The following is a 62,270-nucleotide window of genomic DNA, read 5'->3' on the forward strand; positions in this document are numbered from 1 at the left end:
AAAGACCAGCGGCAGGTCTCCTGCATCTGTTTCTTCGACCTCTCCAAGGCCTTCGACACCGTGTGGCACAAGGGCCTGATCGCCAAACTTCGTGCCCATGGTGTCTCCGGCTCCCTACTCGCCTGGATAACTAGCTACCTCTTGGACCGAAATCAGTGCGTCACAGTAAATGGAACCTTATCTGACCCCGAGTCTGTGACATCCGGAGTGCCCCAGGGCTCCATTTTAGGTCCCCTGCTCTTCCTCACATACGTTAATGACCTCCCCTATTCAATTCCCAATATTTCTTTGTTTGCAGATGATACCACTGTCCTTGCTTCCTCCCCATCTCACGCCACCCTGTACCCCAAAGTTCAGACCTGTATCAACGACATTGTTCACTGGATGAGCACTTGGTACCTTAAGCCAAATGTGACCAAAACCGAGCTCCTCCTGTTTCCCCCTCCCACAGATCCAGTGCCCATCTTCCACTTTCCCGATGATCCCGGTCACCCTATCTCTGTAGCGCCCCACCATAAACACCTTGGCATTGTCATAGATTCCGCCCTCTCCTGGTCTCACCATGCTGATCATGTGTCGTCCAAAGTATGCCGATCTGTCGGCATAATGTCAAGTCACTTGTCCCATTTGCCCAAAAATTGCCGGATTAATTTTTATAAATCATACATTCTTCCCCTCTTCACGTACGGCTTCCCTGCCTGGTCCACCATTAACAAAACCCACATAGGTAAATTAGAAGTTCTCCATCGCCGTATACTGCGAATCATATTCCGTACTGATCGTTATACCTCAAATCTAGACTTGTATGCTGCTGCATCCACTACCACTCTGCAACATTACCTTGATGCTTCCAAGTGCACCCTGGCGTATTCAATTTTCCTTGACCAGCACCCTGCTCATTTACAGTCCCTTAATTGGTTCAATTCAGGTGGCACCACCCGAAGCTGCGTTCGTCTCCCCCTAGCTAGGTCTACCCTATTCGTAAATTCCCCTTTCTTTTCCTCCTACTCCACGTGGCTCCAACTGCCTCCCAGTGTTAGACAAGCTCCAGATATGCCCAAATTCCGTACCCTCGTCAGACAGCACTTCAGTATCTCCCAGTAAACAAAGTCACAGTCACCACTTCCGCTGCATAGCTCGCTGAGCATCCCATTGCTTTGTAAGTTGCTAATCCCTTCCCACTTTGTGTACGTGCTCTTAATTTTCTTTTTTTCTCTTCTTCCGTGGTTGGTCTCACCCTCTCCTCAATTCAATTGGCTGTCTTGACATGCCACGAGGTGCAGAAATAAATAAATAAATAAATAAATAAGTAGATGGGTGGGCAGTAGAAGGTGTCATTGCACAAGGAATGCTATTTAAGTATTTTGGTTCTATACAAAAGAAGGAGCTGAATGCGATGTGGGCAATGGGCAAAAGAGGCGGTTGAAAGTGCAGCAAAAGGTCTACTGTACAGTTGTAGACTAGTACGTAGTAGTATTTCCAAGGTCAATATGAAACATTGAATGCAGTGAGACTAGGTACTATCCATGTCATGGATCTGCAAGCACGGTACAAAGTTAGTTGCAAATGCGGGGTACGGGTTTGGTGTAACACGCGTGACCAATACATTTTTATCACTTAAAAGTGATTCACGCTGCAGCTGTGTAATCATGGTAATAGTTACTACTAGCGTGCCAACGCTACACTAGCACGTTTTTTCGCCACTGCTTCGCTTTGAGAAGAAGAGGTTGACCATTGGCCTTGGTGCGACTTCGCGATTCGGCGATACTTACTTCGGGTGTGTTGCTCCTGGGAGCTTGGCTTTGATTGCTGACAAATCTTATTTTTATGTCTTTTACATGTTTCCTGACTCCTTCACTTGTGTGATGATGTACACTGTCACTGACTCTGTTACAGTCTGTACTGCTGTTGTTTTGCCCGCTAGCCTAGAGCTCCTGACAGTGATACAGTACTGTACTAGTAGTAGTAGTACACTAGTACTATTGTACTAGTACTAGCTAGGTAGGTGAGACGCGTGTGAGAGCAACACGACAAAAATAAAAATAAAAATTGTTTTAATACATGTAGTGTGAGCTAGGGCCTAGGGGTATGCCGGTATCCGATACGCAATCTTCGGTAATCATCGATACCGAACCGTGCGATTGTAGCTTTAGTAAATGGCTTCAGAAATAATTGGGGAAGGCGTTATTCATTGCTCCAAAGCTATGGACGCTTCTAAACTCGCCCAGAAATCGCTCCCGCGGCAATGTTGTGAACATCAAGTAAGTAGTTAGCAAGCTGCTTCAATGAAGTCGAGCTGCACGACTCATTCTTTTCTTGGAATGGTGCCGAGGAAGTACGTGAGATTTGCGCTAAGAGCAATGGGCTTGTTATTCCTTGCGGCAGTGGCCACTGTCGCCGTTAGCAGAGTGGGCAGTGTAAAGGATCATATCGGCCACCTGTCAGGGAACACGAAGTTCTCAGCAGGAAACAGGCCAGACGAGGACGGCGGAGAGGATGGAGGACTCGTGGAAAATGCCTTCTCAGTCTTGCCCCGACACCGAGTCCAAGATGCGGCGGATGCGGATCCTAACGCTGCGGACGGCGTGTCCAGAAGACGCGGTCGAAAAAAGAGTCACAAACCAAGGTTGATGGGTGCATTGTCACCAGCTGCAACAGGACCGGGTATGTCAGCCTCAATACGCCCGCTGGACATTCATGTGAATCAAGAGTATCACGTGAAAGGTTTGTACATGGTGGAGGAGAAAGAGGCTTATCTGCCGTTCAAATTTGTACGGAAGTATTTCGATATCTATGGTGATGTGAAGGCAAGTAGCAGTAGCAGTAGTGTGAGCAGCGAGGGCAAGATGCGGCTGACGTTCTCGCACTCGTACGGCCGACCTTTCTCACCGCCGAAAACGTATACGCACCATGCGGCGGGAGCCTTCCTGAACTTTGGTACGTTCAACGTGGCCGGGCGGGAGCGAGTGCTGTACATGGATGAGTACGACGTGCCGGTGTCCACGCAGTGGGATCCGAAAGGCTATCACTTTGCCACACAGATCTCGCAATACGGCCTGCAGCACTACTCCAATCTTGTCCACCCGGTGAGTTGGCATGTTCTGCAGCATGGCTACTATACAGCTGCCGTAATTTCCGAGATGTTAGCTGCACCGGGGTCTATGCCCCCTCCCCCCCCCCTCCCTTTTCGGGCCCATCATTCGTATTTTTTGGTGTTCATGCCGAGTTACGTAATGCAGGTCATTGTTTCTTAACAGAGGTAATAGGGAGGTTTAGTCCCACGTAATTCGTGGGTACTTTACGTGTGTGTACCACGTGATACTCAGTGACCCACGTACAGACGTTTTCTGATTCACGACATACCGTGTATGGAGGCTCACCCACGTTCCGCCAGAACGTGGGTGAAAATCAGAATGGAGCGCATTGTGCGAGCTGTGAGGGTGCTCAGCTGAATAAGTTTCCGAAGCACGAAATCAAAATATTGGATGAGCTTCTTAGGCCGGGGTAGCTTCGTCTTTGACCAGGTTTTGGCCTTTCGCTTCATGCTTTTGTTTGTTCCGTGTGACTAAACACAACATTGCAACGTGGGTGCCCTTCATCCACTTTACGTGGATCACCCACGTACGCGTTTCCGTTACGTGGGAACTAAACCTCCCTAATGAAGGCAACAGACCTCCCCCACCCACCCACCCCCACGCATACACATATGCACGTGGCTCTCTGTCGCAAGAGAAGCATGCCTGGCAATTAGTGAGTGCACTAAATGGTTTCCTCTCATGGGCAAGTTTTGGTGACAGTAGCAGATATGCATGACCTGGTTTAAGCTAATAATAACTACATATAACGCTAGCCACTAGGTAACTACCTAATTCACGTAGCTGACAAGATCGTATGTCAATTTTCCCCAACACACACCTGCACTCAGACATGCAAATACTCGTACATGTACATGCAGCACTCCAACGCACATGAATGTGTGTGTATGCCCCTGCCCTGCCCCCCCCCCCCCCGGGCCCCCCTGCACGTACCATGTCCATACACACACACACACACACACACACACACACACACACACACACACACACACACACACACACACACACACGCCATTTGGACCATTTGGACCATTTGACGCCCATCGCCAGAGGCGATGATAGCGATGCTACACTGCAAAGCCATAGCAGCTTGTGCTGGGATTGCGCCATCCAACAGCTTGCAAGGCTGAAGCACACACACACATACTCATTCTCCTGCCCATCGCTGAAGTGATGATAACGAACTAACTATATAAGGCATACTGTCACATAGCAGCTTGTGCTGGGATTACACCATTCAACAGCTTGCAAGGCTGATGAATTGACTGCCACTAATTTTAATCTGGTCTACACCACATGGCTGGTTGAAGTGGCTTTTTCTGGCCAGTGAATCCCTATTTTTCATTTTCATTTTTTACACACACCACATATTCCGACATCACACACACACACACACACACACACACACACACACACACACACACACACACACACACACACACATATTGCCGTAAACTGGGCACATGGGTCTCCCCACCAGAGGCCGGAGGGAGATTCAAAAGGAATGTTGGAAAGATGGTTCAACTGGCTAGTTGTTCAGCCGCCCAACAGCTGAATCCCGAAGCATTAGACTCTGTGTGAACCTGGAATTGGTCTGCTTGTAGAAAAATTCGACTGTTATTCAATGGATTGTGAACCCTGAGGAGTCTCCCGCTGTCGGGAATTGGACTGTCCGTGAACGCACTGGCAATACCCTGAAGGTTGCCCGCGATTCAGAGCTTGGCCAAGACGTCCTAGCGTTCTGCACAGAAGGTACACAGCACACCCTCTTAGCATGATTATTTTGCTCATTCTTGCATCTGTTGTTGTTGTTGTTGTTGTTGTTGTTGACTTTTATTTTACTTCACCAATTGCACAGGCATGATTGCCTTCTTACCGGCCCATAGGTCCGGTTCTCACAGAAAGATGAAGGATCTAGCGTATAACATCTCCGTTTTGCACTCGTAGACATGGAGCGTAGTGGTACCTGGCACGTTGCTTTACAAGATCACTGGCAATAGCTTGAGTCACGACTCAATTATGAACCTCTCCCGAATATTTAAAAATGTTTACAGAATGATTTGGCGAGCTGCTTTTGAACTGACACCGAGTACGGCGAATTCGTTAACGCGCAACGTCTCCAAGATCTCTATCCTATCGGAGTGTGACTCGAAGTATTGCATGCCTGGACAGTACTGAGTTGCATGCCTGGACAGTACTGAGTTGCATGCCTGGATAGTACTGAGTTGCATGCCTGGACAGTACTGAGTTGCATGCCTGGACAGTACTGAGTTGCATGCCTGGACAGTACTGAGTTGCATGCCTGGACAGTACTGAGTTGCATGCTTGGACAGTACTGAGTTGCATGCCTGGCCAGTACTGAGTTGCATGCCTGGACAGTACTGAGTTGCATGCCTGGACAGTACTGAGTTGCATGGTTGTCACAGTCGGGTTCACAGCTTGATTTTATTTGCCATGCATGCTACGTTTCTGCTACGTCTGTGTACTGGACAGCATCACGGTTCCGAAGTAGCTAAGGTGTTGTTGCTGCCTTTTCTGTTTTGCTTGTTTTTCTCTAGTGGCACCAACGGGTATTAGAGCAGGTGTAGGTATAACTTATCCAGTGGCCAAGTTTTCCGCTCCAACATTGCGGGTTGTCTCGGCTGGCTTCAAGATGACCGGTGATGCGTTGTGTTTGTCCTTTCAAGTTCTGGTAAGATTTCAAACAATAGCGTCTGGGCTAAGAATGGTAATTTAAAAGGGGGACTCTGGACTTCGTGTACAGAGTTTGGATGCTAATTCGAATGGTGTTGGTCCAAGAAGGCTGCAGTGGAGTCATTTGTCAGGTATTCCTAATCAAAGTTCCATGTGCGGTGTGTTATATCTGGCAAGGAAAATTAGTAAGGGCAGCTGTGGAGCCGCCACACTGTCAAGTGAATAGTTTGCAACATGGCTGGTTGTCGAGCTGGCTGGATCTGGGAGCAGTATATTGCAGTCTTTTTTTTAACTACAGTCAAACCTCTTTAAGACAAACACCAAGGGATTGATGGTATCTGTTCGCAATAACGGGAGTTCCTCTGATCCATATTTTCCTAACCAGTGGATACAAAATGATTTATCAAATAGAGTTGTGAATACTAGTTCTTCTAAAGCGAAAGTTCGTCTTGTCAGTGTTCTTCTTAATAACGAGCCTTCACTGTAGGACCATTTAGCTTATTGTCCAAAAGACTGTGAATTTTTTAATTTCATTCACTGCATGAGTAATACCTTGTCATAGTGCTTTGTCACAGCTACTCTCTACACTTCGTGCATATTTTATGAGTTATGACAATAGTCACTAGCGCATCAAGCAGTACACTGTCTGTCATACAGAGTCACGTGTGCAGCGTATTTGAATAGCATGCACCATAGAATCCTTGGCAGTGCCTGAAACATTAAGATCATATCCTCTTGTGGGATTTGAGTGGAAGGCTCTGTTAATCAGAGCAGGGTGTGATATATCATTCTCCAATAGAACTTTTGTGTCTGCCAGGACAGGTCGAAACCCAGTGACTTGAAAAAAGAAGAGAAAAAGTTCCTCTGTGTACCTCCCTTCGAGAGATACCGAAGTAAAAGAAGAAGAAGAGCGGTTCTTGATTTTTTTAACGTACCGCTATTCTTATGGAGAAGCTGATCACATGTGATATATCATTCTCCAATAGAACTTTTGTGTCTGCCAGGACAGGTCGAAACCCAGTGACTTGAAAAAAGAAGAGAAAAAGTTCCTCTGTGTACCTCCCTTCGAGAGATACCGAAGTAAATGAAGAAGAAGAGCGGTTCTTGATTTTTTTAACGTACCGGTATTCTTATGGAGAAGCTGATCACATGTCCTGATCATACTTTCTGATTGCGATGCTGTTACTGATAACTGATTTTGAGATCTTGAGGATCGTGATTCTTTCTGGTAGCTGGGAATGTGATTTCCTTGAGTTTGATCAACGTTGTTGTCTCTTCTTTCATTCATTGAGATGTGACATCATGGCTGTATGTGACTGCAGATGACAGACAAGACGGTCTACACGGTGCACTATGATACAACAGCAACGAAAACCCTGGAAGTGCTGGGGGAGGCGTTCCGGTATCGCCTGCTCGCGAAGAAGGGTCAGTGGAGAGTGTTTGCAAGAGATCTGCAGGTAAGAGGGGCTGTGTTGGCAAGTCTCCAGGCAGTATGTGTATGGCAGTCATTGCAGGACTGTTGGTTGTTCAGTGGTGTGTTGCAGTTAGTCCCCTAGTAGTCCCCTTTACAGTGTGACACATGTCGTATATCTTCGGAGTATGTTGTGTGAGCATTGAAGGCAGTACGTGCAGGTTGAGTAGCACAGTTATCAATTCAGTGACTATTGATTTGATGAATGTTGCTTCTCTCTGGTTCTGACATGCTCTGGTTCGTGCAGATTGATATCCAACGTGCCGTGGTGTTTGAAATACGCAAGAAAGACTCCACAAAGGTATGTCATGGCTAACATATCGACTGCCTCTGAATAGGAGAGGCAATGGGCAATTTAGTTAGACTAGCAAGTGGAGTTGTGTGAAAGTGCAGTGTTTCTCTTTAAAACTATTTCAATGCTCTCCCAGAAGCTGGAGTGGTAGTATAGCGGTGCTTTCAGACTCTCAGCCATATACTAGAAGCGCACTAGTCCGGTAGTCTGCATGTACTATTTTGACATTTTTCATGTACAATGTACTGATGACATTGATGCCAGTTCGACCAAATGCCTAGGGATTTCGAACATGCATCTGAAGACCAAGGTAGTGTGTCTCTCGCTTTCACATTTCAGGCTAGTGTTGATGCACATGCAGTGACATGCCTGGCCTGTTGTCATGTCAGTGTACACCTGTAGTGCACTGATGTCTGCTCGGCGTCTTGTGTTTCCGCCGGTATGTTCTTTTTCTCACGTTTAGCCCATGCGGGAGTCTGCCTCGGCGTCGGTGAAAGTTGTCCGTGTGCAGTCCCTCGCGGTGCGTGGCTGTGGCGTGTTCTCGAATTTGTCGCTGAGGTCGGATGCACACCTGACCATGACAATGGCTGCGGTGGACTGGTTGCTATTGAACCAGGTAGGCCATTCCTGCTGCTTACCCAGCGATTTGTCTTGGCATAAACCTCTCTTGCTATTGTTTTGCCTGTATGAAGAAGTCCTTGGAGCAAATTCACTCTTTTTTCAAACTCATTTGTGTTGTGTGGCTCTGGCAGTCCTTTGGGTTTATATTGGTGCTTCCATAGGGACGTGTAAATAGTATACCCGTGCGAATTTAATCTATTTTTTATTGTTGTCTCAGGATTCCAAAACTGGTGGCTGGCCCACCCACGCTGTGCGCACACTCAAGCCTAATCTGGTCCTGCAGCCGGGCTGGCTATCTGCAATGGTGCAAGGGCAAGCCATGTCACTGCTAGTGCGCGCATACTCTGCCACTAAGATCAAGGTACGGCGCAGCAGTAGAGTTGCAGTAGTGGAACGAAAGCAAACCCGTTCGTTTCAGTGCTCATGACAATTGTCACGGACCTGCATTCCCGCGTGCACGCGTACATGTTGACATCCATCCGATGTGCGCACACAGCATCACACATGTATATCAGTAACAACTCAATCTGGTGGTTTGTGGGATTATGGCTGTCATCATAAGGTTTTGTAAAGCCAAAGTCAGAGGTACGGATTACAGTGTGGTTGTTATGCCACTGCTTTGAAGCTGTTCAAATAATTTGCCTGCTGGCAAGTCATGTGACTCGAGCGTATGGATAAATGACATGGGACATGAGTGATCATGTGATGCACTTTCACCTGCTCCAGTGTGCTTCATGGCCTGTATCCCGTGGGACGGTGTGTCTAAATACCATGGCTGCCTCAATGTTGATCTTGCTTTCTTTTAGCTCGGACGGTGAGCCAATTGCATTCACGGGTTAAAAAAATCACGGTTCACTTGAGACTCAGCCAGATTGAGCCTTTGCAGGAACGCCATCACCCTACAAAGATCTAATGTGCAGATGCAGCTCCTAAACAAATCACGGAAAAAGAAAGGACAAAATGTTTGTTTTCTTCCTATCACCTTGCAGAAATACCTTGATGCGGCTCTGAAGGCAACCCAACCGTTTCTCAAGCTGGCCAAGGATGGAGGTGTCAAAGCCATCTTCCTAAATGAGTACACATGGTACGAGGAATATCCAACACAGCCATCTTCGTTTGTCCTCAACGGCTTCATCTTCTCCCTGCTGGGTCTGCACGACTTGGCAGAGGCGGCGAAACAGGCTGGGATTCAGTCGAATGCGGAGGAGTTGTACAAGGCCGGTGTGCGATCACTCAGGGCAATGGCTATGCTCTATGATACAGGTAAGTTTCTGTGTGTATGTGTGTGTGTGTGTGTGTGTGTGTGTGTGTGTGTGTGTGTGTGTGTGTGTGTGTGTGTGCGTGTGTGTGTGCGTACGTGTGTGATATGTGGAAAACTACCAGTCAGACTCTCGTGCAAACCGTGCAGTTTTTTAATGATCGAGGTGGGCACACGTTTTAAAGCAGCCAGTCATGTCATTATAATTAGCGATGTCAGAGGACGTGCCACGTGACCTGTCCTGCGTGTCGCTGGATTCCATAGCAACTAGCTAAAATGATGGCACACGGGCCCGAGTACCCAGTATGCCCGGCGCGGCTAGAGCGTGGGGTACTGGGTGCACAGCATCTTCAAATGTGTACTGAAGACGTCAGTGCCAGGCTTTGAAATTTGTCATGCCACGAGAATAGAAGATGAACTTTCGTATTCGCGTTTGTGCGAGCGCGCTGCGCCCAATGAACTCAGAGTACTACTGCCGACAAGTTCGCATATGTTCAGTTGCCGTTTTCACCTCTTGCGCAGCCTGATACGCGTTTGATTTTAGTTCCATCGTGTTCCCCGTCGTCCAATTTAGTTTGCTGCTAAGTTTCACCGGCGTATCACGCTGCGCACCAGACTTGTAGTATTTTTCGCGACAGGTACTCAATTGCTGGATACAACGCCATCATGAGTGCTTCGTCCAGCAAAGGGACCGGCGGTGAAGATGTCTTGTCGAGTCTTGGACTCAAGGAGGAGCAGCTATTGCAGGATAAGCCCCTGCCTAGCATGATCGGAAACGTTTCAAATGCATTGGTGTTAGAACTGATGAAGTTCAAAGCGGACCACCACCAGGATCATAATCTACTTGTCGAACTCTTCTTGTCTCGGAGAATGGCCAAATCACAACTCATACTTCGGCTACTCTTCAACAGTCTTCTTGAATTTCTCCAACAGTTTGCAGCAAAAAATAAATAAAACAGTACAGCTACGGTATATACGTATGTACATTTTGTACAGTGCGCAAGATTATTCATGACCCGCGATCCCTGTTGTCAAGACCGATTTTGTGCCGTGGCGTGGTTCTGGTTTGTATACAGTGATGCAGGGTGCTTTTCGACAATGGCGGCGCTTACCCCGCGCACTCTAAACTGGTAAAAGTCCACTATATCTGCTCCGATTTGCTTCAAACTTTGCCAGTATACTCTACTTGTCTTCAGATGGTATTACAATATTTGCCCGATTCTCAAAACAAAAAATTACCCTGACATCTCTTTTATAATCTAGCTACACTGAGTAAGTTTCTGCTTTGTTTTTCACAACTTGCAATCTACAGGTGTTGGTACAATCTATGATCTACGCCACTTCAGTATACCAACATTCCCGCCAAACAGGGCTCGCTGGGACTATCACGTGACACATATCAACCTGATGACGGCCATGGCCACTATTGATGAGCACCCAATGTTCAAGACACTCCGAGAGCGCTGGCTCGGATACATGACAGGACGCGCAACGAAACACAACTGATGTGTGGCGGCGGTGGAGTGAAAATTCCAACGGGCGCACGTGTGTGTGTTTTTTATGTGTGTGTGTGTGTGTGTGTGTGCGTGCGCGCGTGTGTGTATGAGTACTGTTGGCGTGTACTTAGCTGTGGCACTCGCAATGTGCCTGAAAGTTATACTGCAAACCGCTCCAGCTTGAGATACAGTCGACCTGTTCCAACTCATGCAAGTAATAGCTACAGAGGAATGAGAGAGAGAGAAAAAGCTGTCTTTTTTTGATTAGCGAAATTCTGTGTTCCTCTGTCTGTTGCCTATTGGGCACTGTAGCCTTGACAACCTTTCTTCATGAGAGTTTTGTTTCTCGCATGCACGATACACAATACAGCATATTTTGTGCGTCCACACATTATTTATATACAGATGTGTACGGCAGTCTGCTATCTGCCATTTCATTGCCAATAGTTGTCGGGATTGTCTCCGGCCACTCGGAGACTTCCGTGCCGTTTTGCGCTCCTTGTCAGCATTCTAGTTCGCTCCCAGCGCTGACAAGAAGTTTAGTGCACACGTTGGCAGAGACGGTCAAAAAGAAACGTGTCCGTCTCTGGCATGCCATCTTTGCTCACTTATGCACGCTACCACGTGTTCAGTGTGTGTAATTTAAATTTGCAGTCTTATTCACCCTCTTCAGAAGCATTTTTATTGCTTTTTTTTCTTCAATCAAAGACATGTTTTTTTTTCCTAAAATAGCCCTATTGTTTCAAGTTCCTAGCCAGTGAGGTTTTGTTGAGCTGTAACCCCCTGATTCTTGACTTTCATGTACTTACTTTGAAACAGAAATCTCACGGTGTTGCTCCGTGCATTGCCTTGTGATGTTGTGTGGTGGCTTTGTGTGAAACTTTCTTCATGGACGTTTGCTTTGCCCGTTTCTCTGCATCTGGATTGCCTTGTAAGTTACTTGTACTTCGAAGTACTTGTACTTGCAGTGTAATAATTGTTCTGTACACTCCGGCTGTAGTTGGTCTTGCAGATGCTTCAGCATGTGAAAAACAATTATTATTATTATTCAATCTTGAAAGCAGGCAGTGCAGTGTGTACATACATTCAAATGCCTCATAGGACCAGTCAAGGATCACAAGTATTATTAGTGGAGGGCGAGAGAAGAGTGATAATACCTAACATGTACATTATACTAACATGTACATGGTATTAGATAAACCTTGTTTTGTTGAAAACATGTTGTTGGTTGACAGAATTTTACAAGGCAGAGGACCACTGTGTTCGCCACCAGTTGTAACCCCGCCCCCAGTAACCAAATCAGTCAGTTTCACTGGTTACATCACCATGCTGTGGGTACTGTGGGTACTAGAGAGAAACGGAGACGGAATGTGGACTGGGCGGATTCATGAACCATTACTAGAGCAGGGCAATGCATGAACAGAAGGGGCAAGTCCGTCGATATTCATGTTTAAAAAATTCCAAGCCTTATTTTATTGGTGAAATACATTTTCAAAAAGGAGGGGATATAGGGATATAGTCAATTTGTCGTCATTTAGAGTATGCATGCTAGGTGTTGGCGGATAATGCCGGCATTATATCGAGCATTATATACAAATGTACCACCCGGAGCATTACGAGCATTATAAAGCATTACGAGGCCAAAAATGGCATTATACGACGTTCTACATGACTGCATAGTAGATCTACACACATCGTCAATTCGTCATGTACAGATTCGTATCGGCTATAGCGTTGGTCTTTGATTGGCAACATTTATTACGCGATGTATTACTACAACTAATTACTTACAAGCGATAGACCACCGACCGTACACATCATGCATGGTACCAAACAGATCGTGGCACGCAGTGCCAGGCGCAGTAGTGCTAGCTATCTGTGGTCCAGCACAGTGTGGAAACTCTCGCAGAAACTTCCGGTCCCGGAAGTCTATCTTCGGCTAGCAACTATTTGAAGATCCAGATAACAACGCCGAACCAACGAAACAAAATTTATGTGAGCCAGCATGGAACGGTGGAGGTGCGCACACGCACACATAATTCCAGACCTTACCCGGTAGACCCAGGTACTCGAAGTCCGTACACTTTTACAGTGTGTGTTTGTCGAGCTGAAACTCACACTAGCAATGATCACTTGCCAGAATCCTGCTCGTGGATGGAAGGTATCTTGTCCAAGTTTGTTCTGAGGCCAGGCTCGATTGAACCAGGCCATCTTTCGATCCGATCTGTTTCTCTGGAGTTCGCTGATTTTTCATATCAAATTTTTGTGTCGCGGAGGGTACTCTAAGTCCGTACTGATCAGAGGTGACTCGAAATACACACATATTTCTGCTAATTGCTAACTTGCAATCCCTCGGTTACGACGAAAGCACCGAAGGGATATGTTTGGCATGTGCCTCCACCAGTATTTCTTGCAAAAGCGTAGTTTGTTGCCGAACTGCAAGCTGTTTTAGTCGGCTCAGAGAAGAAGCAGCTGCGCTGTGAAAACCGCGGGAAAACAGTGGTGGAGATGCCAGGAGTGTCAACCTTTCTGCAAGAATTGGTGGTTCTCTGTAAATTCTTCTCCTCTGGCCATTGTCAGCTCTAAGCTGGCTCTTGATGATTGAGTGAAGGTCTGTTTGACGCTGTGTCCGTTCGAAATCGGTCTTGGCAAAGTTGATTTTTGCATGAAATGTAACCCAATTTGTATTTCGTATGGGCACTCGAAAACCCACTCGCGTGGTATGGGACTTCTGCTTATCGTAGATCCCTGAAAATTGCTACGCGAGGAGAACATACCACACTGTCCCCTCGATAAAATATTTGAGTCGAATACAATAACAGAACATGAAATTATGGGCGTACGAACTTAGGATACCATGTACGGACTTCGAGCACCTGGGTCTACGCGGTTACAGTCCACAATGACTGTATTGTTACAAAAAAACATTCTTCATCGAAGCAAGAGTCCATCTCTTTGTCGAAGAGTAACGCTGGACTTTCACCGGACATTGACCATTGTGTAAGACCAGCTAACTAGCAGCCAACGCTGATGGCTGACTCGCCGCGATGCCGTTCTTGGGATTGGGAGGAAGCTGGGCTTTCTCCAGATGAGCTTTTGGCGGAGTCCTCTGATGATAGTGACGTCGTCGAGTTGGAAACTGCAGATCCTGCCGCGATAGCGAGGAAGCGGTCTTTTCAGAAAACACTTCAAAACAGCTATTACCAAGTCTGAAAATGTTTCCAAAAGGACGCGAGTAGCTCATGGACAGAGCACTGAAGTGGCCATCAGTGCCGAAACACGGGTGCGGGAGTTCCCAGATGAGCCGCTCAAAAGAGACTATGGCAAGTTAGTGTGCCTGGCATGCCATACAACATTGTCAGGGAAGAAGAGTATAATCATGTCCCATATTGCTACCGCAAGACACAAACAAGGAAAGTCCCGTTTGGAGAGGGAAACTCAGAGGCAGAAGCTGGTCAAGGAGTCCTTCTTGGCGTATCCTCTTTGTGCCGCCTCAATATAACTGTATGTGTTTGTACCTAGCGTACATGTTTACCTGATATTGTATTATGTGTTTATCGTAGCATGGGTGCAATATTATAGCGTTTTTCTTAGCCCAATACCGCAAGGTTAAGGTGTTTATATTCCATCCGGCGGAGCATTATCAGCATTATTTGGAGCATTATATGGCCTTTTGTGGAGCATTACTGAGAGCATTATATCCCATATTACCGAGCATTATCCACCAACACCTAATGCATGCCATATGCTGTAAATCGGTAGCGAGCCATTTATCTTCCGGAAGGTGAGGGATCCGGATAAAGGAGGACCGGATAAGCGAGGTCTGACTGTACAACCATCCACGGTTGGCAGAGCCCCGAATGAGGGTCAGAAACAGGGCTAACATCCATACGGTTATTAAAATGGTCGCAAGACCGGGGCTCTGCCAACCGTGGTTGGTTGTACAAGTAGTACGGTCACTGTTTCCGAACACAGACTCAGTGGTCATCCGCCTTATAACACGCTGTCAACCTACAAAAACAAACATGTACAGTCATGTACATGTATGACTGAGTCTGTACATGTACTGGTAATGACTAATGGTATTAGTTGACATCTATCTCCCTGTCTTTGGATAAAATACGGAAGTGTGTGGTCTCCTGCACAAGTAAGATCTACACCACATGCAGTACGGTATACCGGTAGTTGTATCGGTCTCCAATCTACAATACCGGTAATGTATGTTGTCCACGGTGCCGATGACATGTCGACACGGCCGGGTAGCTAGCATTGGACGTAGCCATGGTAACGACGTTGTTGTACCTCTTGTGCCGAAACTAACTACAGACATGTATTACTTTTACCGGTAGTTTTACCTGCGAAAGTGCAACAGGGCTAGGGGCGTTCACACAAGGATCGCCACAGCCACAGGCACAGATACATGTGAAGACACGCATTAACTTCCCCTTTAAAAAGTACTTTGCAGTAGCTTCCGACAGCTGTAGATCTACCCTATAGTATAGCCCCAGCTCCGCCTCAGGCACATCTACTGTCGTAGACCTACTGTCGTACTGATCTAGTCTGTCACTCAGAGAATGATGACTGATGTAGATCTACAAACTGCCCTCCAGTCATGACAGACCCGGTCAGCCCCAGTTTGAACGGCGCTTGCCGATATGCGATGGCTATCGCCCAAAATTCGAAATCATGGAAATGCACAAAGTCAAGGGACATTTTTACTGCTACAGTCAGACTACACAAAACTCAAAAGTAACAGTTGTTGAAAACTGTCAACCGATATCGATAACGATCACCAGTCATCAGAGCGAGCGCGGTTGAGGAGGGAACCAGGCGTAGCTGCTCTAGCTCTGCTCATTCACTCTGTCGAAAAGGAGAAAAAAACGTGTAGTTCCGCGGTTGCAGTTTTTCAGTCGACACGACCTCGGCCGCGGATGAAGGGCACTCTCGCCGTCTCGGCGAATACACCACAGATAATTCGTCAATGTAAGGATTATTCGGGGCAGCTCCTGCAGCTAAGGTTTGGAGTCGCTTGACCAAAAGAGGTTTTACAATTCCATGTTACTACGGTGCATGTGAAATACGCCTTACGTCTCAATGGAGATCTCCAACCGGTGATCCGGACCCACTCGCTGCTGCCGTTCAGCATCGTCGTCGGAGATTGTGAGGAGGTGTTCTGTCGCCGGGCACACAGCAAATTGTAAGGTAGGGCAACTAAAATCTGTGTGGTTGTCACTTTGAAAGGGAGCGAAGTAGCGCCGGGATCGATCAGCACGAATTGGGAGCAGCCAGTAAAACATGCATGATTGAATCAATGATGGCAGGCAGACGGGGGGAAGGGGGGGGGGGCAAAAAGTAAGTTGCAAGCTTTTGAAATCAATTATTTCAGGGATCATAGCTTGCAGTCGGAATTAAGCATTGTGTACTCTACCAGCTAACCACCAGTGGCAGTGGACTGTCCCACCTCTCGCATGGGGAAGCACCATCCACAAGCCCTCCGATAATGGCATTCTATGTGCACTGCACCCCAAGAACAAGTTCGTTATACAATCATGTACCATGGTGATCGCCGGTGGTGATCGCCGTCTGCATGCATCCAGTCATGTGACACATTGAAATGGCTGCTGCCTTCAACCACAGTGTGTAGTGGCTCTCCAGAGATACCATAGCTGGCCTACCAACCAGTCCTGGCACAAAGTGTTCTTTCCGCTTCCCAAAAATGGCGCCAGTCAAGACAAGTTTTCGCTTGGCAATGACGAGGCGAAGGAGCTAGGGTGTTCACACACATTCTTGGATGGGTTTTAGCTTGGGTGCAGAGGAAAGAAGTTTCCATTTAGAGCGAGTATAGCTGTTCGAAATAGTGGTTGCGACTTCGGCGATGATTTGTTTGGAATGTGTTTGCTCCCCACACTGGAGCTCGTGCTATTCCACCGACCTGACCTGACACTTGACTGACTCACGACTGCCATCCAGAGCACACGAGAAGTCCATCGAACCTTCGACTCGGCAAACCTGCAAGAAAGCACCACTCCCTGCTCAATACAAAGTGTTTCGGGGAATTCACCCCTCATCTGATCTGTTGAGCTTGAGTAGGCTGAGGAAGATTGTACCTGAAGAGCACCAGTTGTGCTCTCCGGGCACAAACATCACCACCGGGGATACAAACTTACAGAGACGCTCCGTTTCCAGCGCGACAAACACCTCGTGAACACCAGATAGCAGCGTGAGTCAGTGTCGCTCCTGGACGGTGATCGCAGGTTTGCCGAGTCGAAGGTTCAATGAACTTCTCGTGTCCTCTGGATGGCAGTCGTGAGTCAGTCAAGTGTCAAGTCAAGTCGGCGGAATAGCACGAGCTTCAGTGTGGGGTGCAAACCCATTCCAAAAACATCACCGAAGTCGCAAACACTATTTCGTACTGTTGTGCCCAGCGCGGGCTTGCGACTAGCTGGTTTGGAGGTGACAGCGGTGTGAATGACCGAGGGTCCTCGGCGTCTGTTCTGTCAGCGTTCCTGTCACATGAGTTGAACCTTTGAGTTAAACCTTGGTGTGAAAGTTGTAGCCTGCATGCACGGTGACCAGGCGACTGGTGTACGCATGAGCATGTGACCGCTTACTCACCCGTGTTCAATTGGGAATAAGGTCCGAACGCTGCATCGCAGTCTTTTCGGACTAAAACCAGTCGACTCAGCGTCCAAAAGACTACAACATATGGACCAATCGCGGTCATCCATGCTTTTATAAGAATGAAATGGGGCTTTTAGTGACTTTTTGCATACAAATCCCCATCCAGTAGGGCGCAGTCACCCAGTTTTGGTGCAAGTGCGCGAGTTCGATTGGGAATAAAGGAGGAAGGAAGTGTCTCAGCTTCCTCGAACCAAGACCATTCGACTCAGCACCCTGAAGACTACAACTGGTGAAATTTTGATTTTAGGGTATACTTCCCCAAAAATTAAATACAAAAGACTACACAAAAAGTTTTAGGAAATTAGGGCCACATGCCTCGTACTGCTCTTTTCTCTCCGAAACTCAACACTTGCAAGCCAGATACGAAAGGAAGAAAAAAATCATCAGTCACGCCACCGGGACTCGAAGCAGGGACCTTGCTATTCGCGAGCAATGCTCTAAACAACTGAGGTACAGTATGACTCTTATTCACAGTGATGGCAAATCTATCCTTCTTCGATCAATCAATATCTGGCTTGCATCATACTGGCAAGTCACACCAATCAAGAGGGCCCTCGGCCATTCGCTTGCCATCATGGGGAGTGCATCGAAACTATATCCACTGCGAGCAAACACAAACTGCAATTTTTTTACTTTGAAATTCTCCGTGAAGTCCAAATTTGAAATTACATAAAAAGTTTTTTTTAAATACTTTATTACCCACTTTATCATGACCTTTACTTTTTATACCCTATTCTTCTTTTAGTCGGTATCATGTAATTAGGCAAATTTTCCTGTTTGTTCTTCTACTCTGAATTAAATAAACAAACAACAAAAACAACAACTGTGACTATTGGCAAGGGTCACGTGGAAGAATATTATTAAAAGGCAGTGACACCAAATGTTTTAACCCTCCTTGTTGGCATGGTGCAAATTTGCTTTACGTAGTACTGCTCACAGCTACATGCAGGGTATAAGGAGTTGGGGTGCTGAGTTGAGTGGGGATTGGCTCTAGGCGGTTGCGATGCACCGTTCACCATACCTTGATATTCCCAGTCTAGCTGGCACGTACATCACAATGATGATGTCTCTGTGTGCAACCAGGCGGGGAACTGCACAGAGTGAAAACGAACCAAAGTTGGGGATCATTTGATTGGGAAACAGTGTGCTATAGCCTCCTCTAGCCAAGGCCATTCAGCTCAGTATCAAGAAGATGTATTCCGAGCATTTTTAGCTATGCTATTCATACTAGCTGTCTTCCTGTTCCATAAGACCAGACCCGTGATTCATTCATGGCGGGTTTGATCGGGAATGCATGTACAAGTACTGAGCTGAGAGGCAATGCATTGCAGCCTCCTTGCACTATGGCCATTCAACTCAGCACCCCGAAGCCCATGATTTAGCCACCCACTCATTCTCTCTCTCTCTCTCTCTCTCTCTCTCTCTCTCTCTCTCTCTCTCTCTCTCTCTCTCTCTCTCTCGTTCCGAGGCTCTCTTTCTCTCTCTCTCTCTCTCTCTCTCTCTTTTCTCTCTCTCTCTTCTCTCTCTCTCTCTCTCTCTCTCTCTCTCTCTCTCTCTCTCTTCTCTCTTCCTCTCTCTCTCTCTCTCTCTCTCTCTCTCTCTCTCTCTCTCTCTCTCTCTCTCTCTCTCTCTCTCTCTCTCTCTCTCTCTCTCTCTTTCTCTCTCTCTCTCTCTCTTTTTCTCCATCTGCGCATAAAATCTAGATTGACAACCTGCTTGTTAAATCATGCACCTGCTTTCAGGCGTAAAAACCTGTTGTAGAGGTCTCAGTCCTCATTTGTTAGACTTACCTGTCTTTATAAATGTAACTTACTCTCTCTCTCTCTCTTTTTCCCTCTCTGGTAGGGAAGTACAACTGCAAGTGGTTTCCATGGCTTTAGACATTCCAGTGAATTCTGCCCAAGTCCAATCAAGATCACCCGGGACAGCCATGCTTCTGTTGCTTGTCATCCTTTGTGCCCGTGGTGTCACTGCGAACGAAAGTAAGGCCACCATTTTATTGACTTGTACCGCATCACATGTACACTTCTGCTCTTTAGTCTTGGTTACTGTTGAAGGGAATAATCCTAAATTAAATTAAAAAAATCACGGTCGACTCGGCTGCAGGCCGAGTTCAAGTTGCCACATCCGTAGGGACGCCACCGCCCCCTGTGGATCAAATTCCTAAGTACGGTCAATATTGGGTTTTGGTTGGGATTTGGTTGGATGTTGGAAATGAATTAGGGGAGAGTACAAGTGTCATGGGTTCATTTGAAACCTTACTTTTAGTATGGCCTTCTTTTTTGAGAAGAACATGGATTCACTCAAGTACTTTGGGTGTTTACGCGGTTGCCAATTATACGATAACATCTTGAAATTTAAATTTGGATGGAGAGCCAAGGATTAAAATTAAAAAAGAGAGGACCATAAGTTTACAAGTTCAATCCGTTTTGTCCAACACTAACGATTATAAGCAGGATACTGGTAAGTCAAACTGTCCTGATTATAGTCGTTAGTGTTGGACAAAACGGATAACTTGTAAACTTATGGTCCTCTCTTTTTTAACATCTTGAAAATGGCGCTGTTTCATCGACATTCAGTGCCCAGTAGAAGTGGTGCAGTGTGCGAAAATTAGTGGATTTAAATAAAATTTAATAAGTAACAAAGAAACAATGTGGAAAGAGAAAAAGGACCTGTAAGTTACTAGTTATGACTAACCGTGAGTCCACTAAGGTAACGAGATAATATACAGTCAGATAGTGCGACAACAAGGCACAACACTGACAAGGATGTTGAGACATTCGACGACCTGACACCTAGCTCCAACACATCTACGAAGCGCAAACCAACAAAGAAACAATGTGTTTGCAATGCCCAGTGAATTGCGTTTAAAAGACAGTCATGTTACTTTTGAAAGTTTGGAGGTGTAATTTGCCTATTAGAGATGAAGGACAACAGTGAGAATATGCCTTATGCATGTTGTACAGATACACGGAATCCCGTATAATCTCTGGCATAGAATCCCGTAGACCTGGTTGAGTGTTGAATGCACCGGACCCTATTGTGTCTACTGCTGTTTCCACTGAGAAATGGTCTCTGGACGCATTTCGCACGAAACCTGTTTCGAACAAAGATCTAGCTGGTCATATTCTGTCCAAAGTGATGAAGCTGGAAAAGCGATTGTTTGCCATTGACAGTGCAGCTAAATTGGTCAAATGCGCATGTTTAGCACACACTGAACACCCAACCGGGTATGTTCACACCTACAATCCTAGTACAGAACTTCGTCAGGCCCGGCGGAACCGGTCCGGTTGGTCAGGCCATGGCCGGACCAACTCAAGTTTTTGTCACCAATGTGTGTTTACTGTTGAGGAGGTCATGTGACATTGTGTAAACTGTATACCCTCCGTATGATACACACAATTATGAAAGGCTAGCTTATGGCCGGACCAAATAAAAACTGCTTCCACCGATCCTGTTCGTACATCTCTGCAACGTGCATAAGGACCATTTATGCTGCTGTGAATTTGAAGCAGGTGAGGAAAGACTAAACAAGCAGAGGCCTTGCGTAAGAAAATGATGAAATGTTGCAATTTTCAATGTTCAAACATCTGCAGATCGAAGTGTGTGTGGAAATCGAACATCAGTTTCTATCAGCAAGCGAAGAGCATTTCCTGCGTTCAACACCATATTTCTAATTTGTCTTGTCTCATGTTGCACAGAAACTGACTATGACCAGTTCATGAAGCTGATGAAGTCTCCGGAGGTGTCAGTGCCCATCTATGCTCTGGCCGGCTTTGTTGGTCTGTGCATAGTGGCCGGAGTGACAATTGCCATCATGATGCGGCGAGTGCGATTGCAGCAGGAAGAAGAGAACAGAAAGCCAGCAAAGCAGTATAGTCAGTTCAAGATTGGCCGAAACCAGGCCTCCGAATCCTCATATTCTGAGCTAGTGCCGGGCCAGTCGCCGCCTGCAGACCAAAGCTCGGTGATCTGCTCGCAGGAAGCGTTGAACAACTCCATTCCCGAAGAGGAAGCAGAGCAAGGACAGAGTCTGAAACGAGGTCAGGGCATCGTCTACAGCCAGGATTCTCGCGGCGCAACAGTCGAAGTCTCCAACGTCAGCCAGTTTGGTGAAATGCCCATAGCGTATGACAGCGGAGCTCCATCGGGCGGTCTGTTTGGTATGGGCAGTGCTCGCAACAGGGCACGAGCCATGAGCACAGAAGACAGGGTCTTCATGGGCAGTTCGGCTCCCTCTGCCTACGAGGAAATCAGTGAGACCTCACTGTCGCGATCAGTACCTTTTGATCCAAGACCTCAACTTCCTGTACCACAGCCAGATTCAGCGATCATGGCCCAGCCCAATACCTACGATGAAGTGGAGTTGGATCATTCCCTCAGAGCGGGCGGTGGCAGCGCTATTGTCCCTCCTGCGACAGGGTACCGGCCGCAAGAGGCACCACATTACCCGAGCAAGCGGAAAGTGGCCAGGGATAACAGTGCGGTCAATCTTGACGTGCTCATCGGAGCCCTGGACACCGATAATGCCTATGCTAGTGTGGCGTAATGGCGCCTGTAGACTGTAGATATACCCGGGATTGAAAATTCCGCACCGGCTCATGCACACTTGGCTGCTGAGTTGCAACGCCCACCTCCCCAGTGCAACACCAGTGAGGCCTGTTCGACATCCAGCCTGCGCTTTGTGATCACTAAAATGGCTTGAGCCTACCCGTATTACCGTTGTATGATCAAGGTTGAGGTGATACAGAATGTGTTTTTCTAAGCTCAGTCCTTCATACCTCTCTGCCTCTTCGTAGAATTGGAAGCGGGCACTGAGAAGATTATCGCAAATGAAACAGCTGATGGAGATTGCAGTGACGTTGATATGCTATCCATAGAATACTCCTAGCTTGTCCATAAATACATGCAAACTGTGCCATTCTATTTTAATGATATTGTTTTTTTGAACCTTTTTGCCTTACTTTGAGCCCTTTTTTGACATTCTGTAAAGATGTTGCCTTGATATGCTGCCGTGTTGCACTGTTTCTTTTGTTTTTATTTTTGATAGCAGGACCAGCAGAATATTTGTCTTTCCTGGTCATAAGTTACCACCCTAGGATTGCTGTACATACTAGGTACTTCGAAGTAGCTTTGTGTACGACATGATGGCGGCACACATGACTTCATTCTGTGGTAACCATTGCATCGATGGCTGAAACGTTGTTCTGGCCGGCATGGCCTAACCGACTTCAAGTACTGACCGGACCAGTTTCGCCTGGCCTGTCTTGTTAGGGCGAGCTTGGTCTTGGCCTAGCCAAGGACCGTGCAAGAACTTTATCCATCAAACAACCTTACATCATACTGGCCAACCCTCCCGGTTTTCCCGGGAAAATCCCGGGAAATCAACACTACTCCCGGGGTCCCGGGGATTTCAAGCAAACTCCCGGAAAAGTCACAGTTTCGTTTGATACAGGATTTTCCTGAAAACTCCATGGATTCGCCTCGAATGTCCCGGTTTTTTCCAAAATATGTACGGTGCGCACTCGCACATCGAACTGTGCACGGCACTTTCAAGACCTGACGACAACTGGCACAAGATCTGCACTGACAGGCGCTATGCAGGCGCCGACTGATCGAACTGCGATGCAGGGTCGAACTGTGCCGTACGCAGATCTGCAGAGTTGAACTTTTTTTGGCGGGAAAAGCCCTTTTTCACTTGTTTTTGTGCCATCCAGGGATTTTGAGAAAAATCCAGGGATTCTGCATGTCTTGTCAAGGGATTGAGATTCTGGTGGTTGGTCAGTATGCTTACATGTACAATAATAATAATTATTATTATGATAATATCATCATATATGACTGTAGTATTTGTGTACTTGTGAAGTTGTGTACAACACCGGCATCATACATCGTTGTTATGATGTTTGAGTGACTATTCCGAAGTTTCTTCCCCCCCCCCCCCCGCCTTGGATGAGACGGGGTCATGTAATACGGAGAGATGCAGGTAGTAGGGTGGACATGATGATTCGCCCACATGGCCACATTTACAAAAAGAAAGTGCAGTCACAGACTCAGTGCAACGACATGTCGACAGGCTCAGTGTCTGACATCTACGCTCATCGATCTACCATAATCTACAGACTCAGTATTCTACAATCTACAATCTTTGTTTTGTAGATCTACCACGATCATGCATGACCATGGCATTGGCATTATGAATGACTATGTACATCACTCCTGGCATGGTATCCGGCCTGCTTGTGCAGCGACTGCATGCAGTGCAGACTCGGTAGATCTACAAGATACATCCTGGCCAGGGTCAGGGATCTACATAGTCTAGTAGTAGTAGTAGAAAATTTAGTAGAATACCACTGGCACTGGCACTGACTCTTTCAATGTCTTTGCATAGCCTGATACTGATACAGAGATAGGGGTGGAGGCCGGAACGAAAAAGAAGCTGCATGCCGAGCACAGGCTGTCAGTTCGTTGACATGGTTGTATCGTAATTTGTATTGTTGCAGTTGCCGATTTGGGCATTTTGGTTGGGCAGTTGGCGGTGAGCACCGGTACATTCTGAGTACTATGATGATACCGCTAGCTACAGCATTACTGGCTGAAAGAACTCAAGTAGGGGCGGTAGTCGATTCGTGACAGCAGTGATACCGTTTTCATTTTTGTATTTTTAGAATAACTACTTCGTACATAGTCGCTCACTTCATATCTTCTGGCCCTACACTGTACACAGTTCCGAGAGGGAAGGAGTGTAAGATGAATAATACAACAACAACAACGTCTTGTCAGCCGTTCCCGGCGGAGCCGCACCGATGCGTAAGCTTGAGTAGTTCTGCGGATTAGCGACGATATTGTCGTAGCTATTTTACCATTGAGTTGTAGCTGGTTTTACATTCTCATTAATTTTTAATTTACAATCATGTACTTTCACATCCATGTACATGTACATGTACCGGTATGTATCTACTTGCTGGTTAGTACTGCACTCAGTGAGTGCTCATCCACCCCCACTGCACTGCGTAGATGATGCAGTCATGCATGCGACTATCTGCACTTCATGCAGTGATGTAGCAATCACTATCTGCACTTCATTATTATAATACGGCAATTATTACTTTCACTGATAGGATCAACACTAACACTAAACTTGAGTCAGACTGAGAACAATGTACTGGTGTGGTTAGTCATTGGATGAGTGAAGTGCACTCATGATCACCCAGTGAATGCAGCCCATGCAGGAGTGCATTAGCAGTGTGTCTGCATTTACAACTTAGAGTACAAGTATAATGATTAATGCCCTGATCTTAGACTCCAAACACTGCGGCAGTTTTCCTGTTTGTGATGCAAAACAGCCCACCTACTATGCCATGGGGCAAAAGCGAAACTTTTCACAAAAAAATATCAAATTTTCACCAGTTGTAGTCTTCGGGGTGCTGAGTCGAACGGTCTTTGTCCGAGGAAGCTGAGGCACTCCCTCCTGTATTCCCAATCGAACTCGCCACTTCCACCGAAACTGGGTGACTGCTCCCTACTAGACGGGGATTTGTATGCAAATTTCATTAAAAGCGCCATTTTGTTCCTATAAAAGCAGGGATGACCGCGATGTTGTAGTCTTTTGGATGCTGAGTCGACTGGTTTTGGTCCAAGAAGGCTGCGATGCAGCGTTCAGCCCTTATTCCTATTCGAACATGGTTGAATAGGCGGTCACATGCTCATGCGTACACCAGTCACCTGGTCACTTTGCCTGCAGGCTACAACTCACTTTGAACTTTCACACCAAGGTTCAACTCGAGTGACAGGAATGCGCCCGAATAGGCTGTACGTTGTACCCTATCTCGCTGCAAACAATTCTGTCACATTTTGCCGATATCCATCTCCTTTCACCGACACTATCCGTTGCACCTTGTACCTAGTCGGTGGGTAGCCATTATCTTGCTTGGCAGGCTGGAATGCTGAACGTGTTTTCAGAGAGATAGAGGGTGTGATGTTTGGCGGGTTTTTTACCGCCATTTAACTGGCATAATGTAAAGTTGTACCGGTATGTGGAGTCTTTGCCCATATCTCTAACGTTATCTCATTTACAAAGTTTTGGCTTTATAGCTGAGATCGGCGTAACTTGTAATCGCATATACCACCGCGGCTTCAAAGGTGCAGCCATAAGTATATGGCTGCACCTTTGAAGCCGCGGTGGTATATCCGTAGCGGACATTGAGAAGTCAAGCAATTGCGGGGGGGGGGGGGGGGCACTGGCCTTGCAGCCGCGGCCACTGCTGGTCCATGTTTTTACAGTGTGAATGTGAGCTACAGTGCGTGTACGCGCTAAAAGGAGTAAGGGTGCCTGTCCCGGTCATCCCATCGGATTTCAATGTCCATGACAGTTACTGACTAGGTGTATATGTAGGGAGATTAGCACCATCAGCAGCAGTGCTATTCCACCACTACATATAGGGTACAGCAGGGACCTTCACACTTTTGCTCAAGTGCAAGACAAACATGAGCCAACCGTTGTACCCATTCATATGTTTGAGCGTTTGTAAGAACTTTGCAGAAAGGCACGTTTGACGAGTACTTGCCTTTCATGGGTCGGCTGCTCCGATCAGAGTGTCGACTCGTACTTGTTCCCGCAGTGCGAATTGCCTCTATTATGGATAATTTTCGCAAAAGGAAAAGCATGGGTGTGTGCATGCGTGTGCGTCGGTGTGTGTGTTGATGTGCTACACTTTGCATTGCAGACGGTGATTCTGAACATCCGCCATGCTATGGCATCCATCTCTCTAATTAGCTGGTAAGTTGTAGAAATGTTCATGACAAATCAAGCCTGTCGGTATTGCTTTTTCACCGCAGGGATCTTCTTACTGAAGTTCACAATCACTATTATTGCCGTATTTTCCGGAGTCTAAGCCGCACTGGAGTAAAAGCAGCATCCCCATTTTTTGCCACGAAATACAGATAGATATCTACCCTCTTTATCACCGTTAATCATGCTGATCATCGGAGTATAATCCACACCCCCCCCCCCTTTATTCGGTGAATTTTGAGTGTTCAACGTGCAGCTTATGCTCCGGAAAATACAGTACTCAGTAGTTTGGAGTTAATGCCATGCTTGTTGACGAGGTGAGCATCACTTCTGTGTGGTTCTTCCTGTTGTGTGCAGCATCTTCTGCTTGTTCATTATCTGGGTATTTCGCAAGTATGAAAACTTTGCGCAGGTAAATGTCCATAAACTTTGAAGAAGTGGCCATGGTTTGTGTTTGTTTTAATTGATAAGCAGCGAATTGTGAATACTGCTGGGGTATATGATTGTGCTTCAAAATTATCGATATACGAACCCGTAGGTCAGTGTTGCGTATGGTCCTGGATACACTGCTATCGGCTATGAGTAATAACAGCTAGATTTCATTGGCCTGTTAACTAATCACTCCCTCCGACGGACACACGCAACAAGCCAGAGAGCCAGAGAGTAATGGTTCACATTGTATTTTGGGAGAGCAACAAAACTAAAACTAAAGTCGAGTGCAAAGAAGAATGAAGACCAGGTCCCAAACGAAGGACCAAGTCCAAGGAAAAATATGGCGGAGTATCAAAATGACCAGCATGTGTCACGCACCAGCTCCACACGCGCGACACCACAATCACTGCATGCACTGCGCTGCCTCGATACATGATCCGGCGCCAGGAGAACTAAGCGCTAGCGCGGACAACACTAGCGGAACTAACTGGAAGGAACAACAGTGTTACATGCATCATGACAAGAGAACAAGATATTTCATGAAGGTCGACACGCATACACAGTTAGGTATGATAGTTACAGGTACAGTTCCATTGCAGGCCCTACACTGTATGTAGTAGATTCGGTACTGGCCAAATGACTAGGTAGCTGGGTATATGCAAACCTCGGTGTCTCAGTATCGCTTTTGGCACGGGAAAGTTTGGTGATTCTTGGACCATGCCACACTCTGTTCCTGTGGCGCATTTAACTCAAACGGAGTGACAGCGTTAGTGTCACTCTGCATTTCTATGGTCATAGCTACATCCTAGTTGCCTTGAGCTGTTGATGTGTGTATGGATGTAATGCAGCTGATGCAAAGTCACTGTTTAAGTTACGTGGTCTTTTGCTGCTATGCATGCTTGTTGCTGTGCAGCGTCTCATAGCCTGGCTGACCATTGCCGCTCTCTTCGACAGCATTGCGTATGTCATGGTAAGTGTGAAGCAAGGGTTTGTTGCCTACAGTACATTATAGTGAGCATGTCAGCAAGAGTCGGGCTACCATGGCATGGGGAGCATGTCAGCAAGAGTCGGGCTACCATGGCATGGGGAGCATGTCAGCAAGAGTCGGGCTACCATGGCATGGGGAGCATGTCAGCAAGAGTCGGGCTACCATGGCATGGGGAGCATGTCAGCAAGAGTCGGGCTACCATGGCATGGGGAGCATGTGGTATACAGCAGCATCATGGATAGCGTTATGACAATGTTGATGTACGTACACACCTGCACGCCGACATAGCCAGGGCATAGATGACCCAAGTAGAGAGGCTAGGCGACTGATTTCAGAGTCAGCGGAACTGCTTGTGGGCACTAAGTGCATAGCGTGAGTCGAGGATTCGCTTATGGGCACTATCCCCAAGAATGTGCAACTGCCTGTACAACCTCTATACAGTGCTACGACGGCAGAACTTCACATCATGTGACATGGTTCAGTAGGTTACGCCAAGAGTAGACAAAAAAGAGTGTGCAACTCGCGGATGGGTTGGCTCACGGCGGAATTTTTTGTTGACGTAATCTTTTCGAAGACGCACGCGCTGCGAGTCTTTTGGAAAGTTTTCCCTCGTGCACTTGGCCGGGCTTTACACTACAAGGTCGGTGTCCAGCACGTGCTCTCACACTGCTCTGCGGCAAAATGCACGTCTCTCTGAAAAAGGTGACGTCAACAAAAAAAATTCCGCCGTGGGCGGGGGTATCTGCAGATTGTGCAGGAGAGATCCGGAGTTGCACACTCTTGTTTATCTACTCTTGGTTACGCTGGCAAGCAGTGCAAAGTGACCACAAGGGATTTGAGCCCCAAAGCAGGGTTGCATACAACCCTGTAGTTATCATCCTTCGGGTGCAAATAATGTGTACAGGTTTGTCAATTGATGTAGAGTTCTGCCGTCATCGACCCAGGGCTCCAGCCAGGTGAAAATAGTAGCGGGGGGGGGGGGGGGGGGCAAACAGTTACCCCGTAGTCCATTTTTTACATTATCCAAAGTGTCTTGCCAAGCAAAATGCGACGTACGGGGCAAACCCTCAACTTCATCCCAGACAAGTGTGTCTTTATGAACCTTCTTTTTTCTGAAAATCGACTGCATGTTCGTTGAATAGTATAGAAAACATAAAAATCGACAAATGAGTGCGGGGGGGGGGGGGGGGGGGGGCACTTCTTTCCTTGGCGCTAAGTATGCAGTGGAACAACTTCTGGGCGCAATAAATCGACATTTTTCGCCTGATCATTTCTGTTAAGACAAAGATATTGACTCTCTCTCTCTCTCTCTCTCTCTCTCTCTCTCTCTCTCTCTCTCTCTCTCTCTCTCTCTCTCTCTCTCTCTCTCTCTCTCTCTCTCTCTCTCTCTCTCTCTCTCTCTCTCTCTCTCTCTCTCTCTCTCTCTCTCTCTCTCTCTCTCTCTCTCTCTCTCTCTCTCTCTCTCTCTCTCTCTCTCTCTGTGTGTGTGTCTCTCTTTCTCTCTCTCTCTCTCTCTCTCTCTCTCTCTCTCTCTCTCTCTCTCTCTCTCTCTCTCTCTCTCTCTCTCTCTCTCTCTCTCTCTCTCTCTCTCTCTCTCTCTCTCTCTCTCTCTCTCTCTCTCTCTCCAGGGTGACTTACAGGACAGCGTTACACCATTTTGTCGTGCCCAGGCTTTTTTCCTCTCCTACTTTGGTCAGTGCATTGAGTCAGTGTATCTTTGCTCAAATTCTGACTTAGAAATGCTCTTTTATTGCACCTATTTTAGTGATATGACCTGTCAAAGTTGTTCCCCACACCGGAGCCTATCGCATATTTCTGCCGACTTGATTTGACACTTGACTAACTCAAGAATGTCAGATGTGACTTCTTTACCATAATCTTTTGTGGGGTGTCTGTCACCCCAGGTAACAAATGTTCCGCTCATCAGTACATACGTTGCTGGCAATGAAAGAGCCCTATAATTGGAGATACTATGTCAGTACACGTTCCAGATTTTGCACATGTTCCATGCCAGCGCACTTCCAAGATGAATGTGCCCACACCCAGTCATGGCTTTGTTGTGTGATTTAAAATGAGGCTGAAACAGACGAAGTGGTTGAAAGTCGTAGCTGATCATCGCGTGCATTGTAACCAGGCCTTTACAGGCAGCTCAGTCTGCCTGCGACTGTGTCTGTGATTGCGATGGCTGTCTTCTCCTTGCACCCACAGACTGGGCTTCTCTGTTGTGGGTTTGCTGCATTACCTTCAACCTATACTGGAATGTCATTCACTTCAAAGCGACAAAGAGTTTCGAGATGTAAGTTAGAGAAGAATTTCAGCTTTCTGCGTATATTAAAAAAATGCATGATTCTACGTTCTCCATGTGGAAAGATAAATGTTGCCTGAGCCCTAGTGAGAATGGTTATGATGCATGGAATAGAAGCCACTGTCATGGTCTTGGCTTCTCTTCTGAGGGCTAGGTGCCTTACACCCGGCCTCCAATGAAAGTATTTGTGGAATACATGACATCGTGTAGGTTGCAAGCATCAAACAGTGATGGGTGCACAGTGTTTAGTCTACGGTTGCTGCTTTGGGGTTTTAAAAAGGAAAGAAAGTAACGTGTCGCCAAGAAAACACTTGAATCATTACTCTTGCTTCATAAACCTGAATATGGCTATGAAGCACTAATATTGAGCGATTAAAGTGCATTGAAAGCAGATTAATTTGAGATAATACCTTTTAAAAAACCATCACAAATATATTTCCTATGGAAGTTTGAGTTGTTTTCTGCTTTGTTCAGTCTGAGTTTGGGAAACAAGTGGCACATGCTAAGGGAAACTCAATGCAATGCCGGATTTCAGTTATTACGCCTTCCTTGTCCTTGATACATGCGGCATCGGCTTCTAACCTCATTAACTCAAGTGGTAGACAATGAACACAAATCCCCTGACCCCTGAACTGCGTACATTCATGTCCGTATAGTTGATATTACTCGTCATAAGACAAACAATTTGAAACTCCCGGTGTTATCTACTGGCAAGGGTAGACCTGTACATACATACATGTACACCAAGAATTATCCTGGATATGTCGCTATAGAGCTGTCGGGCGCCGAAGAACGGAGCGCCGAAGAACGACCAGGCTAGAATTTCACCAAGCGCTGCATACCAACGTATACACGGTGACTCAACTGTGCATAGACCGTAATGCATGAAAATAAGAACTATCTAGGCTAGGAGGCTGCTCCGACAGTACTGTAGACTAGTTTTTAAGTGCTCATTTACACCGTAGTGATAGCCTGGGTAGGCGTAGCCTTTGGGAAACCCTTCCGATTAAAAAAAATATAAAAATTCAACTTTCAATACACGACATATACTTGTGTGGTGCGCCTTCATGTCACCGGTTTTCACAGAGTTTATCACATCATCTGTTGGGTAATACCACTGATCGTTGCATCCATACCTTTCGCCAAATCTGACGGATATGGTCCGGCCGGCCTCTGGTGGTAAGTTAGTTAAAACTGCCAGTTTGAGCTATTCTGTAGTTAATATGTGCATTGAGACTCGCTGAGTATATTACGTTCATTGTCGATAATTATGATAGCCATCTCTCGAGGCCAGCTGCCGCCACTGAATACGTCTTCCATCAAATTGCGCTTCATTGAAAGTGCCCAGCTCACAAAGCTAAGCTTCACACAATAGAGAGCTCCCGTGCAGGTTTTAATGGTGTGTACTGATGTGAACAGCGTGTAGCTCATACTTCTTGCCAAATTGCTGACACTTGACTGACTCAAGACTGCCACCCGGAACACAAGAAGAGTTTGCCGAGCCTTCCACTCCGTAAACCTCTTTGGGAACAACCCACATTTTCATTTACAATTAAATGTATTACTGCTGATGTCTCTACTTCTAAATTCGGGTCCTGATGTAGCTGGGCAATGACGCTCTTCTGGGATGGTCTTCACAAGGCTATCTGCAAGTCTTTTCCAATACTGTCCTTCATTGTGTGCACCTGGACTTTGTTACAACTAAGCACCTTGACAAACACAGTCAAGCATTCCCGGACTACATTTCGCCTGAATTTGTAAAACTTTGTCTGTATCTCTCCCTGGTTCCTATTCGTCGCGATGTGTTACTGTTTGCTCGTGTAGCTGGATCACCAACAAGTACACTGTGATGCGCTTTCTGCTGTAAGTTTGGAGATTTGGGGCACGTGGCGCATCTAGCCATTCACATGCATGTATCAATGTAGTGTGATATGCTATATTTGGTGCCCATTCAGTGCAAAACTATTCTATGTAGCACTGTGCACTAGTACACTGAACACAAGACACTAGCATATGATCATGCCTAGAATATATACATTGATCATTATACGGAGTGGACGATACAAGGCGTATTTATTTTGCTTCTTTGTTGGCACGTAGCGTATATCCTCGGTTACGGGTCACACCCGGTTGTAAGTGATACCCCCCCCCCTCCCACGCCCACCGGCACCCACGTTTTCTGTCCTATTGTTTCAATGTCACAGTGTTGCACACGAGTAGTAAGTCTCACTCGATCATAAATCACAACCATTTTTTGACCTTGATTTTTAGCTGACCGTGTGTGTGTGTGTGTGTGTGTGTGTGTGTGTGTGTGTGTGTGTGTGTGTGTGTGTGTGTGTTTCAGTACATACTAGTAGTAAATGTGGATTCCCACCAGGATGATAAATTGTGATAATGTGGTATTGTTGTTCATGTGAAGGTGGTATGTTCCAGTTTGGATCGCTGCGGTCGGCCTGGCCATAGTCTACATCTACATTAGATGGAAGCTGAAGCAACAGGTGAGTTGGGTGTCCTCTTTGGTGTGCTGACTCTCTCAATGATTCACATCTGCGTATCCGAACCCTAAAAGAAAGAAGAAATCCTCTCAGGGTACATTTGACTTGTACTTTTAAGTTAAAACTGGTGGCAAGTACATAAACAGCTATCTGCTGGTCAGCTCACTCTTCAGCACGTACAGGCATGCCGATCCATTTCAAGGGGATATATCAGACTCTGTGGTATGAGTTTAATGGTTTGTGGGTTCTATTTTGTTTTATAGTATCGATTCGACTTCTCACTGCATGGTCAGTTTGCGAGCTGGCGAACTGTGCTGGCAAACTGTGCTGGCGAACTGTGCTGGCGAACTGTGCTGGCGAACTGTGCTGGCGAACTGTGCTGGCGAACTGTGCTGGCGAACTGTGCTGGCGAACTGTGCTGGCGAACTGTGCTGGCGAACTGTGCTGGCGAACTATGCTTGCATTTGCTATTCTTTCACACTTTTTCAGTATAATATTATATCATTAGCTTGTTGCCTTGCACTTTTGCTTTGTGGGCAGGTTGGATCGTGGGAAGGAACTTACACTCCCGAGAATCAGAGAATGAAGGTGCGCCATTGTGATTTTTGTAACGCTCACCGAGTGCTGCATGTAATGGTAGCAAAATCAAGGAGTTGACCGTCTATTCTAGTATGTACTTTTCACAATTATATTGTGTGTGCGGGTACACAATCATTACTGTCTTATTCTTAAAGCTGGCATTCCTATCTACCATGCCATTTGAAACTGTCATGGAAGATAGCGGTACACACATGCACCTTGAACAGCTGGCAACTTCTATTTTACTTCACCAATAATACTCAGGAAAAGGACATACTTCAGGCTCTTTACGAGCATCTTGAAAGTTTTCTGTTTCACAAGTATACTTTCAAGTTTTCTCGTGAGGTGAAATACAGGCAAAGGGAATGGAACAGGAACAGTGGATTAAGTACAGTAAGGAGGTGATAAAACAGCGCAAAGAAGACGATAGCTAAACCAACAACGAAAATGACGAGAAGGCTTGAAAGTCTACTTGTGAAACCGAAAACTTTCAACTTGGATGTTCGTAAAGAGCCTGAAGTGTGTCCTTTTTCCGAGTATTATCGCATTTTTGTCTCAGAGGAAACTGTTTACATCACCAAATTGGCAATTGGAGAGTTGCAGATACTTTATCACAGTGTTTAGCGCCGGTTCTCACGGAAAAATGAAGAACAGTCACATTGTGGTGAAAGTCAAAATTATAATGTCATGTACATAGTACTGTTGAGATACCAAATTCAAATAAATCAATACAATGCAATACAATAATTATAATACTTGGCTTTTCATGGCTTTTCTGGTTCTTCTGTAAAACAGGAACTGTTGAGGGAAGATATCAGCGACTTGAAATACTACCCGCTCGTTTACTTGATCATTTCTCTCTTTCCAACCATTAACAGGTGGGTGATTGTGTGCGTGACTGAGTGTCATGAATGCTAGCATGAGCACGTGTAACGGTTTGTATTGTAGTAATGTTAGTTATGGTGTGCAGCACGCGTACCCATGCCAGTTGTGGGACTGCTTTGCTCCTTCCCGTTTCATGCACGTGTGCCGTGAAACTAGTGCATCTCGCTGTGAATGTCAGACTGTCTGTGCGCTGTGTCATTTTATATTGCTTACTAATCCTTCATGGCTGCTGGTATTATCCCAAGCATGCACAACCGCCTGGAATAACGAAGGTCCCTGGTTTGAACCCTTTTCGTGACAGTCACTTTGTTCTTGAGGCGCTTCTGTTTATGACCCAGGGGACTGATCGACACATGCTGACAAGTTATAGGAATTTAGTTCTACTGCTCCTCTTTCTAGATACCTATGCACAATACACAGTATGCAGCCTTATTGTGGAGCTTCAGCAGGACTGCTTGCTCACTTTGGGCACTTGAAATCTGTTCCTTTACCATGCACTGCAAGCGCTTGTATCCACAGCACCGAGATTTCAGTCGTTCTGGCCAAATGGGCGACTTGCCCGAAGATGAACATTATTGATGAAAACCCCATTTTGCACAAACTTTAATAGTAGGTCAAGCTATTCGGAATACCGTCTGGCCATGGTCAAGCAGGCCAGACCAGGTGCTATGACCCTGACCCGGTATAACCATCTCTAGGTTGAACCGGAGAGTCCTCTCTCCATGCGCATAGATCATACTCTGTTTGCCACCCTTCCCCCGTGTCTTTGCAGGATTCAGAATGCTGTGACGCCTGGCGAGAGCTATGTGTACCCGCTGCTGATACTGCATACCTTGTTTTCTCCATTGCAAGGTACACACGCACAGCAGTAGCATTTAAAATTGGTGCAATATGGCTGCTTGTGTTCCAGGTTTGACGGGAGATTGGATATAAGTAGACCAAAATAAGGCCATGGTAAAAATTATCTTTGATTCTCAAGTATGTGCGCACCGATTTTTGGCGGCGCACCGACGATTTTTAAAAATTTCTATGCATGCATATGCGCACATTGGCGGGCGAAAGTCATGAATCGGGGAGTAGTAAGATACCGGTATTTTTCTACTCCCTGGCCTGAATATATGAACATGTGACCATGTACATACATTTGTATGTGTGACCCTATCTTTGGAAATAAAATTGTGGGAAATAAAATAAAAAATCGCTCGCTCGCACCGATTTTCACAGGCTCACGACCTGAGAATCAACTTTATTTTTTTACCATGGCCTAAGAATTGAATGTTTGTCCTTGACGGTTCCCATATTGTAGTAGTGTGGTCTTGTGGTTATGTGCTTGTGCGGGTGTTGTGTGCCTCATTGCGTGGTGTGGTTGTGTGTCTCATTCCGGTTTTTGTTCAGACAGGTTTCCTCTTGTTGTCTTTAGGACAGTTTGGGGTTTGTAGCTCAGCCTACAGTAGCAGTGTGTGTGTGTGTGTGTGTGCGCGCGTGCGCGCGTGCGTGTGTGTGTGTGTGTGCGCGCGCGCGCGTGTGTGTGTGTGTGTGTCCCATATGGTGCAGTGGTATGTGCAGTCGATTTCCAATCGAGAGGTTGCGGGTTCAATTCCCGACGATTATGGTCGCACACGTCTTTCTTCTCTTTCTCGGACTCTTCCTGACTTTTCTTTCATTCTCCTGGGTGGTTACCAACAGCCAGTGTATGCCGGAGTATGTGGTGTGGTGTGTGTGTAGAAAAAATGGAAAAATGAAAAAATAGGGATTTACTGGCCAGAAAAAGTCACTTCAAACAGCTGTATGGTGGATACCAGGCTAAACATAGTGGCGGTCAATTCATCAGCCTTGCAAGCTGTTGAATGGTGTAATCCCAGCACAAGTTGCTATGTCTAACATAGCTGTTCGCTATCATCGCTTCCGCGATGGGCATGTCTGAGGTCTGAGGCGTGTGCGTGTGTGCACGCGTGCACGTGTGTGTGTGTGTGTGTGTGTGTGTGTGTGTGTGATGTGATGTCTCACTGCTTCTACCTTCACACGCGGCCCCATTAGAATACTCTACATATTGTTTTAGAACTGCTCTGAATGGTTTGTGGCATGACTGTAGCATTGTGTTTGTGATATGCGGTATGAAGGCATGAAGTCGCAAAGATCTTATATTCAAGATGAGCCTGGATGCTTTTTCCAGCTTCATGTTCATTGAGAACATGGTTTGGGCTTGTGGCCAAAACTCAATCCGTGCTACTGTAGGAGTTGCATTTTGATAGAAAGTATATTTTTCGCAGTAAAAGAGTATTTATTTGTAGAGCTTGTGTGGATACAGATTCCTTGGTTCAAACCCCAAGAGGGGCAGTTAGTTACATTTTTCTCTCCTTGCGTAATTTGTATCTGCATGTTATTACCCTTTCCGTGAGTCGCTCGTGAGTCGTGTATGAGTCGTGTATGGCTAAACCCGTAGTTCCCCACTTTACCCGTATGACTGTCTGTTGTGAACTGTGATTGGTTGCTAGTATTAATGTTCCAGAATGTTCCAGAGCTGTGAACTGTGATTGGCTAATTATGCTAATGTTTCTAGAATTTCGTCGGTGACCGGTTTTCGTCGATTGCTTATTGGTTAATGACCTAAAACATGGCTGCCGGTTGCCGGACTTTTGTTCCCTTGCTTTCTTCTTTCTTGTTGCCTTACTATTCTCTTTGCATTCCAAGTGTGTATCACTACCATTCGTTGATTAGTAGCGCACCAGAAAATAGCAGAGTGATTGAGTAGAGGCCTATACAGCTCAAACCATGTTCTCAATGAACATGAATCTGGATCATGTGAAAAGCATCCAGGCTCATCTTGAATAGAAGATGTTTGTGATTTTAAAGTCATTATCATTGGAGATTTGTATATTGCTAATAGCAGCACTGATTTCTTCCCTTTGTCCATTGTTTTTCCAGGATTTTTAAATGCAATCGTCTTCACCTTTGACAAAGACACCAGGAGTCGCCTTGCGTTGCATCAGCTTTGGGTAGGTCAATGTCGCTGAGATGGGTTGGGGCTGTGCAATGCAGTACAAGATGTACTGTTTGAGGGGGTAGTGTAGTGTTCCTGGAATGTAGCACCTTGGCATGTACATAATTATTATTTATTATGTATGCATTTGTGGAGTTACACCAACTTTGGATCTATGTGTGGGACACTGGGATTTGTAGTTTACCAGGAGAGTGGGCATGGTTCACTACGATCAGTAAAGCACAGCGATCTCATTTTACCCATGCACCGTACGACGGTGAATTGGGCAGTGTGTTTCTGCTCCTAGTGGGAGCTTGCAGAGCTGCAGTATGCGTATGTAGCCGGGGATGCTTTATCCGTACTTTGCCTCAAACATATGCTGGCCACTGCTCAGAGTCCTGAGAGGCTTACGAAGAGTGTCCTCGTTGTAACTTTAGCTGTGGAGTACTTTTTGAGGCACTTTTCTGCGTTCATAATGTACATTATAATCGTGTCTTTATGCTGTGTAGGCTGCGCTTCGCAGTCGATTCAGTGAGCGTCACTCCGTCAAGCCGTACAGTGTTGGAAGTTCGGCGCCACCAGCGAATGAGCGATCACTTCTGCATGAGAGTGCGGCATCATCGGTTTCCCCGGTGTCCAGTGGAGATGATACTGGCACTTGAAAACCGCCCCAAAGTCATCACGTGTACAGCATGTCTCCTCCTTATGCTGTTACGGGCTGTCAAGGAGCCCACACTGAGACCGTCCCGGAATCTTGGTGTCTTAGTTTCAGGCTCACAGAGTCATTGTACAACAACTATTGTTGCAGTCCATCATACACATCCATGGGGCTAGAGACACCACCGCCAGTCATCATTGTTCTTGCTGTGTTCAATGTCTGCACAGCAGCATCCCATTCAGTGTCCATGGACATGCACAACACAATGCCGTCATGCTCTTAGCTATCTAGTATGCATGCTGGTGAATGCATGTCGTCATGCTCTTAGCTATCTAGTTTGGATGCTGGTGAATGCAGCATTGTTCAGCCGGTTTTTTCCCGTTTTCAGATACCGATACCGACAGAGTCTAGCAGTGAAGTAGTTGATACTTGAATTCGTTTCTATGTTCATTTCAGGCATCCTCCAAATATTTGTCTTGACGTGTTGTCATTATTTTATGGTTTTGAAAAAAGGGCATAGGTGGCCTTCTGTCTGTTTATTATTTTTATACGGATGACGTACTAGCGGAGAATATGTTCACTGTGTGACTGTAGAGAAAGATTTGGAGTTGTTGTTGTTGTTGTTGTTGTTGTTGCGGTTTTTGTTTGAAATATTTCAAACACATGATAGTCTGTGGCCAATAAGAGAAAATGTACAAACGGAAAGTATGTTCACTGTGCGACTGCAAAGAAAGGTTTGGCGTTGTTGTCGTTATTGCTGCTTCTGCTATTGCTGCTGTTGTTTTTGCTGTTTGTTGTTGTTGTTGTTGTTGTTGTTGTTGTTGTTGTTGTTGTTGTTGTTGTTGTTGTTGTTGTTGTTGTTGTTGTTGTTGTTGTTGTTGTTGTTGTTGTTGTTGTTGTTGTTGTTGTTGTTGTTGTTGTTGTTGTTGTTGTTATGTGTGTGTGTGTGTGTGTGTGTGTGTGTGTGTGTGTGTGTGTGTGTGTGGAAGAGGGACGGGGGGAGGGAGGGGGGGGGGGGATAGTGTCGACTATTGAGCACTGTGTGAGCAGTGCAAGGACTAGTGAAGGTGCATGATCGTCTACTGAGTCTGTGCATTCAGATACATGTATGGTGCATGCACCCATGAAATGTTATGCAGTACGAGCAGTGGAAGAGCCTGGGAGAGGATTAGCAATGGCAGTGATGACTTGCAGGCAGAAAATAGTGCTCTTTCAGTCTTTGATCAGCATTATTTTTGTTTTAGCTCCTGCGCCATGTCACGTGTGTTGTACAGTGGCTTAGCCAAGACTAGGAGGCAAAATCATCAGCTGGTATGATCTGCAAGCAGTGACCGATCACTGTGTACACCTGCACTGTACTAGATTTACATGGTTATGATCTACAGTCAACTTCGCTAATAACGACTGTGGATATAACGACAATTCGCGAATAACGACAGAATTTCCATGCCCAGAGCAAAGTCCCATCCCACTGTGATACATAATAATGAGACTTCGGGTATAACGACACTTCGCGAATAAGGACACCTTTTTGATGCCCCGCCGAGTGTCGTTATAAGCGAAGTTGACTGTACTCAGTAGTGTTACAGTATTACTGTAGAAGCCATTATTCTAACGAGGCGCATATTTATTACGATTTCCTAAAATTGACCAGTTTACGTGTGCCAAAGGTAACGATTCTCACTCATCCTCAACGCTCAATACTAAAATAACAACAATATGTATCGATTTCTATCTAACGTTTTCTATTTTAACGACAGATTTCTCCTCGTTAATTCATTAGGATCGGCACTTCGTTATTATTATATTATGGCTTTTACAGTGTAGTACACTATAATTACAGGCTAGGATTTTATAGTATTAAGTACAAAGAAGAGGTTCCCACAATTCCTCAGACTTATACAGTTAGTAGTACATGATTCTAGTCTTTTACTAATACTAGTAGTATACTAGTATATCTACCGGTTTACCAGCCTCTTTTACGGGCAAAAACTAACACAATGGATTAAAAATGCAATACAAAACTGGAGAAGAAATCAGGAAAATGCATGTGTAAAATAAAGATTTTCAAACGAAAACCAAAAAACTTCAAATCAAAAACTTTATAAAATTAAAGAAGACTAATTTCACTGCATGTAAGCATGTCCTAAATGTTGACATGTACATGTATGTACTATGAGTAAAATGTGAAACGATGATCGCAAGGCACACAACGAAAGGGAAAGAGAGGATTTGTTCAGAACTGTTTTCTTGTTACATTCATCAGTGAATTTATGTAACGATGGAATGGAGCGGGTACTACTTGAAACAAAATTAATATTATATGGACAATTATTGGCCTCATTTCCTCTGTACTGCGCTGACGAGTTCACAAAGAACGAAACAGCATGCTGTCCGCAGATTGAGTATGGACAATTATTATATATTATAATATTTGTCAAATAAAAGTGAAAGAAGGGGAAAAAGAGCAAAACAAAACTGAGCTCATTATACTACATGGATTCAGCGGGGGACGATAAGAACATGCATGCGTGAATCATCAGCATCAGCAAAGCAAATCAAAACCTGAACAGACGGGAGGAAAGTGTGAACGGAGGGGGGGGAGGGGGACAATTACGCTCACCACACTCGCACCATACTACTACGTAAACAATTAAATTTTGATAACCCATTCCATTGTTATGTTTGATTCACTGATGAATGTAACAAGAAAACTGCACAACAAATCTTCTCTTTCCCTTTCGTTGTGTGCCTTGCGATCATCGTTTCACATTTTACTCATACATCAATCTAGTAACTCAATTCTAAGGAGAAAACAAAACAAAAAGCATTGTACGAAATAGTGGTTGTAACTTCGGCGATGATTTGTAAGAAAAGGTTTGCTCCCCACACTGGAGCTGGGTAACACTGGAGTCAAGTCGGCGGAATAGCGAAAAGCATTGTATGAACCCTAAGTGGCTAGATCTACCGGTACGCACGGTGCATGTTCTTTTGCAGATCACATTTCAACAGGAAGAGAGGAAGAAATTATTCTTGTTAGTCTTGTGATAGTACGAAATAGTGGTTGCGACTTCGGCAATGATTTGTAAGAAAGATACAAATCATCCCCGAAGTCGCAACCACTATTTCGTACTGTTGTGCCCAGCGTGGGCTTGCGACTAGCTGGTTTGGAGGTGACAGCGTTGTGAATGACCGAGTGTCCTCGACATCTCAGGTCTGTTCTCACCGTCCACGAGCGACACTGACTCACGCTGCTATCTGGTGTTTACGAGGTGTTTGTCGCGCTGGAAACGGAGCGTCTCTGTAAGTTTGTATCTCTGGTGATGTTTGTGCCTGGAAAGAAATATAAGTGGTGCTCTTCAGGCACAATCTTCTTCAGCCTACTCAAGCTTTGAAAACTGATGAGGGGTGAATTCCCCGAAACACTGTGTGTTAAAGGGAGTGGTGCTTTCTTGCAGGTTTGCCGAGTCGAAGGTTCGATGGACTTCTCGTGTTTCTCTGGATGGCAGTCGTGAGTCAGTCAAGTGTCAAGTCAAGTCGGCGGAATAGCGCGAGTTCCGGTGTGGGTAGCGAACCCTTTCTCAGTCTTGTGACCCTAGTGGATCATTTTGCCTGTACAAGACAAGAGGCTTCATTTTAATACTAATACTAAAAAAGATCACCTGTGACCTGAGCCCAGGGAACACATGTGCAACTGCAAGTAAAAGTGCAGGACGTCAACATCTACACTGGCGGATGGCTGCACTGGAACAATACATACCTACAAAGAAGTGGCTATTGACATTGGCAGTGCAGCGCAAAGAACAAGTAACTTAGTTACCTCCCGGCAATGTCCGTGATGGCGTCATAGGCAACACTTGTGACTTGGCACTCTGGCTCTGCCATCCCGAGCCAGATGTGACCAAACCTTCCGAGCTGAGTTTTGGCTATCCCTCCACTACGGCACTTGTAGGCAGACGATCGCCAAAGTGTCTGTATCTGGCAAGCAACTGTTACCGACCATGCCACCGAGAGTATCGTGTATACTCAGATAGCGGACTGCAGACTGCAGTCTCATTTGCTCACACCACCAACGCCATCGCGCGCGCGGGTCATTGGGGTAACAATGAAAATATTATCAGATTTTGTGAGAGTGGAAGAGGCTGATCTGAGCTAGCCATGACTTATGACTTATGAGCATGATGATTGATGAGCGCGAGCATGAGCTGAGCTGAAGAGACGCATATGCGCGGCATAGCTGCATAGATTCTCTTGCGGGCTAGACGACACTGTGACAGTGACACATTTGTTTCAGCCCACTGAATAAATTTTATCTTTGCGGAAGGCTGAAGCGTTTTGCCCTGTCGGATCGTTGTTGCTCGTTGTTTACGGAAGGCCCGGTTCCAGAGTATTTCCGGAATCCTGCGGAGGAAGTAAGGGTGTAGATCTGACAGGTACGTATGTCGTTGTGTCCAGCTAGCGGAAAGGTGTTACAGCGCAATGTCATGTGCATGCCGGGGCATTCCATAGCGTATACGGTATAGCTAGCGAGTAGCGTTTCTAGTCCCACAAATGAACTCTGCATGCACCGGTGACCGACGGCGGCAACGCTATGCCTATGGAGTATGGTCACTCCTTGCCCGTCAGCCTTTAGTTTAGACTTTAGCCTCGAGTCGAGAGCGGTAACTGGTAGAGTGTCGGTTCTCTCGGGTCATTGCGCTGCTGGAATTTACGTGACCAAGTATTAATTCTTCAACGTGTCACAGGAGTGGACCCGATCACATCATGATAATCACGTTTTCGACTGGCTTTATAACGGGCTTGTCATGAGAATCCCGAGCCTGGTAGCAGTGTAGTTAGTGTATTGAGAGAAGGACCTTGAACAGTTGAAGACACTACGATCACACTCATTTCCATTCCTTATAAATACATTATGTAGTATGTACACGTGGCTGTGCCTGTGTCTTCAAATCTACTTCCGGGCATACCAGCAATGCCATAAGAATCCTGACATAAGCCCGTTGTTAGTATGTACGCCTGTGTTCTTGGATACACCTGAAAACAATGCTTGAGAATCCACAAAACGTGGAAAGAACTGGTCCTAGGCTATTGAGTGTGAACTGCGATAATGATGTGTGTAGATAGGCGTAACAAGGCTTGAAATCAGGGTTGGCAGTAGGGATACTTCCGCCAGTAAATGCGGCAGTTGTGCAGTTGTAAAAAATCTAAGAAGAAGACCTGAGTTTGAGACATGCCGCCAATTTACCAAGCCTCAAACTCACACCACATGTGGCTGCGGGGATGCTGATATGGACGATCATTGTGTCGAGCGCCATGCATCACAAGATTTAAGGAGTTGCCTGATGCCACCACACATGGCTTGCTAGGCAAAAAATAATAAAAATACATCTCTAGATTCTGGCCACTCTTGACAACTGGAACTCCGTCGGTGTCCTGAGTAGCTTTATAATGGTGGATGGTAGGTCCTTGGATATTATGGACAGTGAGACGCCCCCCCCCCCCCACCCGTGCCGCATGATGGTATGACTTCTCTACTTCGAAGTACCTTCAGCAGCAGCAGCAGCTGCCGCCTCCCCCTGACCCAATCTAATCACATCAGCAGGTGTATTGCTCTATCTTGAAACCTTCGATTGTGTACCACAGATCCATGTAAACCGTAAGGATTAGGATCCGAAATCAAGCATTACCGTGCCTGGTGTGACAGAGCACGCTCCAGCCCCGTTTAATGTATAATTCACGTTGTGTCTACTGGCATGGCTGCCCTCGTCATAACACTGGTGTACACTCCGCAAGCCCATGTTTTTGTTTTGTTTTAAATACGCCCGTATTCTTTGTATCAGTCCACTGAATATGATTATGATATTATTATTATTTTGCTTGTTCGCGTTGGCATCAACCTGCATAAAGCAGGTATATAGCCTTCGCTTAAGCTGCCATAAAAAAGAAAGCTCATCCTAAGCGAGAGGGCTAGAGGGAAATATAACGATAACGAGATACAGAATACAAAGAAATCCAATGAGTTCAACGTACAATTCAAAACAAGAAAGAAAGGAAAGAAAAACAGAGCCGAATCTACCGATTGATCCATCAATCAACAAAGGGGACTAATCCGTTAGTGTTGCAAAGTAGAAGCTGATTATAGTTGCAGATCTCCAGGCCAGGGCCAGCATATTGCCGATTCTGGATAGGTCTCCGCAGCATTTGATGTGGTAATTATCATAATGTTTGATAAAATTGTTAGAGTATCTAGTATCTAGAGTACCGAGTATCTAGTATCTAGAGTACCGAGCATCTAGTATCTAGAGTATCTAGTGTAATTGTATCCGTTATTATTGTTAAGGGTATCTAGTGTAATTGTATCCGTTATTATTGTTAAGGGTATCTAGTGTAATTGTATAACTTCAGCCATTACACACAGCACACATTAGTTCCTTCCACTTTCGACGATCCTGGGCGAGCTGCCTCAGTGCAACTAGATCCTCGTGTGATGTGAGGGAGTTTGTGGATCTGGAATTTTTCAGGTCGTTGTTGATGGATCGCGGGAGTGTTGTTCTCGGGCGGCCTCGGAACCCTGAGCTTCCTGGCTGAAAGTATGCTGACATAGCCTGCTGGACCGGGGATGAGGTGTCTAGTCGAAGCATGTGGCCAAACATTCTCCACCTAGCAGACTGGATGATTCTGCTGAGTGGCTTGGAGCCAGTGCGCTTGTACAGTGCTTCATTGCGTATTATACGGGGATATTTGACCCCTATGACTGCTCGTAACTGCTGGCGGTGGAACGAGTCAAGTTTCTTTTCTTGAGTCTCTGTCAGGCTCCATGTGCCGCAGTTATAAAGAAGTATTGGGAGAATAAAGCTGCCGTATAACCTAATCCGAAGGGGTTCACGGGCATGGTTACCTCTTAGCCATATCACCCACAGCTGATGTAAGGCGCATGTTGCTAGACGTTTTCTCCGACTGATATCTTCCTCCACTCCAAGCATCGATCCTAGTTTGACCGTGTTCCGCCATCGCTCGTCTACTCTGTCCTTTTCTCTTTTAATTGTAGTATATTCGGTTTTGGCTTCATTCATTTTTAAATTGTATTCCGCTAACGAGGATGATAGTATGGGTTGATTGTCATGCAAATATTGCAGGCTGGTGCTGATGAAGTCTACGTCATCCGCATACGCTGTTTCATTGGGCAATTGAAGCTGAATATCCAATGCTGGTCGCGGTGAGAGTCGCTCTCGAATCAACCTCAATGCAGCCTCGAGGTAGACAGTAAACAGGACTGGCGATAGAGAATCACCTTGTGGGGTTCCATTATGTGTGACTAATGGTTGGCTGAGAATGTTATTCAGCTTTACTTTTATTGTGGTGTCTGTCAGAAGGCACTGGATGATGTGCAGCTCATCATGATCAATGACTGATGACAGTATATCGACCAGCCTGACCCTCGATATAGTGTCAAATGCCTTTGACATATCAATGCCTAAGATTGAGATCTCCGACGCAACCCGTTGGCATCTTGCTGATAACCACCGATAGCTATATACCACGTCTCCAGTACTTCTCCCTGACCGGAACCCGCTCTGGTTCAGTGACAAGTACCCATTGATAGCTGGCTTAATCCGCGTCAGGATGACCAATGAAAGAAGTTTACGTAGGGTGTTCAACAGGGTAACTGGCCTTACATTTCCAGGAGGACCTCTTTTCTTTCCCGGCTTTGGTATCGGGATCAGTAGCCCATCGCCTAGCTTGAGTGATTTGTCTTTGGCATAATTGTTGAATGTAGTGGCAATGTTCGAGAACAGTGCTGGTGTTCCATATTTGATAAGTTCAGCAGGTATCCCATCTGGTCCCGAAGCTCGGCCATTATTCAAGCGCTTAGCTGCGGCATGTACCTCTGGCTGCTTTATAGAGTTTTTAAGGTCTTCCTCTGTCCGTAAGAGCCTAGATGACTCCAGAGCAGGATCACAGAATATAGCACGGAAGTGTTGCCTTAATGCTTCGACTGATTCACTAGGTTGTGCAATGAGTTTGCCATCAGAGTCTTCAACCACAACTGGTGACTGCTGCTGTCGGCGCAGTAGTCGTGTTGCTTTGAACATTTTCGCGTCGTCTTTCATTTGGTCTATTTCAGCTACACGTTCGTCCAGTCGAGTCGATGCTAACTTGAGGCATTCCCGGCGAATTCGGTGTGCCAGCCTGTTGCGTCGCGTCTTCATTTCTTTTACCTTCGTTCCATCTCTGCACACCGTAATGTCGAGACGCAGTTTGCGTTTCTCTGCTGCTAGCTTTTCAATTTCCCCGCCGAAGCCATTTCTATGCGTCTTGTTTGTTTTAGGGACGGGGCCCACCGATGTGTTTGCTGCCTCACTCATAGCGTTCACAATATACTGCAGATGTTGCTCCGCATTGACACCTTCCTGCTCTCTGCCGAGGTCCTGTAGATGTTCGTTGATAGCCTCTCTGTACTTTGCTTTCTTGGTCGGGTCACTAAATTCCGATATATTGAATTTTGCGTTGCTGGATATGGCTACTGGCGGATATGCTGCTCATTAATTTTATCATCCGGGCACACACGGAACTCTTTCGCATACATGTATGGTGGGATGCACTCTGGAGAACTAAGCGACTGGATACTACCATTAGTAACCAAGGTACACTGTACATATTAAAACACACCTGTTAACAATGGTCCATCATCATCTAACACTAACAGCATTATGAACACGCCCGTTCTCTGCTCATTGTTGTGGACTTTGCTCAGCAGCATGGCTACGAATGGCTGCACACACGACAGTTTGTCTCTCTCAACCAACAAAGTGAACGCCTGGACGGAATGGGGCAAGCTGAACGAGATCTGCGTCGGCCGCGCGGATGGTGCCTGCTATCCAGAGTTTGAGCCAACATGGCAGACTCAGTTCCGGTCTAACCCGGAGCTGCGCGACGTCATCCCATTTCCGTTGGGACCCAGGCTCAAGGTAAGAGAGCCTGCCGGAATACACAGATATAACACCTGCCTGACATAGCGCTCTATGTGTCGGTAATTCTACTTGGTAATCCAGATTTTTTTAAAGCCCAGCCTCTAGTTTGTGTTTGAGGTATTATGTATGATAGTTTATGAATATGATAAGTTAGGGTGCGTTTGGCTGGTACGATCTAGAACAAGATCGAACAGCTGGTGCACATGGAGCAGCCTCATGCCAACCAAACGGTGCTCCAGAAACAGAGCACATTTTTGTGAAAAATGTGCCAAACTTGGTGCATTCTTCAAAATGTGTATGGGTCACCATGGTCACTTTGTACGGTACGACGAGTCCAACCCAAAAGCGTATGCACGTGATCATTTGGGACCAAAATCGATGTTCCCGCCAGGTTTCACTGTGAAAAAGTGAAACTGCTCGGTCTGCTCCGGCCTCGAGGCCGGAGCAAGCAGAACATGTTCTGGCCGACCCAGAACAGGTGCAGTCCCAACCAAACGCGCTGTTCTGGTGAATCCTGTTCTAGTTCGTACCAACCAAACGCGCCCTTAGACTCGGATGGAGAGCCAAGGATAAATTTTACAAGTGTGAATAATGGAAGCATTCAGCCACTCCCGTACTGATAGTTCGTATATTTTTGGTTCATGAAGTTGTATAACACCCGCTAGGATTGTGTAACCTAAAACCTAATCTGCTTCAGTACAATCATGCAGTACGCATTGCATCGTATGCAGTGCAAGACTCGGAGTGGTAAATTGACAGGTCTCTGTGTGATATGATGTGTGATTCCTAATCCTGACTATAGTCGGTGATCAAGAGAGCCAATGTGCAGCTTGACGCCATGGCAGATATGCTGGAAGGTGAAGGCATTGTTGTACACCGCACTTTGCCCATGGACTTCAGTGTACCTGTCAAAACTCCTGGTAAGAATGGGTAATACCTACTTAAGTACCCGTAGGTGCCTATACGTATAGTCGAAAGCTCAATTGCTGGGTCTGCTGGACGTCGCTGACTACTCACTCCCCTTGAAAGTATGTATTCTATAACTTCTTGATGGTGTGTGTGTCTCTCTCTCTCTCTCTCTCTCTCTCTCTCTCTCTCTCTCTCTCTCTCTCTCTCTCTCTCTCTCTCTCTCTCTCTCAGATTTTGAGAGTCCATACGGTTTCTGCAACACATGCCCACGGGACACCATCATCACCCTTGGGAATGTGGTTCTTGAGGCCACCATGTCACGGCGCTCTCGATACTTCGAGTACCTGGGCACACGCCACATTGTCCAACATCTCTTCAACAACGACAAGAAGATGCTGTGGAAGGCAGCTCCCAAGCCAAGCATGGCGGATTCCATGTACGACACCAGCTTCTGGAATGAGCGAGACGCTCGCAAGAAGGAACGAATGGAGAAAAGTGAGTTCCACAGCTGTCTACCATCGCTGAGACCCCTCTCCCCTTGCCTTCCGTAAAATACTAAAAATAGGCTCGGCTTAAGTTTAATAGAAGTTTTGTTCGATGGTAATTTGGTCCTACCTCAACTTATGACACTGTGAGAAGCTTACAAATACATCATGGAAATACATTATTAGCAATGCCGCTTAGGAGCTGCATCTGCGCCTTGATCCAAGAGGGTGGTGGCGTTCCTGCGGATGCGTAAAACTGGGCCTTTGGCCGAGTCTCACGCGAACCGTGAATTTTTTATTTTTTTATTTAATGCAGGGTACTAGTACCACTATGCTACCCATTTGTGTTACTGGTGCCATCGGTGTTGCGGATGTTGCTGCCGCTTGCTGATGTCATCACAGCATTTTTTCTTCTTGTGCAGGCATCTTCCGCTATCCGCTGAATGACAAGGAGCCTGCGTTTGACGCGGCCGACATGACACGCATGGGTGCTGACGTCATCATTCAGCACAGTGCAGTGACAAATAAACCAGGTGAGTACTGTGTGGCACGATTGGCCACCTGAAGTGCAATTTACTCGTGGGTTTGGGGTGGCTCCTAGGATTTTTTCGAAATTTACACCCCAGATGATGATCAGTGCTCTTTATTGATTCACAGGGTACCCGGAATGATTGCAGTCCCAGCCTACTGTCAGGCTGCCTGACCTCTGACCAATGGCGGGCGTACTTCCTTGAAGCACGCATACAAACCTAATTTCCTGATAATAATTATGTGTTATGACCAATAATACTGTAGGTCTCGAGTGGCTACGACGTGAACTCGATGGTCACGTCAACTTCAGAACCATCCATTCATCAATGGTGAGTAATCCCATGCTTTTCAGGTTGGCACTGTTAGCCGTGAGTGAATGAATTTTGTATGGGAGGGCATGTGTTTACCGTCATGTTGCCAGGTGTGTCTTTACCATACTATCCATGCATGGTAGTTGTCCATACCATCGACCATGATCACTTTGATCTGAGTGGTGGCGTTCCTACGGATGCGGAAAACTCGGCCTCTATATAGAGAAACCGAGTCTCACGCGAACCGTGAAATTTTTTTATTTTTTTATTCCGAGTTCTTGTGAAATTACTCGTCAGGTCACTGGAGGTAGTCACACCAGGGGTGACATTCTATTCCTACCAGCAATGGGTACAGGGTTGGACACAACTACTGATGTGCGGCAAAGAAGTAGGGCTCCTCGAAAAATGCATTGTTTCCCTCCACGTACATGTGCCATATCTTGCTAGTTATAATTATGTCGACCAGGCATACTCAGGGCCTCAATCTCCCTGTTCAAGGGCAGTTAGACTCCGGTTGTAAGCCGAACACCCCTTTTTTAGTTCGGTTCTTAGGTCATGAAAGGTTGGCTTATAACCAGTAAAGTACGGGGCATCATGAAGTGTTTCTTTTGAATCTCATCTGTCTGTCTTCAATTTTCACAGCGGTTTGATTCAAGAACTTATATTGCGGGGAATAAACTTGGATTTGTTTGATACGGTACACCATGAAGAGTCTCTTTTGGATTTAATCTTCCTGTCTTCGATTTGTATGTGTTGACTCAATGACTCATATCATGAAGAAATATCTAAAGAATTATCTAGGTAAAGTGTAGCGCCCTGCATTAATCCTACCACAATATAATCATATTTGCTGTGCTTACTTGACTATACAGGAGGACACTCCCATACATATTGACTGTACGCTGGTGCCTATTCGTCCGCCGACGGCCGGATCTCGGGGCATCATGATGGGCTGTCCATCACCACAACGTGTACTGGTGGATGCCGAGATGGAGCAGTTCAGACAGAGCGGCTTTGACATTCTGATGGCGCCAGAACCGACTATGGGCAATGACACTCTGCCAGTGATGTGCGAGTGGGGGAAATGGCTCAGCATGAACCTACTCCAGGTGAGTGATGGAAATCTGAGGTGTCAGGGAGTCTAGATGTTATTTCACGCACATAAATCCAGTGCATGTTTCTGGAGATGGAACCAATGTTGATCAGCAAAAGATGTATTGGCATTGGTCGGGATACATCCATGACATGAATGCTGGTTATTGGAATGTTTGTGTTGGACTGTGCTCCATTCTTTGTATGTAGATCTCACCGAACAAGGTGATCATTGAGGAGAGTGAGATATCGCTGGCGAAATGGTTCGAGGACCTAGGTATGGAAGTGTTGAAGATCCCGTACCGCGATGTGTTTGAGTTTGGTGGCTCCATCCACTGCTCTACCTGGGACATCAACCGAGATGACGAGAAGAAGAGCTACATGAAGTGCGACAACTTTGAGCTGCCCGAGCACACTAATGGATACCCTGGCTACGTTTCATGATCAGAATCTGAGGCACGTTCACAACTTCTCGGTGATTTCCCAGTAAGCCACCACTCTTCTAACGTTATTAATGTCACTAGGATCCAGTTTTCACAGCATTTCTACACTTTCAAAACGTGCGGATGTTTGCAATAGCAAGCCTATGGCTTGTGGCTATTTGCTCCCATTTGCGGCAATAGTCGCAAGCTCTTTTTTTCTCTTTCTTTCCTAGACCAATTGTGGTTCATTTGTAGGCACACATACATTTCAACTGTGCTGCATGTTTGCTGTGCCCTAGCAGGCTGTGTATTTTCAATGATTTCACCTAATTTCAAATTTACAATCAAATCAACTGCTGAATATTTGATTTCAAATCAGTAAAAAAAATTAAAACACACACACAACAGAGGCGAAAGGCTGTGTAGTTGTTGCTTCTTTTAAAAAAGTTTCGCGCATTTCAGCGATCATCAGACGGCAGCATTTGCCCCCCCCCCCCAAAATCATATGTTTTGGTTGTGTTACTGATTCATCCGTTTCTAGCGCTCTGCATTGCTTTCGCTCTGCGAACACATTGCTTTCGCTCACAACCTTTGCTGTAATCATTCTCTACCCGCCTTTCACCAGGCTTGCTAACCTACAAAATCCCAAACGTGCAGTCCTGGTCAGAGAAATTCGACTTCATGAATAAAGTTACGGTGGACGCTACATGGCACTACATGGCACTACTATCTATATTCATGAGGTCGAATTTCTCTTGCCAGAACTTTAGTATGATTTTTTGCACTACAGAAAAGTGTTCTTGTTAGTGTTAGTGTTTGCTGTTGCATCTCTTAGGTGAGTCATTGCTGACACTGTCATTGCTGCTGCTTTTTCTTCACACCCTGGGCAAGACAGTCACACTGGTTGACAGTGACTTCTGGTGTCACTGTGTATGTGTGAGTGTGTGCGTGTGTGCGCGTGTGTGTGCGTGTGTGTGTGAGTGTGTATGTGTGTATCCCACTTTGATTTAGCCATCAACACTAGTAGCAAGTATTACCACCACTGGGGGCAGGGGTAACTGCAGTTGGATCCCCCCGGGACGGATACCCTGACACCGTCAATCCTTTTTCTGCACCTTGTCCTCACCCACTTACTGAGGTGTAGTGAGACCATACATGTAAGTGGGATCATTTTCTAGTCCACCCAGAGCTTTGGGGATTTCAGGGGGTGTCGGCTGTTGGGCGGTTTAATAGCCAATTGAGTCATCTTTCTAAGATTCCTTTTGAATCTCTCTCCCTCTCCCGGGGAGATCCACGTGACCAGTTTTTGTAGTCAGCAACAAGTGTGTGCGTGTGTGTGTGTGTGAGTGTGTGTACATATGTACGAGTGTGTGTGTGTGTGTGCACGCGCGTGCGTTGCATGTGTGTGTGTCTCTCTTTCTCTGGCTCTCGAGCATCAAAAGATAAGAGATATCTATTCAGAATACCAATATGCAGGTACAAGTATAGCTGTCTCAGGGTTGTTTGTTCCTGGAGCTCGCATTGCATTACATGCTATTATAATGATCACGCTGGCTCCATCCCTTATCTCCTAAGCTACCACCCCCCCCCCCTCCCGGTGCCTCTGGCCAGTGTTGACTCCGAGACCCACGGTCGGACGAGCTGCCCAGGCCTCACCACCACTGCCGTTTCTGTGCTGCCTTCTCGATACATACGTATGTACACTGTATATCATGTGCACATTCAAATGTCTGAAGAAAAAATTGCAAAACCTACTTATGGCTAGTGGCTGCTGCTGAAAGAAGTTTATTCCCCACTGAATCCCCAGTGGGTGACGGTCCATTCACGGTTACTAGGCTTATGCCTGTTTTGATTCCCACTGTAAATAAAGAATACAACAACAACAACCACAACAACAACAACAACAACAACAACAACAACAACAACAACAACAACAACAACAACAACAACAACAACAACAACAACAACAACAACAACAACAACAACAACAACAACAACAACAACAACAACAACAACAACAACAACAACAACAACAACAACAACAACAACAACAACAACAACAACAACAACAACAACAACAACAACAACAACAACAACAACAACAACAACAACAACAACAACAACAACAACAACAACAACAACAACAACAACAACAACAACAACAACAACAACAACAACAACAACAACAACAACAACAACAACAACAACAACAACAACAACAACAACAACAACAACAACAACAACAACAACAACAACAACAACAACAACAACAACAACAACAACAACAACAACAACAACAACAACAACAACAACAACAACAACAACAACAACAACAACAACAACAACAACAACAACAACAACAACAACAACAACAACAACAACAACAACAACAACAACAACAACAACAACAACAACAACAACAACAACAACAACAACAACAACAACAACAACAACAACAACAACAACTGTACAAGTCCCTAGAATACTACAATGCCCTCCCTGATAGCATTCGTGACGTCTCCTCCCGACCTGCTTTCAAACAAGAAATCTGCTCAATCTGCTCCTGCAGCGCTCACCCTCTCCCATACTTGTAAAATTCAAAGTGATGGAAATCACTTTCCAACTGCATAACCCACAGCATCTCAGGCCTCTTTTACGGGCCACAGCATCTCACCTTCTCGTAAACTCCCCCCCCCCCCCATGGCTGGTTAAAATCGCCCGCATCACATGCTTATTGGCACTATGTCATCGTGATTGTGGAATAATAATAATAATAATAATAATAATAATAATTTCGTAATACGTATTCGCATGCAACGAAGCAAATCCACACAATTCAGTAGACGCTTCTTTTCTATCAAACGTTTTCTTTCCCTTCTCTTCAGGATAGTACAGGGAATGTTGTAAATTTGAAAAACACATAACTATATAGAGAATGAAAGAAAGAAAAAGTCAACACTTCAACATAGGTGTTAAAATGATTAAAGTGTTAAAAACTCAAAAACAAACAGCTGCAAGTTGTAGACAAACACGTTGAACACATCAGGGAACACTTGTCACACTTTCACGAGGTGTGACACCAAACAACTGCAACGATAACACATTCTCCTTCTGTACACATAGACAACTTGATGACAATGACAATGTCATGTATAAACAGTTGGATGGAGTTGCGATGGGATCTCCACTTGGTCCGGTATTAGCAAACATATTCGTTGGATTTTGCGAGTCATCCATTCCCCCATCGCTATGGCCCTCGGTATACTACCGTTTTGTAGATGATGTTTTTTGTCACGACGAGGACCAAGAAACCTGCGAGAACTTTTTAACAACCCTAAACGGACTACATCCTGCATTAAAATTCACTGCAGAAGGTGAACGGGACGGTGTGATATCCTTCTTAGATGTCAATATTACCCGCAACAACGACACCAAGAGTTTAGACATGACGGTTTACAGAAAACCCACCTTTACTGGCTTGTATATTCCATGGGGAAGCTACACACCAACTAAATCCAAAGTTCACCTTGTCAAAGCACTAGTCTATCGTGCCCATCGAATCTGCTCTCCTCACCTTCTTCAAGAAGAACTGAGGCGGCTCACATCAATTTTGACAAACAATGGATACCCCTCGTCACTACTAACAAAACTTATTAATAACAAACCAATCACGCAGGATCCGAAACCATTTGGACCGGACAGGCGCCCCGTGGTACTCCGCTTCCCCTGGGTGGGTGCTGGTTCTGCGCGCGTCGAGAAGGAGGTGCGCAACATTGTCTGTTCGTCTTACCCGTGCGTGAAATTGTATTTTTAGTATTTGGAACGACGCGTGCGTTCAGTGTGAAGAAGGACGTTCTACCTACCCTTAGTAGAAGCAACCTTATCTATTTTTTTCAGTGCCGAGAATGTGAAGATCGGTACGTAGGTAGAACCCTTCAACACCTGGGCGCACGCATCCGTCAACATGTGCCGTTAGGTCTTGTCCCTGTTGACGCTCGTGGTACTCGTCCTCGTCGTGGCCGTCCTCCAAAATGTGCTGTGCAGTCCGATACTGGAACGCCTTTGTCTGCGTCCAGTGTAGATGTACGCATGCGCGCCTCCGCCTCGACGGGCGGGGAGCTTGGCCCATCTCAGACTAGCGTGAGGAAGCGAGGGAGACCGTCTCGAACCCAATGTGACACTGGAGCTCATAGACACCGGAAGAGTTACCAGAAGCAAGGTGAAGAGACGGAGTACTGGGGATTTGAATACGTCGATAATGGAAGTGACAACAACGATCAACAAGAGGAAACGAGGAAGACCAAGAAGTGAAACGAAAACGGCCATGAAATCAACAAAAACGGACATGAAATCAACGGACGTTGGAGGTGTGGACCGGAGCAACCAACCAAACAAGCCTAACGGAAGAGAACAACGGCAGGCGTTGAAGGTGACAGAGCTAAGTGATCGGACATCGTCCATCAAGCGTCATTTGTCGGGCAGTGCTAGTTGTCGTAAGTTGTATAGTGATGATATCTTTTCGATTTTGACTCGTGGAAGGTCTAAGTTACATCTTGCTGTGTTAGAAGCTCTGTATATTCGTAAACTAGATCCAGAACTATGTGTACAGAAGGAGAATGTGTTATCGTTGCAGTTGTTTGGTGTCACACCTCGTGAAAGTGTGACAAGTGTTCCCTGATGTGTTCAACGTGTTTGTCTACAACTTGCAGCTGTTTGTTTTTGAGTTTTTAACACTTTAATCATTTTAACACCTATGTTGAAGTGTTGACTTTTTTCTTTCTTTCATTCTCTATATAGTTATGTGTTTTTCAAATTTACAACATTCCCTGTACTATCCTGAAGAGAAGGGAAATAAAACGTTTGATAGAAAAGAAGTGTCTACTGAATTGTGTGGATTTGGTCGTTGCATGCGAATACGTATTACGAAACTGTTTTCCCACCGCCTCCAAACTACTGTTTGAATAATAATAATAATAATAACTTATCTCTTATTGGCGATGGTGCCATCGTGAGAATAAAGAATTCAAATTTAAAACAACAACAACAACAACAACAACAACAACAACAACAACAACAACAACAACAACAACAACAACAACAACAACAACAACAACAACAACAACAACAACAAAGAAAACAGGCGGTGGTGAATGGTGTTTTCATAATGGGCCGTATGATCAGAGACGTGTGAAAGCATTTTGCGACTTCCTGGTGGAATGATGGACGTACAGTCTACACTGTACACGATTTGCTAGCATTCACTGCCTGCCTTTTCTGCACCAAGCATGCAGATCCTGCAGCCTAGGAAAGTGAATTGGCACGTGCGAACTTTCCTAGGCTGTTTACCTTTCTATAACCATCCACGGTTGGTAGAGCCCTGGTCTTGCGACCATCTGAACCGTATGGGTGTTAGCCCCGGTTCTGACCCTCTGTATTCCAGGGAGTTCCCTTTTAAAATCTTCTTCTTGTTGTACGGTCAGTTGTGTATTCCTTGTTCGCTCCTGGATGTCTTGTTGATACTCAGTCCTCATAAACTCTGTATAATGCTGTCATTGTCATTGTCACCTGTCATTAGTTGTCAACCAACAACATGTTTCAATAAAACAAGGTTTATCTACAATATACATGTACATGTATGTCTTTGTATGATGTACAATGTCATGTACATGTATATTGTAGGTTGTATTCTTACTGTGTGACTACTGCCACTAGTACTGGGTACTGTAGTCTGTAAACTACTACTAGTGTGAACTCTGTTGTACCATCACTCACTACAATCAGTCCTAGATCCTCCTATTCAATTAATTGCGATGTCATTGTAGGTCACATGCTACCTCTTCTGTTGTCCTTGTCCCGCTCTTTCTTTGTCATGTTAAAATTAAGTTGGCCATAGGTAGTAAGGCCATGATTGTACCCTTTCCTTTCTTCTACATTTTGACGTTGCCGACTCGACTTACATGTAGCTCTTCAATTCCACTCCTCTGGCTCTAAGGGTTTACCAAATGTATCACAGAGACTCCTTCCACACACTGACAATGGTATCCTACTGTATGCAGTATGGTCTGTGTTCACTCTTACACTTCTGCGCTTGATTAATTGTGTGATGACTCGGCCTCATACTCCTACAGTCACATCTTAATTTTATCATGTCTTCAGGCGCTAGCTGCCATGCGATCCCAGCTACAATGTAGTCCAACGTACATTATTTCATGTCTGCTGGCTTGGGACCCCCCCCCCCCCCCCTCCCCCCAGTCCTGGCTTTCCACCAGACCGACGACCCCACCGTTTTCAAGCCTATCTTCTTCCCTGCTGCGTCCTTCGACCACTTGCTTTTTCGCCCATTTGTCCTTCGGTAAACCTTTTTTGTCCTTCAGCCCAGTGGATGAAGGTCTTTCCGCCTCCAGGTTCCACTGTCACTCCTGCCAGAGTGTACCAAGTCAGTAAGTGATGTGTTTGGTGTTTGTTCTCGGTACATCGCTTCTCAGCCACTAGCTGCTTGTTACTTCCGCCTGAAACCTACGACCTGCTTGTTAGGCATTCTCAGGCTCTTCAGTACGACTCCCATACAGGTCAGGCAGACTTTGCGAGAAATTACTGCTTGGTCAGACCTCACCAATAAGTCCACTGGCTGGCAGTGCGATTGCAGGACGTCAGTTTAGCGTTTGGTGCTGCTGATACTGCTGGTGCGTTCTTTGCCGCTGACCATTGTGCTGGAATTGTTACGGAAATACATTTCTCTATATTCTCCATTCGCTGAAGCCTCAAGTCAAGAAGTGGAAATACAGTAAGTTGGATTTCCCGTGATCCGGAGTGGGTTGTTGTTGTTGTTGTTGTTGTTGTTGTTGTTGTTGTTGTTGTTGTTGTTGTTGTTGTTGTTGTTGTTGCTGTTGTTGTTGTTGTTGTTGTTGTTGTTGTTGTTGTTGTTGTTGTTGTTGTTGTTGTTGTTGTTGTTGTTGTTGTTGTTGTTGTTGTTGTTGTTGTTGTTGTTGTTGTTGTTGTTGTTGTTGTTGTTGTTGGTTGTGGTGGTGTTGGTGGTTAAAAGTCATCTTTATAGGGCTTGAAAGTGCTACGTCACAGCATAGCAAGAATTTCAAAAATTCAAAAACTGGATCCACTTGGATCCAGTTTTGTATGGAACCAAGCACATTTCAAGCCGTCTTACTGACAGCAAGGTGATGTAGCCAGTGAAACTGACTCATTAGGCTACTGGGGGCGGGGTTACAACTGGTGGCGAATAGCCCTTTCCCAAAGGTGCTCGCCCTTTTTTCGCCCTTTTTGGCCCTTTTCGGAAAAGCCCCTTTCTTTCGCCCTTTATTGCCATTTTTGGTGAATATCGCTCTTTTTGAGCTTTTTGCTGAAAAAATGCTTAAATATGTTTGCTCATGCATGCGATCACAGTTTCCGAGTGCTCGATGGGCCTTGGAAGTTAGTTGGCACGCCGCTTTTTTGGGGGCAACAAGTTGGTGAAGCTTGTACACAATCAGGCTGTAAAAAGTGGGTTTTTTGAACTTGACTTCCTGCTTTGCCTTTCGGGGACCCATAAGTTGAAGAGTGCGTATTCATTTCTCAGCTTGGGTTCATATCTGAACATGTATCATGGCTGTGCATCACTGAAAAAAGAGCACTTTTTGCCTGTTTTCACTGAAAAAAGAGCACTTTTTCAGGATATTTTGAGGGACACGAAAAGCACTAAGTGCGAATTAAAAGAGCACCTTTGGGAAAGGGCTAGTGGCGAAGTAAAAGTCACCCCTGCATACGACATGAGTGGGTTGCTATGCACCCACATACTGAGGCAATAGCAAAGTCACACCTTAGTGGATCCAAAATAGAAATCTGATGTCAACTTACTACTCCCTGGTAGGCCTCGACCAAATATGCTAAAAAAAGAGCACATTATGCGCGTCGCATATCAGGGAAAACGTCCATAATATGCCAAAGGCTTAGCAAGATATGCAAAAAGATATGCCAAAATATGCTCGACATAAGCAGAAAGTGTAGATCATTTCAGAAAAATGACAACCTTGGAATATTCATTGGCTTCACGGCTATCATGCTTATGCAGTTATGGTGCAAATCAAAACACATCCGGAATAGTATGACTGGGGTGTGTCCCGAGCAACCGTAGCGATAGTGTTCATCCATGGGGAAATGTAGCAAACGCCTCAACCATTCCAAATTCATCCATAAAAGGCATTTCTGAACGCATTTGTCCATAATATGAATGTTTTGTCCTCATTTTCTTCAGAAAATTTGAATTATATGCTGGCTTCAGTCCAATATTCCCTTTGTCGCTCAATATGCCATATGTGAACTGTCTCACAAAATATGCGGAAACATGCGCAAGCATATTTGGTCGAGGCCTACTCCCTGGCCGTTTTTGACGTCATCACTTTCAAGCCCTGAAAGTTCAATCCACAAAGTGTGATACCGAATGTGCTGTTGGTGGTGGTGGTGGCTGTGGTGGCTGTGGTGCTGCTGCTGTGTTCCTACACGTTGGTCGTTACTTCAAGCCCTGAAAATTCAATCCACAAAGTGTGATACCGAATGTGCTGTTGGTGGTGGTGGTGGTGGTAGCGGTGGCTGTGGTGGCTGTGGTGCTGCTGCTGTGTTCCTACACGTTGGTCGTTACTTTGAGTCGTGAAGCTAAGAAAGCAAACCTACATGTACATGTACATGTAAATTCTCAATAGATAATAATAATTCAAACAGTAGTTTGGAGGCGGTGGGAAAACAGTTTCGTAATAAGTATTCGCACGCAACGACGCAAATCCACACAATTCAGTAGACACTTCTTTTCTATCAAACGTTTTCTTTCCCTTCTCTTCAGGATAGTACAGGGAATGTTGTAAATTTGAAAAACACATAACTATATAGAGAATGAAAGAAAGAAAAAAGTCAACACTTCAACATACATGTAGGTGTTAAAATGATTAAAGTGTTAAAAACTCAAAAACAAACAGAGGGAGCTTGGCCCATCTCAGACTAGCGTGAGGAAGCGAGGGAGACCGTCTCGAACCCAATGTGACACTGGAGCTCATAGACACCGGAAGAGTTACCAGAAGCAAGGTGAAGAGACGGAGTACTGGGGATTTGAATACGTCGATAATGGAAGTGACAACAACGATCAACAAGAGGAAACGAGGAAGACCAAGAAGTGAAACGAAAACGGCCATGAAATCAACAAAAACGGACATGAAATCAACGGACGTTGGAGGTGTGGACCGGAGCAACCAACCAAACAAGCCTAACGGAAGAGAACAACGGCAGGCGTTGAAGGTGACAGAGCTAAGTGATCGGACATCGTCCATCAAGCGTCATTTGTCGGGCAGTGCTAGTTGTCGTAAGTTGTATAGTGATGATATCTTTTCGATTTTGACTCGTGGAAGGTCTAAGTTACATCTTGCTGTGTTAGAAGCTCTGTATATTCGTAAACTAGATCCAGAACTATGTGTACAGAAGGAGAATGTGTTATCGTTGCAGTTGTTTGGTGTCACACCTCGTGAAAGTGTGACAAGTGTTCCCTGATGTGTTCAACGTGTTTGTCTACAACTTGCAGCTGTTTGTTTTTGAGTTTTTAACACTTTAATCATTTTTAACACCTATGTTGAAGTGTTGACTTTTTTCTTTCTTTCATTCTCTATATAGTTATGTGTTTTTCAAATTTACAACATTCCCTGTACTATCCTGAAAAGAAGGGAAAGAAAACGTTTGATAGAAAAGAAGTGTCTACTGAATTGTGTGGATTTGCGTCGTTGCGTGCGAATACTTATTAGATAATAATAATTAATAATTTATTATTAGCAATGAAAAATATCAATTGTGCACTCATAACCATGTATAAACAATTAAAATGAAACAATTCCAGAACGTTTTCGTGTGACCATCATCAGTGGAACATCGTCACATAGTAAGAATCACTAAAACAACCAGTTATATAGCTAGAGTACATGTAATATGAAAAGAAGCGTGAGAATGCAGCACAGCTAGCGGTTATGCATAACGCGTGTAGTGTGAACCTTTGCAGTGTATCTGAGAATGGTAGCAGTAGATGAATGTGGCAGCTGTGAGTGCGTGTGAACAAAAACTGGTGAGTGCGTATTATTTAACACACTCATTCATCTACTGCTACCAATCTCAGATACACTGCAAAGGTTCACACTACACGCGTTATGCATTACCGCTAGCTGTGCTGCATTCTCACGCTTCTTTTCATATTACTCTAGCTATATACAAGTAACTGGTTGTTTTAGTGATTCTTACTATGTGACGATGTTCCACTGATGATGGTCACACGAAAACGTTCTGGAATTGTTTCATTTTAATTGTTTATACATGGTTATGAGTGCACAATTGATATTTTTCATTGCTATTTTACGACTGTTGTCTCCTCGTTGTTGTTTGTTGTTGTTTATTTATTTTACATCGCAAGGCAAACGGGCAGTTCTGCCCAATATTATGGAAGCGATGACAACCAGTAAGAAGAGTCAGAAATGAAGAGAAAATAAATGAAAATAAAAATACGAGAATGGAAGTAGCAATCAGGGGAGGCAGGGTCAAGACGAGCAGAAAAAAATGGATCTCAAATTTACAAGCCGGGTCATCGTAGCATGATTCTATCGAGCCTCATCAGCAGGTTACGAAAGCCATTACAAATTTACATTTAACCGAAGTAAAATACGCGTAGCATGCGTTTGAATTCACGGACAGATACTATGGACTTCATACAGTCGGGCAGGCCATTCCAGAGTCGGCAGCTAGCTAGAAGCGGTCGGCATGCGCCAGAAGCACTGTGGGCCAGGGGGAGGGGAAGGTTGCGTCCCAATTGACCTCAAGTGGTCATGCCTGTCGGCGGGCCTTGCAATACAATTCGTGTGAATCATCATTAGCATCAGTAAAACAAAGCAAACCTGAACAGACGGAAGGAAGTGTGAACGAAGGGGGGGGGGGACAATCACACTCACCACACTCGCACTAAACTACTACGTAAACAATTTGAGGGTGATAACACTTTCCTTCTGTACACACAACACTGGCTTGTACAAGTGGATGGAGGTTGCCTCTAAAACTTTACTGCATAATATGAGTATGACTCGCACGACACAACATAGTTTCACAGCACATTTCTTTGTCCACGAAGTGCAAGTGGTGGGCTGCTCTTGCCTGGAGCTCCCCCTTTGGCTTTGGCTTTCCTGTCAATTAAAGGGGAAGTATACCCTAAAATCAAATTTTCACCAGTTGTAGTCTTCTGGGTGCTGAGTCGAATGGTCTTGGTCCGAGGAAGCTGCGACGCTCCCTTCCTACTTGAATCCCAATCGAACTCGCGCACTTCCACCAAAACTGGGTGACTGCGCCCTACTAGATGGGGATTTGTATGCAAAATGTCACTAAAAGCGCCATTTCGTTCTTATAAAAGCACGGATCACCGCGATTGGCCCATATGTTGTAGTCTTTTGGACGCTGAGTCGACTGGTTTTGGTCCGAAAAGGCTGCGATGCAGCGTTCCTCCTTTATTCCCAATCGAACATGGTTGAACAAGCGGTCACGTGCTCCTGCGTACACCAGTCACCTGGTCACCGTGCCTGCAGGGTACAACTTACTAGCCTGTTTGACCTTTTTTGGGTACAGTCCTGTCACTCGAGTTGAACCCGAGTTGAACCTTGGTGTGAAAGTTGTCGCCTGCTGGCGCGGTGACCAGGTGATTTGGGCACCCAGGAGCACGTGACCGCTTGTTCAACCATGTTCGATTGGGAATAAAGGAGGAACGCTGCATCGGAGCCTTTTCGGACCAAAACCAGTCGACTCAGCGTCCAAAAGACTACAACATATG

The 62,270-nt window shown here is 45.6% G+C and overlaps 4 protein-coding genes across 7 annotated transcripts; all 4 read left to right on the forward strand.

The window, feature by feature from the left end:
* Positions 1 to 2,124: 2,124 nt before the first annotated feature.
* Positions 2,125 to 11,775, forward strand: LOC135809548 (D-glucuronyl C5-epimerase B-like). The gene is made up of 9 exons (XM_065322915.1): positions 2,125 to 3,086; positions 4,700 to 4,847; positions 5,654 to 5,787; positions 7,112 to 7,246; positions 7,508 to 7,561; positions 8,016 to 8,168; positions 8,391 to 8,534; positions 9,163 to 9,436; positions 10,744 to 11,775. The coding sequence occupies exons 1-9, from the start codon at positions 2,286 to 2,288 to the stop codon at positions 10,935 to 10,937; spliced, it is 2,037 nt and encodes a 678-aa protein (XP_065178987.1). The 5' UTR covers positions 2,125 to 2,285; the 3' UTR covers positions 10,938 to 11,775.
* Positions 11,776 to 15,706: 3,931 nt separating this feature from the next.
* LOC135809550 (uncharacterized) lies at positions 15,707 to 22,843 on the forward strand. Of its 2 annotated transcripts, none has more exons than XM_065322917.1 (3): positions 15,707 to 16,124; positions 19,454 to 19,590; positions 21,310 to 22,843. In XM_065322917.1, the coding sequence occupies exons 2-3, from the start codon at positions 19,479 to 19,481 to the stop codon at positions 22,155 to 22,157; spliced, it is 960 nt and encodes a 319-aa protein (XP_065178989.1). In that variant the 5' UTR covers positions 15,707 to 16,124; positions 19,454 to 19,478; the 3' UTR covers positions 22,158 to 22,843. The 2 variants fall into 2 exon arrangements, with proteins under 2 accessions (XP_065178989.1, XP_065178988.1); XM_065322916.1 differs by having other exon boundaries at positions 15,708 to 16,129.
* A 1,068-nt stretch (positions 22,844 to 23,911) lies between these two features.
* On the forward strand, positions 23,912 to 38,431 carry LOC135809551 (cyclic AMP receptor-like protein A). 2 transcript variants are annotated; one of them, XR_010552209.1, is made up of 15 exons: positions 23,912 to 24,418; positions 26,335 to 26,387; positions 26,757 to 26,811; positions 27,745 to 27,801; positions 29,448 to 29,511; positions 30,028 to 30,115; positions 31,211 to 31,303; positions 31,949 to 31,987; positions 32,544 to 32,622; positions 33,160 to 33,207; positions 33,994 to 34,076; positions 34,856 to 34,935; positions 37,009 to 37,079; positions 37,573 to 38,033; positions 38,079 to 38,431. XR_010552209.1 is itself a non-coding variant. In XM_065322918.1 (14 exons), the coding sequence occupies exons 1-14, from the start codon at positions 24,359 to 24,361 to the stop codon at positions 37,723 to 37,725; spliced, it is 1,023 nt and encodes a 340-aa protein (XP_065178990.1). In that variant the 5' UTR covers positions 23,912 to 24,358; the 3' UTR covers positions 37,726 to 38,431. The 2 variants fall into 2 exon arrangements, 1 of the variants encoding a protein (XP_065178990.1); XM_065322918.1 differs by having other exon boundaries at positions 37,573 to 38,431.
* A 3,464-nt stretch (positions 38,432 to 41,895) lies between these two features.
* Positions 41,896 to 51,357, forward strand: LOC135809553 (glycine amidinotransferase, mitochondrial-like). 2 transcript variants are annotated; one of them, XM_065322922.1, is made up of 8 exons: positions 41,896 to 42,154; positions 46,477 to 46,690; positions 47,496 to 47,613; positions 47,834 to 48,097; positions 48,510 to 48,620; positions 48,883 to 48,947; positions 49,802 to 50,038; positions 50,232 to 51,357. In XM_065322922.1, the coding sequence occupies exons 2-8, from the start codon at positions 46,481 to 46,483 to the stop codon at positions 50,463 to 50,465; spliced, it is 1,239 nt and encodes a 412-aa protein (XP_065178994.1). In that variant the 5' UTR covers positions 41,896 to 42,154; positions 46,477 to 46,480; the 3' UTR covers positions 50,466 to 51,357. The 2 variants fall into 2 exon arrangements, with proteins under 2 accessions (XP_065178994.1, XP_065178993.1); XM_065322921.1 differs by having other exon boundaries at positions 41,899 to 42,154; positions 46,480 to 46,690.
* Positions 51,358 to 62,270: the final 10,913 nt, after the last annotated feature.

The sequence above is a fragment of the Sycon ciliatum genome, chromosome 2, assembly GCF_964019385.1.
Source record: "Sycon ciliatum chromosome 2, ocSycCili1.1, whole genome shotgun sequence".
Classification (NCBI taxonomy): domain Eukaryota; kingdom Metazoa; phylum Porifera; class Calcarea; order Leucosolenida; family Sycettidae; genus Sycon; species Sycon ciliatum.

Excerpts from the sequence above, each read along its gene's own strand:
- LOC135809551 (XM_065322918.1), top strand. The coding sequence starts at position 24,359 with ATGAATAATACAACAACAACAACGTCTTGTCAGCCGTTCCCGGCGGAG. Across the intron at positions 33,208-33,993 it reads CCGAGAATCAGAGAATGAAG|GAACTGTTGAGGGAAGATAT; the intron begins GTGCGCCATTGT and ends TCTGTAAAACAG. Across the intron at positions 34,936-37,008 it reads CTTGTTTTCTCCATTGCAAG|GATTTTTAAATGCAATCGTC; the intron begins GTACACACGCAC and ends TTGTTTTTCCAG.
- LOC135809553 (XM_065322922.1), top strand. The coding sequence starts at position 46,481 with ATGGCTACGAATGGCTGCACACACGACAGTTTGTCTCTCTCAACCAAC. Across the intron at positions 48,098-48,509 it reads GAAGGAACGAATGGAGAAAA|GCATCTTCCGCTATCCGCTG; the intron begins GTGAGTTCCACA and ends CTTCTTGTGCAG. Across the intron at positions 48,621-48,882 it reads TGCAGTGACAAATAAACCAG|GTCTCGAGTGGCTACGACGT; the intron begins GTGAGTACTGTG and ends ATAATACTGTAG.
- LOC135809548 (XM_065322915.1), top strand. The coding sequence starts at position 2,286 with ATGAAGTCGAGCTGCACGACTCATTCTTTTCTTGGAATGGTGCCGAGG. Across the intron at positions 7,247-7,507 it reads TGTTTGCAAGAGATCTGCAG|ATTGATATCCAACGTGCCGT; the intron begins GTAAGAGGGGCT and ends TGGTTCGTGCAG. Across the intron at positions 7,562-8,015 it reads GCAAGAAAGACTCCACAAAG|CCCATGCGGGAGTCTGCCTC; the intron begins GTATGTCATGGC and ends TCTCACGTTTAG.
- LOC135809550 (XM_065322917.1), top strand. The coding sequence starts at position 19,479 with ATGGCTTTAGACATTCCAGTGAATTCTGCCCAAGTCCAATCAAGATCA. Across the intron at positions 19,591-21,309 it reads TGGTGTCACTGCGAACGAAA|AAACTGACTATGACCAGTTC; the intron begins GTAAGGCCACCA and ends CATGTTGCACAG.